The sequence below is a fragment of the Drosophila novamexicana genome, unplaced genomic scaffold (genome assembly GCF_003285875.2).
Source record: "Drosophila novamexicana strain 15010-1031.04,08,12 unplaced genomic scaffold, DnovRS2.1 tig00000564-arrow-pilon, whole genome shotgun sequence".
NCBI lineage: Eukaryota > Metazoa > Arthropoda > Insecta > Diptera > Drosophilidae > Drosophila > Drosophila novamexicana.
In genome coordinates, this window is record NW_020824810.1 from 631,344 (window position 1) to 703,432 (window position 72,089).

The following is a 72,089-nucleotide window of genomic DNA, read 5'->3' on the forward strand; positions in this document are numbered from 1 at the left end:
CACCGAAATTGATCAAAGGAATGCGTGTGGCATGCGGCACGGCTGCCTCCCGTCTTGCTACTTGCTGCTGCAGCAGCTATGTGGCATACTCTCAGCTATACTGTGGCTATGCGCTGTGGCCGCCTGCGTATTAGACGGAAATAAAGCTTAAAGCTGACTTTAAAACTCCACAGCCGCAGCCACACACGTGCCACCTGTCCCAGGGCAGGTTCGATAAATGTACATATGTATTATATATATATATATATATATATATATATATATATATATATATATATGGGTATATATGTATAGGTAGCAAAGCCTTGGGCTCTGGCACTCGCATAATCAATGCCACACAAATAATTTCCCAGCCAGTTCAGCAAAATTTTCAAATCAAAACAAACACGTAGCGCAAACTCAAAGAAAATGCTCGCTTCATGCGAAACCGCAAAGAGTTTTTAATACCCTACGGCTGTTAGATCAAAAGGGTATAATGCTTATGCGGAAATGCATGTAACAGGCAAAAGAAACCATCTGCGATCCCATAAAGTATATATATATATATATATTCTTGATCCGGGCGTCGAGACTTTTATACTTATTCTCGTATACCTTAAGCAGAACGTGTAGATCATATTTTTCGATTACTCCTCCATTTTCATAACAACGATAAATTTAGATTGTGAGACATGCTTTAAGCATTACTCACAATTTTAAAGAAAATTTACACACGTCTTTGTATCTAGATATTCCTGTTGGAGAATATTTCACATTTTAGAGACTCTTCGCATTTTCTCTTTGCTTTCCTCTCCAAATTCTGAAACATGCTGTGCTTAGCATAGAGCCCTGCGCTATAGTATATACACACATAAATATAATTAGTCAAGAGTGTTTTACATATATAGAGAGTGAAGCTAAGAGAGGAAGAAGCACATCTAATCTATGCATAAAAGAAAGCTGAAATGTTTACAAAACAGAGCTGTGCTTAGGGTATCTCCTAGTCTGGCAACGCCCATCTAAAGCACTCTTGCGTGTTTCTTCTTCTGCTTTATGTGCGCCTGCGGCTATTTTTTATTTTATTGAAAAATTTTTAGACTATATAAAGAAGAAGCAGAACAAAGCAGCTGCTGCTGCTGCCGCCTGGAATTCAATTTAAGCTGAAAATATTTTGCGAAATTTTTGGGACGCTCGCCTTGGCACATTTTCAATATTTTAGCTGTCAAAGTCAAGCAAGCAAATAAGCAAATAGGTGCTAGAGAGCAGCATTAGGCATGAGGAAAATTAAATACGTGTGTAAAAGTAATTGAGAAGCTACTGTGTGGCTTTCACACTGAGCCGAACATAACCTACATCTGATTGAACTAAATCAGAAAATTAATGGAAGATAAACATTAACTTTTCTACGGTAACCTTAGGGCAAAACGATGTTGACGTAATTAACTATAAATTTAAGCAATCTTCAAATGAAAATTTATTGTTAGAGTACGTTATAAAAATATTTTTGCCATAATTTTGTAAACATCTGAAACTAGCTTGACTAAGAGGCTAACCAACAAAGAAATGTCTCGGACTGACCAAGAGCAAGCTTTTATTCCAAGCAATGCACATTTCGTAATAAAAGTTAAGAATATTTCCTTGCCAAAGGACATTCAAAGGTAACAGCTCGCAGCCTGGACGAGCTGTCCCATTTAAGTGTGTGTGTTTGTATGTGTGCGCTTGCATTAAGAATTAAAATCTGATTCAATATAATGGACGCACTCAAATGTAGAACAATTGCCATTAAATCAAAGGACATTATCACATTTAATGCGCACAGAGCATAAAATCTCGTTGCGGAATATCAATAAATGACACTTGATGTGCGGCTGGTCGGACTTCTTCTTTTATTTCTGCAATGACAGCAACCTGTAACAACATAAAAAAAAAATAAATACGACGCAGCCAAATAATAATATAAAAACCACGGCACAGCGGAAATTGCTTAATAAGCAACGCAGCTGTCAAAAAAAAAGAAGAAAATGTGAGCGACAAGCAAAATGGCCACCAAAATCGCGGCCATCAAAAGTAATGGTCCGACTCTCATGGAGCGCTATCAATTTCTAGTTGAGTGATCTAAGCAGCCGAAGTGCTCAACGAAAATGCCAAATGCCATCAACAATGAGAATGTACCAAATATAAATATATATATTTTCATACATAAAAATAAAGCGCAGCTGTGTGGCCAGCGGCAAACAGACGCGACACTACTTAAAATGACCAAAAATCAAGGTGAAACGAATTTATTTCTGCTGCAGGCAGGCAGCAAATTAATTTTTCGGTTGCTCCGTCTCCGGCTCCGGCGTCGGCTCCGGCTCCGACTCTAGCCAACGCTCCCAAGATCTTGATGGGCCGCCAGGACTTTTGTATTAACGCCAACGCAATTTGCGCCTCATGGAAATTGAATGGCAGCAGCTACGCAACGCACGACTTGCCTCCACCACCCGAGCAGCCTCCCACATCAACCACTCCCCACTCCTGTTTCTGCTCCTTTATGTGTCCGCAAATTGCAGCTGCTGCCTCGGGTTTTGACAATAATCAAAATACAAACGGCAAGCAACAACAAACTTTGACAGCCAAGTGTGTAGGGGGTGTACGGGGTGTAGGGGATGTAGGGAGGGGGTTTCAAGGGGCTGGTCTAGCGTGGCAAAGTGAAAACTGTTGCCTGGAACTGGAAGCCCTGTCAGCTTGTTCTCGCCCACATAGAACGGCGTCTCATACTAATTGCTTTCAATTTAATGCAAATTTTAATAGAAAAGCGCTTTAGTTGCCAAAAATTGTCGACCTAGATGGTTGTTGTTGCTGTTGTTGAACGCTCGTGTTGCCGCTTGCCGCTTGGAATTGCACGCCTGCCCCAGCTGCCGCGCCTGCCAGGCTCGAGTACTAAGCTGTTGTCGTCGCCGTGGCGTGCATTAAATATATAAAAGATGCCAGCACTCACACATAGAAACCTAGTGTGTGCGAGAGAACGAGGAAGTGGGAAAGAGCAAGAGGAAGCGAGCGTAATAGAGAGCTGAACGAATATCAACAACAATTGCGCCAAAACAATTTGCACTTAATATTGTGCATGAAATTTATTTGGCACACACAAACATAGACACATTAAAATACACACACGCCGAAAAACTTGATAATCAAAAAGTTTACATTTTGTGGCATGTGCAACTGCATTTCATTTAAGTTTCGTATTTGCATTTTGTGTGCAAAGTTTTTGGGCTCTGCCAAAATGCCTTAAAGCAGACAAAGGACGAACAACTGAGCAAAGGACTCCGGCTGCGGTGCTTACTTATGTCGCTCGATTGTCACCGAACACACACACACACATTCAGACACACACACGAGCGCGCAACCTGCCCGCAGTTGCTGCGCTTTAGCGAGCTGGAAAAGCGTTTGCGAAAATGCTTTCGAATTGAATCAATCTATGCAGGCCTTGCCAGCTGAAATGTCAGCTTGAAAAGCGAAAAGTTTGTCCAGCTGCCAGAGAGTACGTGCTGTTCTTACGCTGCAATTGGGCGGAGAAGGACTGCTCCGAAATTGTGCAAGCGAATGTAACAGGTAAAAGGAAACGGAAATGATCGAAAAGTAAGCACAAAAGTTATTCAAGAAACAAACTTTTGCACAGCGCACCAAAGGTAAATATTGTAGACATCTGGCATGTTACATCTGCCTACAGGGCATCTCCCAGTCGACAACACGCCTTTAATGAATCGCTTCCTATTTAAATATCAAATTGCATTTCATTCTCATGTCAATAATATAACGCTGACTACAAATGCAAAACAACTCACTTTAAAAAAAAAAACATTTGAAAAATTGCTATTCTCAAAAATATGGCATGCTCTTGCGTTGCACATATTAATATCAATTCATTTTACTGCTTCCAGATTTTCAAAGAACAACAACTGCATCGATAAAGCATAATGGCACAGATAGGACACTTATCTGCGTCCTTTCTTGCCCATCCCGTGACTAATTACGGCAAATCTACAAGCTACGAGGGGAAACGATGAAACAGCCTTACGTCGTTCTACACAACTATTTAAGGGCACCAGTGTTCTGCACTTAAATAATTAAAATGTACCAGTAAATTAGACCAAGAGTCAAATGGTGGCAAACATTTAGATAAACTTAATGTATTATAATGAAATTAGGCTTAAAGTGTATCTGTAGATTTGTAAGAATCTCTTAAGTGAATAAAACAACTTGTTATATATATACAGATTTTAATAAATAAATTAACATTTTATTTAATCATCAAAGTTTTTGAAAAAAAATCGTGTGGTTGTGGACATAGAAGTAAAAGAAAGCAGTGCATACTTTCGAGCTGTCCACTTAAAACGGTTGAGCCTATTCGTGTAGCAATTCTATTGCATACTTTCGGGCCGCCCATAATAATAACCATTCACAATAAACACATCACAGGAACATTGATTAAATATTCAAATATCTCGGCTAAATTCAGTCCGATTTCGGAATGATATACCTCTTTCTACTCGTACGGATGCCGACCATCGATTGCCATCCAAAAATCCGCATTCCAAGAGATGACCCAAAATGACCAAAAATACAGTTTTTTTTGCATATATGAAGTTCCTAGTTTAAACTGGCCTTGATCACGAGTCGAACGTGACCAATCTTTTCAAGATCGGACTTTATTTAGCCAAGATACGGCCATTTAAAAAAAGCGAAAATATGCCGTTATAATTTTGAAGATTTTTCGTTTTTTTGCGATAATTCGGCTAATAATGGTCCGATTTTGGAAAGTTAGGCCTTTTTAAACTCGTACTGGTCTCTGCTATCGACTGGCATATCACGTTTTTTTCGAAAAATGACATTTTTCCGAATTCGAAAAACGTTGATAGCATTCGATTCTATGGACCTACGCGAGTAGCCCCTCCCTTTTTGGCCGCAGTCGGGCTTTATTTGGCCGAGATATGACCATTTAAAGTTTTCGAAAAAATATCTTCGCACGTCCGCTTGGAGATATGACGTTTCAAAACGACATAATTTCGCCATTTCAACCATCACGTTTTTTTCGAAAAATGACATTTTTCCGAATTCGAAAACCGTGATAGCATTCGATTCTATGGACCTACGCGAGTAGCCCCTCCCTTTTTGGCCGCAGTCGGGCTTTATTTGGCCGAGATATGACCATTTAAAGTTTTCGAAAAAATATCTTCACACGTCCGCTTGGAGATATGACGTTTCAAAACGACATAATTTCGCCATTTCAACCATCACGTTTTTTTCGAAAAATTACATTTTTCCGAATTCGAAAAACGTTGATAGCATTCGATTCTATGGACCTACGCGAGTAGCCCCTCCCTTTTTGGCCGCAGTCGGGCTTTATTTGGCCGAGATATGACCATTTAAAGTTTTTGAAAAAATATCTTCACACGTCCGCTTGGAGATATGACGTTTCAAAACGACATAATTTCGCCATTTCAACCATCACGTTTTTTCGAAAAATGACTTTTTTCTGAGATCGAAAAACGTTGATAGCATTCGATTCTATAGAGCTCCGCGAGTAACCCCTACCAATCTGCCCACTATCGGGCTTTATTTGGCCGAGATATGGCCATTTAAAGTTTTCGAAAAAATATCTTCACACGTCCGCTTGGAGATATGACGCTTCAAAACGACATAATTTCGCCATTTCAACCATCACGTTTTTTTCGAAAAATTACATTTTTCCGAATTCGAAAAACGTTGATAGCATTCGATTCTATGGACCTACGCGAGTAGCCCCTCCCTTTTTGGCCGCAGTCGGGCTTTATTTGGCCGAGATATGACCATTTAAAGTTTTCGAAAAAATATCTTCACACGTCCGCTTGGAGATATGACGTTTCAAAACGACATAATTTCGCCATTTCAACCATCACGTTTTTTTCGAAAAATTACATTTTTCCGAATTCGAAAAACGTTGATAGCATTCGATTCTATGGACCTACGCGAGTAGCCCCTCCCTTTTTGGCCGCAGTCGGGCTTTATTTGGCCGAGATATGACCATTTAAAGTTTTCGAAAAAATATCTTCACACGTCCGCTTGGAGATATGACGTTTCAAAACGACATAATTTCGCCATTTCAACCATCACGTTTTTTTCGAAAAATTACATTTTTCCGAATTCGAAAAACGTTGATAGCATTCGATTCTATGGACCTACGCGAGTAGCCCCTCCCTTTTTGGCCGCAGTCGGGCTTTATTTGGCCGAGATATGACCATTTAAAGTTTTTGAAAAAATATCTTCACACGTCCGCTTGGAGATATGACGTTTCAAAACGACATAATTTCGCCATTTCAACCATCACGTTTTTTTCGAAAAATGACTTTTTTCTGAGATCGAAAAACGTTGATGGCATTCGATTCTATGGACCTCCGCGAGTAACCCCTCCCAATCTGCCCACTATCGGGCTTTATTTGGTCAAGATATAGCCATTTAAAGTTTTTGAAAAAAGTTCGTGTGGCTGTGGACATATTAGTAAAATAAAATATTGCATACTTTCGAGCTGTCCATTTAAAACGGTTGAACCTATTAATGTAGCAGTTCTACTGCATACTTTTGGGCCGTCGTTTTTAGAGCGGCGGAGTTATGTCGTTTTCAAACGTCATATCTTCGCGCGGAGATATAGCCATTTAAAGTTTTTCAAAAAAGTTCGTGTGGTTGTGGACATAGAAGTAAAAGAAAGCATTGCATACTTTCGAGCTGTCCACTTAAAACGCTGCTGCAGTTAAATAGCTGCTGTAGGTCATTAAAGGTCAGGCTGAAAGAAAAAGCATACATGTTTCTGGACCATTTCTTCCTGAACTTTAGGTTCACCAGGACTATATCCATGGTATGGTTAAGCCAGGAATATATGGGTCAACAAGGAACCATTAGGAGAGAAGGGGCTGCAAAACGAAGCATACATATTTCTGGAAGACTGCTTTCTGAACTTTAGGTTCACCAGGACTATATTCATGATATGGTAAAACCCAAGAATATATAAGTCAACTAGGAACCATAAAGGAGTGTGTGATATCTTTCTGCATTTTGCAGGGATTCGTTTTTTGCTTCTGCTCTTCTTTTCAATGTCGAACAAATTGAATGTTATTCCATTTATTAAATGAAATTTAAAAGTTATTTCAACGGCTCTGCACTTCGTATTTCACGGGATCTCTTGGTAGTGCTCTGGTATCCTTTATGACTCGTAACTGTTTGATCTGGCGCATTTCTGGAGCAGCTGCTGACTTTATCAATTTGAGATTGCCACAGGAAAGGATACTGATGACTTTGCTGGTATACTGCCAGGCTAACTAAATAAAAAATACATTAAATAAAAATAAAATATTGAAATAACATAAAAGCGTTGGAATTTAAATCTAAAAAAGCAATAAGCAACATATTTAATTTATATTTAAGCTTGGTCTGCTACTAATTTATTTTTAAAACCCTCCAGATATTGCCTGCCAGGTGTGGCTAGAGCTCTTCAAAATGGTCAACAAATGGCCAAAAATCTCACTGCCCAATCTGCTAATGAAGACAAAGCAACAACAACAACAACAAGAACAACAACAACAATCGGGCACTGATACAACATTGTGATTTGTTATTGCATCGCGGCCATATAATTTATGATGGGACTGGGGGCTAGGCCAAATTGTCAACCATAATTCCTGGCCATGGCTCATTCGCGCTTCGATGAGGCCAATAAACAATGACGAATCACTTATAAATTGTTGCCATATTTCTGGTATGGCGCGAAATATTTACTATGCGCCTCCTCCCGCTACCCTGCCCACGGCGCCTGTCCACGGCGTGGCAAGTGTGAAAATTGAAATTGATGTTGCTGCCGTTCTTGTTGCTACTTGTGTTGCTTGTGACTTGTCGCTAAATGGGCGATGCCTCTATAACGGCCACGCCCACATTGGCACTGTGCCTTATTGTGTTTGTTTATTTACGAACATTAACAAAATAAATGGCATGCAAATAACAAAGAATGATAAACAAGAAATCAAAAATAAATGTGAAAGCCATAGCAAAGCCAAAGACACTCAAAAAAGCCAATGAAGGATGAGCTCGTTTTGACTAGCCGCAGCATAGATACCCTTTAAAATAGCTGACATAATAATTTGTTAAATATAGTTAATATGTTATAAGGATACCCAACAATATGAATTTATTTTCAAAAGAAGGAAAAAGAACAAAGAACATTTCTCAAAGAACATCTCAAAAGGCACAAGAAAATTAAAATGCCACAAAATGAAGTGTATATGAAAAAGAGAGTAAGTAAGAATAGACAAATTTGCTGCGCTGGCAGCCAGGAAGAATGCTTAGCGACCTGCCGGAGGAAGGCAACTGGAAATGGTTGGGGGTAAATTACTAATGGTATTGGCAACGCTTGGCGGCGGTCGGGTAGGGAGGGGAGGGGGGGGGGGGGGGGGTTGGTTCTGGACAAATGCTAAACGCAATTCATTCTCAAGAATAGCAAGCAGAAAAATAAGAAGAAGCTGGAGAAATTGGCTGTCGAGATATTTTTTAATTTTGCAGCCAAATGAGTCGCGATTCTTGTTTAATTTTGTGTTGATTGGTTTTTCCACTTTTCGCTTTGGCTCAGTCCGTCCGTCCGTCAGTCGGTCGGTCAACGAATTTGCTTCATTTCTTATTGACTTGGCCAAATATTGATGTTGGTCACGTAATTAAGAACAAGTTTATTAATCACCGCGACTGTCGACCTGGCTAATTAAGTTCAAATTGGCCGCACAATTCGAATTGTGTTTAAATGGGATTTTTCATCTTCTATTTTATTTTCTTTTTCCCAAGCAGCTTTCAATTACCAGCAATGACGTCACAAAAGCACGTGCAAATTAGGCAACTGCCAAAAATGAAAGAACCCTTGCCACAGCCTCAACACGCAAAGTGAGAATGCGGCAAGTGTTTGAGTGCGGGTGGCATGTTGTGCTGTGTAGCTGCCTCGGCCTGGGCCTGGGCCTGGGCTTGGGGCACGCTTGCCGCTCAATGTTGCCGTTTGGCATTTGGCTTTGTGGTAAACGTGTTGAAGGCCTCAGTCGCTGCTGTTGACAGCAGCGTTTTGGCCGGGTGCGGCAGGCGGAGCGTCTGCGGGCAAAACATTTTCAAAATTTCATAATAATTATAATTTTGTGTATATATTTGCATGTTTTGCCACGCCGAGACGCTTGACTGTCGCAGCGAAACGAAAGGGTTTTCGGGCTAGATGTTGTGCCTAAAGGGGCGGGCAGCTGTGACTGTGGTAGCTGTGCGTCGAGCGGGGCACAAAAAAAGTTACGTTTGGGTAAAAAGTTGAGCGCATTTCATGAAATATTTGTGGCAGCATGCGTGGCAAGTGGCACCGCCCACATGCCCCGCACATAACCGAATTTAAGTCTAAGGCCAGATCATTTTCGCTTTGCTGCCGGCTGCTTTTCTGCAGCCTAAACATCATTAAGCTGCATGTACAACAATTTTAATAAAAATTAAAACAATTTAAGCCCGTGCGGTGCGCATTTTCTGCTCGACAAGCTCAATAATTGTATAAAACACACACGCACGCACACACACACACACACACCCACACACATATTGCATTACTTATGTTCAGATTTTTGGCATAATTAAAATTACAACAAAGCAGTTAAGCGCACAAACACAGTCTTAACTATGATATCCAGTTGCTCAAGGATATAAATTTCATATTCATGCGCGCTTAAGCAGCAAAAGCATCTGCTCAATTTAATTAGAGTCTTGCACAGCTCATGAATGTGTGTGTAGATATATACTTTATATATGCAAATTTAAATTTAAATTTAAGTAAGTGTGCGTTTGACCCACAGCAGGCAGCAAGGCATAAGCTGCAATTTATGCCAGCTGCTTTGCAAACAAAACAACCAACTGGACACAAGCTTTGACTGCCTGAATTATGTTTGAATAACAACAAAATGCGTTAAAGTTACAAAAAACAAAAACAATATCCAGCATCACTCTGGGTTTAAGATAACATTTAATCGGACTGTCGTGCGGGCTGCTTAAATATGCAACACTCTAAAGCTCTTAAAGGATATGCCAAGGACAGCTGCAAGCTCGTAAGTGTGAGTCAATGTGCCTGCATTACGAGTGCCTGCATTATTGTGCCTGCATTATTGAGATAATTTTTAAACGAAACTTGAGTCTATTATTTACAGCATAGGATATATTATAACCTATAGCTAGACATGCTTGCTTAAGATACCAGCAGAGAGTAAAATTGAACCGATTTTATAGCTGAAAATTAAGATATCTGAGTTGGTTTCATGCTTCTTATGCTTGAGCTCCAATTACTTTTTTTACTGTCTCTGTCTAACTAATCCATTAAATATTTTGGCCGCCATTCGAGGCACATGCACTTTACTTGAGCGCACATTTCCGATGCATCTGCCCCCCTCCAACGACAACAACAATCGGCAATAGCATATCCAATTGTTTTCCTTGTTTACTGATTGCTGAACATTCTGGCATTATCAAACACTGGCTCAGCTGGCAGTTACGCGGCCCCGCCCACGCGAATGCTTTAAAGTTCGATCTGGTAAATCGCTTTTCTCTCAGGACTCTTATGTATTTGACAGTGAGTGTGTGAGCGTGTGTGTGTGTGTTGCAAGTGTAGCTTTTGATACTTTGCAACACTGCAATTGACATTTTGTCAAAGGGCAATACAATGGGTTATTGCCGTCCGGCAATGCCGGTGCACATGTAAGTATGGAACTACCATTGTATCGCTCGCATCTCTATCCCTCTGCTGCGAGCAGTCATTTCTGCTACTTTTTTTTTCTGCTCCCTGGTTTTTTTTTAATGCTGCACAATAAATTGAAAAGAAAGCAAGCGTAAAACACAAAATACAACAATAACAACAGAGGCAACATTGTAGGCAATGCCAAGGCGACTATCAGTTGCAGACAGTCGTAAAAGGGGAGAGCATACAATGCCTTTCGCTGTAAAACAATAATACCATGCTAACACACACACACACACACACACACACACACATATATATATGCAGCCATAGAAAATCCTCGAGTCGCACATTTGGCATTGCTTTATGTGGGCAGCTGCGATTGAAAAATTTCGCTCGCTTTGTTTCGTTTAGCGCACAGCTCATTTTTATACCCTATGCCCAATACAAATGTGTTGAGCGGGCATGCTAGCTACGGCCACGCAAGCAGCAGTAATTTGCCTCATACACTGTCTGTAACCCCTTATACCCTGGCATCAAATACTGAAGAGTATGCTTCTTATGGAACATTATGCACTTCGATTTTCTACTTTAACTTAAGAAAAAAGCCATTCTTAGCTCTTTTTAATGCTCTCAATATTCCCACACGCATTTCTTTTAAATAAGAGGGCATCTGCCAGTCGTTCATTCCGTACGTTTGGTTACTTTTGTGTGTGCGGCCCCGAACACTGTCAATACTGGTATTCGCAGTACTTTTCATTCAATTTTCAAACATCTTTACGATTTGTTAGTTGCCAGTCAACCCAGTCCCAAGCCACGCCCTTTATTACCCGCACACACACAAACACACACACACACACACACATGCTGGCCGTGTTTAATGTCACGTATTTGATCAGAAAATTAAGGATCAAAAAGGCATTTGTGTAAGCATCTGAAAATGTTGTGATTTATTGCGCCAAAGCGTTTTGCAAGTAAGTTCTCTGGTCGCCGAATATCCGACAGGACATGCACCAATAGACGCTTACGTGTGTATGAGTGTGAGTGTGTCTGTGTGTGTGTGTGTGTGTGTATGTCAGCATGCCTGTCCTTATGATGTACGACTCTAAGCAGCTGCCGTCTTGAGCTCTTCGCTTGCCGCCTGTTTAGTTTAAAAACTGGGACGTGTACAATTTAATTTAATCTTTGGATTTTCTTTTGTGCATGCCACCACTTGCTCAACTCCTCTCTCTCCCCTCTCTTACCCTTACCCAGCCTGTCGCTATTTCTCTTTCAATTTTGGGCAGCACACACATTTTTCACATGACTTGGACACAACAAAACGGAGTCCACACAAACTAAGCACAGCACTAAAAATATATTTAATCTTAACAAATCTTTTGATACCTTTTTATTGCTCTCATTTGATACTCAATAAAAAGATACACGCTATGAATTCAAGAAGAGTTATAAGTATATGAAATTTTTATATTATTTTTTTTCAAACTTTTAGCTCGTGTGTTTGAATATGTTTTATAGTATAACATAACTTTCTGAACTCGTACGAATCAGAATAGGCGCATAGAAATATCATTCCAAGCTCAGAGATATAATCAGATCATCTTTTAATAATATATATTGAAATTGGAATATCTCTGGTTAGTACGTGCAATTATAGAATTTTATACGTTCTTGGACAAATTAAGTATATTTGTCAAAAACTTGGTAGGGGCTTACATAAAGATTAATTCGATTTTGATATCTAAAATATTGGCTACCATTCTATTGAGACATTCACGAATCCAAGAGAATATATCTTCAAAAATGAAAATTCGTTTAGCTGATTTCAAGTAAAATTCTTTAAATGATTTACTCATCTTTGCCGTAGAAAATTCAAACTTGAACTCCCATTTCTCAAAATAATTACTTACTCTTGCTCGAATACATACATAGATAAAGCCAGCTTTGGTTAACAATGTCAACTTACCTGTAAATATAAAATTAGCTTTACAGATCGTGCACTAATGTAAAAGTCATTATAGTTAGCGCTTGTCAAAATAACAATTAGAAAATAAATTTGACAAAAAAAGGGCAAAGGCTGGCAACAACGATGAAAACTCAATTTAATTTGCTGAAAGCTATTGCTTGCCGGGCACGTGCAATAAATTTGAAATGAGACACGTTGATACAGTAAACAACAGCAGCAACAATGGCAGCTGCTGATGGCTAAATTTAATAAATACAACACGTATTCGATATGAGCCTGCATATGTATATATAATACATATATATGCTATATATATGGAGCACAGATATAGTTTATAGCTGAGCTTATTAAAAGCGTCTGTCATCGCGCATACGCCACGTGCGCCTGTCAGCACTCACGGCTACTGTCCGTTATATTACAGATATATGTATTATATTACATAAAGCTTATATAGTTATCGGAACTGTTGATGTATTTTGTGAAATGTAATTGCAACAGCCGCGCTATAATTGCTGTTCATGCTAATTGAAAATCAATATGAAAATTATTTGTTTTCCCCCCAATTTTAATTCACCCTTTCCTTTTTTTTTTTTGGTTTCATTTCATTTTCTGGCATGTTAATTGCTTGTTGCTGCGTTCCATCGATAAAACTTTTAATTGCTACTAACCTTTTGCGGTTGGCAGCGATTTAGGATCACCTGCTGACAGCCAAAAAAAAAAAAAAAAAAATAACTAGTTGAAATAGTTTAATTGTCTGTTATGCAACTGGCGTTAATTAGGCTTAAACTAGCAGTCAAATTTAATTAAATCTATAGTTATTTACCTCACAAATTAATTGCAGATTTATTCGCTTGGTTTTGAAATAGTTCAGCTGTCAATTATGTTACGGCAACTGCAGTCGTTGGCATGGTTTAGGGTATAGAATCAATTTGAGGAAGTTAAAGTTTAGTCGACTCAGTTTAATGATAATAAAGCTATACAGACAGATTAAAAGGTGGTGCTGCATTTGAACCAGCGACTTTCCGTTTGTTGGTGCGATTCTCAGACACTTAAGCCATGTTAAAAGCGACACAATTTATATGGCTTCGTTGTTACTTAGGTTTTTATATCAAGTTCGACCAGCATATTTCCCTAATCGCGCCTCATCTCTCAAATTCGAATAAACGGAAACTTTCAGTAAATATTTCACCTTCGCAGCAGAAACTCCTTTATATATAAAGAATAAATATACATTATGCCAGGGCAACGTTTAGAGAACTAGTCACATTACAAAATTCAAATTAGTTTCGCTTTGCATTTGGTTCATGTTCTCAATTTCTCGGATTTAGCTAACAATGTGCTACACATAATCGAGTTACGCACCAAAATGATGTTGTATTTTGTAATAATTTCAGCTTTGATTGCATATTATGCACATTATGATTTCTCTGACCACATTTTGTTGGGGGCGCACGAGCTGAATCGCGTTGACGCCATAATATCTATATACATAACACACAGATACGGGGCGTATACTTAATCTGCGCAACGGCCGCCCAAAGCTGGGCAGCCGCCACAAAAGCGCCAGCGGTTATTTTTGCTCTTTATGTCAAATGAAGCGTGCAAATGCGGCAAACGCCCCGTCCCCGCCCCTCTTCATCCATTTGATCCCGCCCAACGCGACCGAGACAGGCAAAACAGGACGCACAATAAATGCGCAGCCGAAAAACATGCGCTGCAGGCACTTGCCAAGCACTAGGACAGAAAAAGGACTGGGGCCAGGACAGCACCAGGATATTCATGCATTGTGGAATATGCTTGTGTGTGTGTGTGTGTGTGTGTGTGTGTGTGTGTGTGTGCGTAACAAGTGACTAGGCGGCAAAGCGCACAAGCGCCTCCGCTGTTAAAGTCATCAGGGGGCAGCGGGGCAAATCGATAAACGAAATAAAAGCGCCAAATAATATATATATATATGTATATCATAGCGCTTCGTAAATACGTCTAGATACAGATACATATATACATGTGCATAAAATGTAAACTGAATTCAGTTCGGGGCGGGGCGCCAGCTTTTGTGCTGCCGATTTCCGACTCATTTGACAGCATCTAAATGTAAAATTAATTTACGTCCGCTTCGAGCAGCTGCCCACCCCCCCCCCCCCCACACTACCCCGCGCCGTGTGGTTAATTAATTAGACGTGACGTCATTTGAAAGCGATGTTGTGCTTCTCAATTTGGTATTTGATTTGCAATTGTCTGTTGTTTTTTTTTTTGGTAGGCTAAAATTTGATGGTCCGCAAAAATATAATAAGATCATAAATCACAATTTTGCAGCGCAGTGTTTAATAAGCAAATAATGCGGCTGAACTAGCTCGTGTTTGTGTGTGTGTGTGTGTGTTCTATATTTTTATTTATGCAACATGAATTGCGCATAATAAATGCACAAGCATTGACAGGACACGTGTCCTGCTGTGTGCTCTGCTGCTGCTGGTGGTGTTTATGCGCTTGTTTAGCATGCACTGCGGGCGTTCGGTCAGGGCGCTGTCAGCTCATAATCGAATTAGTTGCAATAAGGCACAAAATTAATTTCCGCACACTGAGCGCTGAAAAGCATGCAATACACTCGAGTGCCGTAAATGCGGCATGATTTATGTGGAATGCAAAATGTCGCTTCCAACACACACACAACCGAACTGACCGTTGAATATTTAACTGAGCTGTTCGTTTTTTTTTTCCAGTACATAAAACCAGGCCTAGCCGCCCACACATTGGGTCCACTTTAATGGCAATCAGTTGGGCTTGAATGCGAAAGAGATAATAAAATGATGGCATAAAGAATGCAGCATAAAGGGATAACAGCATAAGCACATGATATACGTTTTTATCTTGAATGAAGTAATGCCCAGCAAATATGACTACAAGGAAGACCAGCACAATGTAGGCAGCTGCCCAGGCAGACAGTCAGACTGAGAGAAAGAGAGACAGAATGCCAGGCAAACAAACGGCTGCCAGATAAAACCGATTGCCAGGCGATACGAGCTGCAAATAAATACACACCCAAACACAAAGATGTTGTCGTCTTGCGGTCTGCGCTAGACCAAAACAATGTTGGCCTGTACTGGGGCCGGCTTGTGGCATAGGAAATAGCTGCAGCAGCAGAAGCAGCTACACATACGTTTACAGTTGGCGCAGGCGAAGACGAACGCAACGAAAATTCAATTTTCTTGCCCCAGCACTGCAGCACGCCGAAGCTCTTGTCTAAGTGGACGTGCCTGTGTGTGGGTGTGTGTGTGTGTGTGTGTTTTAGCCAGACTCGCTCACTGTGCATTATGTGGCAAAGCGTATTTATGCCAAAAAGCTTTGGCATGCCTCGCATCTACGCTCAGCAACTCAGCAACTTAATGCCAAAGCCAACGGCTTGCCGGGCATATTTCCATAGGATACTTTCAGGCAGCAGTTGGCAACTGGGATATGGCAAATCCCCGGCAACAGGCAACAACAGCTCGATTTTTTTACTTCTTTGCTGGCAAGCTATACGAAATTGCTTGAAATATGCCTTCAACTACAGTTCAATTCACAGCATAACGAACTGCAGCTGAATTTTGTTGATGTTTTTATAAGGCACACACACGCACACACACACAAATACAACTAGTGCTGAGCCTTGTAGCCCTATCGGTAGCAGACACTCAAATGTATTGCCAACAGTAGCCATAATGTTTTCTATTGCCTCAGCTTAATAGCCAAAGCCCAGCGGGCATATTTTTTAAGCCTTTTGTGTATGCATGTGTGTGCGTGTGTATCTATCAGCATGCCTCATCAGATACTAAGATACCCAAACACTTAGACAGTTAGTCATTCACTGCAGAGATAGAGTTGTAGCTTGAGAGAGAGGGTTAGAGGGAGAGCCGCCGCTGGCACTAACACACTTTAAAATCCACCAGGCGGCAGTTAAAAACTTTTTGGCCAAAGGGCTCGCCTTTTGAGAGCCAGCCATACAAATCCCACCAGCCCCAAAGTGCTATTACTGAAATTGAAGACATCTATAAGTTCTGCAACCAGCTTTCATTTCGCTTTTCTTTACTTTACCGCCTGCGTTTCGCCCATTTCTCGGGCGGTGCTCATATGTGCGCACTGTTTGTCAGACGCTGTCAGTTGCCGCCACTTGCTCTCAGCGACGCTTTTATGGTAATGAGCTCACATTACAAGCGACAGCAGCAGAAATGGCGAAAAAGCAAAGAAACATTCTGACATGACGCCCTTTTGATAGACGCAAAAAGTGTCAAAGCGGGCTGTTTGACATGTTCACAGATAACTCGAGTTACTCCAAACTGAGCTAAGCTTTAAGCACCTAGCCTGGACACCCGCGCGAGAGGCCCTTTACCTCGTTTTTTCAATTTCCATATGCTTTCAAAGTTTCTTCACTTGGCGCTCGCTTTAATACATGCGCTGTTAGCACCAGGTAAAGCTACTTTACTTTAACACACTCTCCCATCTGACTTTTAAACTGAATATCCTAAAAATAAACTAGCTTAATTTGAATATTTTCTGAACATGCTAAAAACATTCGGAAATGGAATATCACCAAAATAACTCGCTTGTATTATTTTTACCTTATTGAATATTTCACGGAATGTTCGCAAAAAGGTTGCGGAAATGTATCCGAAAACATATGCAAAACACATTTAGTCGACCTTTTTGGCCGAAATGTCTTGCAGCATTTAATTTAAGTGCCCTTCACATATTCAAGGCAATTAATAATTTATTGAATACACCTCGCATACGCAGGCATTTTCCGAAAAGTTTCTCATGCTTTCAGCTTTCAACTTTCTTGCTTTTTTTTCTCTTCACTTTTCCAGCCTTATCGCATAACAGAAAATGAAACGCAGCATCCGGCGCATAAGGAGTCATCCGCTTTAAGGCGCTGCAGCGTGCAAAATGTTTATTTCCGTAATTTAAGTTGAGCATCTTTTATTTTTCGTTACGCGTTGTTAAATTCCTGAATTGGGTGGGATGTCAGTGTGTGTGTGAGTGAGAGTATGTGTGCAGATGTCGTGGCATGCACTTTCTTTTGATATAACACAGCTGAGCGAGTCTCTCCCTCTCTCTCACTGTGTGTGTGTGCACCCTGAGTCTGTGTTGTCCTCGACTGGCTCGTTTAAAGGCCAGCCTGACACGCCCACACACAGCCGCCCACGTGTACCTGGGCTAATTGTCAAGTGGCTGCTTTCTAGTTGCGTTCCTCAACATTTCATTGCGTCCCCTACACAAACATTTCTCGCAATGTGTGTGGGTGTGTCTTTTGTGGTGACGCGTCGCGTCGCGACGCGCCTCGTTGCATGCCACCGCCCTCTCCATCACCTCCTGCTCATCCTTTGTTATAAATGTAAAATCTTGATGTTGTGCTCATTTTGCCTGGGCATTGTTTTTATTATTGTTAGCACTTACACGTTTTATTTGTGCGCCTCGCAACAACTTGATCCTTGCGGCAAAGGACCTTGAACCCCGAGCCAGCAGCCCGCTAACGAGTTACAGCTAGGCCCATAAAAATGTGGGTGTGCCTGTGTGTGTGTTTGTGCGAGTGTGCAAATATTTCATATATATTTTACGTACTTTTTGCGAGTGCTCATAAAACTCGCGCAATGCAAATGTGTGTGTGCGTTTGTGGGTGCGCGCGAGTGTGTGCCTTAAATTACGCATGATTTACTTTGTAAGTTTTAATTGAATTTGGCCAAAAAAGAATTGAATAAAAACTTTAAATGCATTTGGTGCTTTGAAAAATGGCAGCCATTCAATAATTCAATTAAATGCGCGCGATAATTGTTGTCGAGTGTCACTTGGACGGGTGCTCTAGCGTAAATATCAATGGAACATTCAAATTTAAATGCGTAAAATTCGCATTTGCTTTTCGTTGTTGTTGTCGTTGTATTTTATGCAAAGCAGTATAGAAAAAGAGAAAAACTAGCACACAAAACGCAAATACGCACGAGTAAGCAGCAAGGGCTATAAGCTATACTATAATGATCAGCTATATGTGTGTGTGTGTGCGAGAGAGAGAGAGAGAGAGAGAGAGAGAGAGAGAGAGAGAGAGAGAGAGAGAGAAGAGAGCGCTTTATGTGTGTGCGCATTGGCATAACAATATTACAAAAATGCCAAAACAAAATCAGTGTCAATCAGAGCGCACATGGCATAGACTTATATACATATACATATCTATTATATATATATGTAAGATATATATACCATATTTATAGACAGCTTTATAAGCACATGCTTCAGTGAACTGGATGCTGCAAACAAAAATTTAGCGGCGCATTTGTATGTAAAGCAATGTTAGACAACAATAGGAAATACAATGTTGACCAAACAAAAAAAGAAAAGCAACGAAAAATAGATGGAAAAGCCAGCTAAGAGCAGCGAAAGGAGACAATTTGAGTTGTGTCTCTCGTTTGTTCTGCTTTGGCAAAAATGGTTTCAATAAAAATACAAAGTAAACCAAATGCAGAGGCAAGGAGCACAAAAATAAAAGAAACAACAAAAAGAGGAAGCAGCAGTGTGTGTGTGTGTGTGTGTGTGTGTGTGTGTGTGTGTGTGTATACATGGAGTAATTCTTAGTTAACGAGCAAGCAAAAACGTATTCACGCTTTGCTTAATCCCCAGGGAACCCATGCGGCCCGCACAATATGTGTGTAGTGTGTGTGTGTGTGCGTGCGTGTGTGTGCCTAGAGCAATGCAGTGCCGCTCTAAGACCATACAATTTAAGCCCTAATTGTGGGCAATTACTTTTTGCTCGGCTAATAAAAACGTTAGAGATATTTGCGTATTTTAACTAATGATTTTCTGCTTAAGCGCAAAGCTCGACACCAGCCGCAGGCCACGTAAATGCCGCCTAAATAAACAAAGCCTAAGGTTTTACTGTGCCTCTCTGTGTGTTGGCATGTGCGTGAGTGTGTGTGTGTGTGTGTGACTTGTGTCTGTGTGTTAAAGGTAAGCACCAAAGTTGCCCTGTTGTTTCTATTTTCATGTCTGTCACAGCTTTTAATGACTTTGCTCACACACATACACGCACATATATTATGTATATTGCGTATACGCCCCCCTTAACGGTTAAGTCCCTTGGCACACACGCACACCTTGTTAGTCGGACAGCATTGACACACTTATTAATAATTCATTTTGTGCTAATAGAATGTTCGGATTTCAAGGTATAACAGACACAAACACATGTACAGACTGTGCCTGCACCCTCCCCGACACCCACCCACCTCCCAAACACCCCTTGCTACTTGTTATAAGCCAAATAAATCAGTAGCCCTAGACAGGATACTCTCAGCTTTTGGTGCTCGTCGCTCAGCATTTGGCGCTTGGCTCTTAACATAATTAGTTGATATTCAATAATTTAGCACGATTCGAAAACAAAATACGTTTGTCAAACTGGATTACATAACATTAAATGGATTACAATAACAGGAGCCGCAACCCCTGGCGACCTTTGCGATCTGTGCCTCACCTGAGCTTCATTGATTACCTGCTGCACATGAGCCGGACTGGGCGCGGGGTGGGTCGATTTTATAATAATGTTAGCCAGTTAACAAGGTGAAACCCACGTTGATTATATGTCAGCTGCTATCCATATCTACAAAACCTTAATGCTAGCTCTGGATGCATATGTATCTACAACTAAAATAGTATCTATATGAAGCTATTGAGTTTTCACTCTTTTTGAGAGTCTAAGGTAGGTCTAGGAAGGTCTATAAATATATGTATCTGTATCTGTATCTACAAGATAGTGCGTAAGTGTATATAAATCTCTACCTGTATCTGGTTCTGTATACGTATCTATAACTGCACCTTCATCTGTGTCTGTATGTGTACCTCCATCTGCAGCTGCATCTACATCTGTATCTGCATTTGTATCTTTCACAGAATCTGTATCTGCATCTGTATCTTCACCTGCAGCTGCATCTGCATCTGTATCTGCATTTGTATCTTTATCTGCAGCTACATTTTTATCTGTATACAGCCCTGGGTCTGTTCTCTTTATCTGCTGAATATTTATTTCTAAATTAATCTACATCCATAAAATTAACTCATTCCTTATTTGCAGCTACAACTGTAGCTCTTTATGTGCCCTAACCCAGTTGAACCTTGGAGAAAAATGTATTTGTATCTCCCTTTGATATCTGTGTATCTAGGCTTACGCTCATAAGTATCTGGCTTTTTGTGTGTGAGTATCGCGTCTTAGTCTTTGATTATGCAAAGTCGTCATTAGACGCTTAATTTGTTAAGCGCACTCAAAACGCGTTGTAAATTTAATTAGCTCATTATTCTATAAATGTTTATGGCCCATAGTTGAAATTCATTTCGTTTCAGGCCAAAATACGGCACAGTCATTAAAATTACTACAAGCTCTTTCTCGTTCCCTCGCTTCCATTTGCAGACTGTGTAAATTTGCTTAACATTTTCTTACGCTGCTCGGCTAAATGGCAAGTGCGTTGCGCATTAAGTATACGCCCCTTATTACCAGCGGGCAGCTACATTTATGCCCGGCATATAAAATCAAATGATTTACGCTGGGCAAACTTCACTTCAATATTAAATGCTAACTTTCAAATTTTACGCTCGATAGCATTCGGAATAAGAAGAGCAACTGCGCCGAATAGCTTATACCTTAACATATGCTAGATGTTAGCTATGAAATCTAATCAGTTCAGATAAGTATGTAAATATTTTTATATATTTCCTATTTCCTATTATATAATAATTTTAAGACTCTCCAAGCTTTGTTTCCAAAGCTAAAGTTTCAATTGATTTTTGATGTAGAAAATTTAAGGGCATGAAGTAATGAATCGCACAGCAGCCAATCGAATGGAAAAGCATTCAAGAGGCAGCGATAAATATCTAACCTAAGAGCCTGCACAATGCGGCCAGCAGCCCGAAGGCAGGACGGGCCAGACCAAAGCCAGGCTGCAGGCAATGCAGACAATGCAACAATAGCTGTGCCACTGTGGGGGCAAGTGCAGGGGTTCATTGCATTGCAGTGCAGAAGATAAGCCCGGGGCAACAGCTGGGCCGAAAGCCGGCCAAAATAAATGGAAATTAAAAGTTGGCAATCACAACAAAAGGCGACAACAGACGCCAAAAGCTATGCATATGAACTAGAAATGGGGGCCAGGCGCAGGGGCAGAGCAGCTGATGAAACAAAAAACGATATGGAGAAAATTTCCATGTCTGTGCAGACAGATCTCAGAGTCCGCACACATATGCTTAGCATAATAACTGGTTGTACGTGCAAACAGTGTATCGGCCCGAGACAAGTTGAGACGCGTTTGTTAACATGACATCATCGTGCAATAAGCGGGACACAGTCTAATGAATAAAAATGAATTTAAAGAAAAGGAAAACAAAAGCTGAGCGAGCGGAGAGAGAGAGAGACAATAAAATATGCGGCGACATAGGCAGACGGAACGCAGCAGGCTGCCAGCCAGTCTACGCAGCAGCTATGATATAGCTATATCCCAGAGTCCTGTCAGGCAGTCAGCCAAGTACGCGCGCACACACACACACACTGACAGAGTCAAGTTTTCCTTTTTCATGTATTTCTTGTGCTTGCTGGTGCAGGCCAACTTGGCTGTCCTGTCTTCATAATCCTTTATTTAAATATTGTTTGCTTTTTATTTGCCATTGTTATTATGCTTGTAGATATTTTGCATAAATAACTAGACAGGACCAACACACATACACACGCACACCCAATCAAATCAAGAAAACAATCTCAATCTGAGGCTGTGGCAAAAAGTGCTGCTGTTTGCTTTTTACAGTACGCCCGTCTTTTAAAATAATATTTGCGCAGCAGATGTTAAGCCAGCCAGCCAGCCCAGCCAGTTGACATTTTGACTATATGCGCAACGTGGCGTATGCGTAATATATGTATAACGCATATTGCGCATACGCCCCATCGGGCGCCTTCACTCATTAGCAATTACATGTGTGCCCTGTGGAACACAGCGCTCGCTGCCAACTGAAATTTGTGTCAACGTCCAGACAGCAACAACAACAAGCAGCAAACCGAAAACAACAACAACAACAGCGACAACAACAACTGACAACTTGGCCCAAAGGCGTCGCCATATTTAGCATGTTAGCATATATCCTCCAGGTAGCTGAGTTGTCATTGACGGCGACGTCGTGCGTTTTCAATGAAAGGTTGCTGTTAAAATGGGCTCGCTAAATGCCAGCCGTTGACATAGCCAGGCATCTTGTCAAGTCAGCCGAGCCACGCCCTGTTTTGTGTGTGCCCCTCGCTATGTTGTGCGTGTGCGTGCGCGCTTTTAAATATCAAATTCACATTAATTTTGACATCGAAGCGGAAATATATTTAATTGCTTTCAGCCGCAGCGCCACCTTGTCATATTCAACTCTCAGGACACACATGCACACATATACGTGCACGCCCACATTCTCACATACACACACACACACGCACACACACACACACATAGACAGCCGGCGACCGCTGATGTCTCACGTATTCTGCAGCGACATTCACCATTAGCGTCGTATCTCCAAAGGCCCAGCGCAAATATTTGGCTTTTCCTAGCAATTTTCCCGTGTTTTCATTTTGTCATTTCATTAAGAAGCCGCCGCCGTAGATATTTCTGGCATGCCAGCACACACACAGACACACACTCGCCCCCTCGCTGCCCCTGCCACGCCCCTAAATAGCGCTTAGTCGTGCGACTGTTTTTGCGTTAAGTTGCCAATAATCGGCATGGCCTTGTTTATGGCACGTTCCACACAAAATAATCAGACGGCAAAGCAAATGTTGCCGATTTTGATTAACTTAAGGGAAACTTACTTCATTTTCAGAATTTTAAGCACCGGAAATTCGTTCAAACGAACCAATTTGTTGGGTACATCTATGAGCTCAAATCGTGCATAAATTATATTATTAAACGTATTTAGCCGTTTAAGCCCATCAAAATTAATGAGACACATTTTGTCAGCTAAGTTGCAATTAAATTGGCTTACGACATATACCAAATCATATATTTGAATGGGCTGGTAACCCAGACGACGTATGATAAAAAATCTTAGGGCTGAAACAAGTAGACAGGCCCTTCAATTCGGTAGTCAGGACATTCAGGACTCATCCACACGAATTGTGCCATAATTTGTAAATTGTTTTCACTTTCTGTTAGCTCTTGACTGCCTGCTGTATTTAGGCACAAGAACTGAGCCTTAATTGTTATTAATAATTTTAAATGAATTCTCGATGAAATTGACATTAAATTGAGTCAAAAAGATGCCCATTAAATTCTTTCTCGCTATCTTTCAGCTCTTGACTGCCTGCTGTATTTAGACACAAGAACTAAGCCTTAATTGTTTTTGCAATAAATATTTGAATTTGGCTTCAAATTAAGGGGCAGAGGGGCTAAGGGAGTTGACTTTATTGACTCTGCTATTGCCGCTGGCTGGGAACATAAACTATAAAGAATTTCCGTTCGATTTTTTTAGTGTATGAGTCAAACGAAAGGTAACTGATACAAATCCAGTTTAAAAATGTTTGGTTATGCTATTAAATTTGTTCGCAAACACAAGAAAAATAGGAAAATGTAACAATTTAAAACCGAATTTAAACCAATTTAAAGCCGTTGGCAAGTGATTACTTTCCGGGCTACTTCTTCTGGTAATATACATATACGTTTATAGCTTAAATCTGACAATTATTTTGTCTTTAGGTAAGTTCTTTAGTAAGTTGTAAAATATTTAAATTCTAATTCAAGACTTATACAACCTTAAGAACCTCTAAAGAGGAAACAATAAATTAAACACAACAATAAATAAAGTTACATTGCGACAAATAAAGACAATTAATTTGAAGAAAAGCTAGTTTTTAAACGATTTTACCCAAAGGGATATTCGCGATGCAGATATATACAAGATATCAAATGAGGTGGAATAACTGTGTAGTGAGAATAGAACTCTGCACAACAACTTAGATGATGAAGCTTGATCTAGACACAAATACGAATTAATTCTCTATAGAAGAGACAACATTTCTTGTGCGATATACTCAGCTTCAGATGTGGCGCATATAATTTTCATCTGGCCATCAAAATAAATGATAATAAACGATATGCTAAGCTTGCCGCCAGCGCGTATTCTGTCATATATAAACTCAAGTATTTATGCGGCCGTAAATGTACAAATGCCGTAAAATGTGAAAACGCCAAATGGGGAATATGGCACGATATGGAGATTCGGGATGGGGGAAAATATGTATGTATGTTTGCAGCAGTGAAAGGCCGCATAACACTGCGTTTGCCGCTGGCCATAAACTAACTAAATGTCAAACTTTCAAATCCGTGGATGAGCAGCTGAGCAAGTCGAACCAAGGGGATGGGGCGCAAAGAAGAGCAGTGAAAGCTAAGGTAAAAGTAAAAGTCATACATTTTACAGGTGTCAAAAACTCACATGTGAGAAGCCGTTGCTAACTGACTGCCAACTGCTGACTGCTGACTCCTGCGGCTGAAAATGTGGCAGCTGCTGCGGCAGTTGAAATGCACTCAAGCCTCCAGAACTTTGGGGACACACAGATGGAGACACACACACACACGCGACAGTTTTTGTGTTTATCTGCTTAGCATCCTTTTGACTTTTATGCTTGTGACACGTTTGTGCTGGGACTTCTTTTATTTTTCTGCTCTTGTTTTTTTTTTTGTATGTTCGCCTGCTTAGCGCGACTTTTATCTGCTGTTCACGCGGCAACTTTGTCACACGGCATTGACACCTGCGCTTATCGGTCATGCAAGTGCATGTTAAATAACACGCACTCACACTTACGCACACACACACACTCGCGATTTGGGTCAAAGTGCTAACAGAAAGCAACAATGCAGCTGCAGCACATGGCAGTTACCGCTTCTGGTTCGTTCGTTTCTCCGGCTGCTGATGCTGCTGCTGCTTCCGTTTCCGGTGCCTGGCACTTTCACTTTTTTTGTATACTATTCTGCTTTCTTTTTTCTGTTGTTATATTCTGTTGCCGCCGCCAACTTTTAAGTTGCGTTCACAGTTGCGCTGACAATTTGCTGTGCAACATTTTAAGCTGCTGCGTGTGACACACAGGGAGACGCACACACACACACACACAGACAGACAGGCGTATTTAACGCCTTGTTGCTGCCTTTCACTTGCACAGTAATTTTTCACGTTTTCAAGGATAAACAAGGATATGCGTCACACGCACACACAAACACGCGCGCCGCGTTTTGTTACTTTTATTTTTGTTGTTTTGAACTTTTGGCGGCTCTTTTCAAATTTTGCTGCGCCTGCCAAATATAAAATCTCATACGAATATTAGCCGCCGGCAAAGGCAAGGACTCGCTTTTATATATGCTCTTGCCGTTTGTTGCTGCAATTGTTGTTGTTGCTGCTGCTGTTGCTTGATATTTGATTGCTGTGCGTTTCCTTAGGCTTTTGAGGCTGCGTGCGTGGCTGCCGTAACGTGTACAGCTAACGACGAGTATGCGAAGTGAACTGAAAAGGACACTCTGGCCACGGCTAACGAGGCAGGACAACGACAACGACAAAGGACGACGGTGCACGCCCGTGTTATTTGTGGCACAAGCCAAGCGGCAGCGGCGGCGTCTAGTCTTCGTGTCTGTCTGACAGCTGGAAAGTCGCTGAGCAGCCGGGCATGCGCATTGAGATAGCGAGAGACAACGAGAGAGAACGAGAGATTCTCTCTGGCTTTCCAGGACTTGCAGGTCAGTTATGCGTTTACGTTTTCATTTTCATTTGACAGCTGACAGCGTGCCACACACAGAGACGCACACACACACACACAACTTCCAGTGCGCAGCACAAGAGCACGACAGATTTAAGAGAAAGCGAATGCTCTTAGGGCGCTCTTAAGCTGGCCAAATACTTGGTTAAGTGTGTCAGAATTTTAAAATGCGTTTACTTAGCTAATGTCACGTGCTTATTGCATTACCAATTTAATTAAGCCAAGCAGCTAGACAGCCTGACTGCATCTGCAGCAGCGGCAGCAACAAGGAGCTGCAAGAACCTACGCACAATTAAAGAAGGACATTAATGACAGCATTCGTAGCAGCCAAACCGCAGCGGTTGTTGGCTTGGCAACCCCTGGCCTGGACCCTGGACAGACCCCTTGACGGCAAATCAGTGCTCAAAAGAAATTGATCCTGTAATGCGGCTATGGCAGGCAGGCTGGCTGGCTGGCAGCGGCACGCACCGGGGCGGGCACAGAGCCGCAACTAGCTGCTAAACTTTTGCGGTGACCGGGCCCAAACGTGAAGTTAACTTGCAACGCAGCAGAGCAACCCCCTCCTCAACCCCGTCCCACCCCCCCTCAGCAAACGCCCACCGCAACCCACAGAGCTGACAACGACAACGACAACTATCGCTCGGGCAACATCCGGCTAAGTGCGTGGCACGACGCCGGGTCAAAGGGGCTACGCAAAACTAAGGAGATTGCAACCGCAGAGAAAGTGTAGAGCCGTGGCTGGGGTAGGGGGGAGGGGGCTGCAAAACGTTTGCCCACATGCCGCTTGTCGTTTTCCATTAGTGTGGCGACCAACCTCAATGATTTCTTACTTACAGCGCGCAATTTGTAAGTTTGAGTGTGCGCGCACATCACACACACACACATATACACACACACACAGAGACAGACACACAGAGCCGCATAATCGTAGTCGTATTGGTTTTCGAATACCGTCGAGTGTCGTGCAGGCAGCGTGCCACACAAGTTGGCCAATGCGTTTGCGACTGAGGTCGCGCGTGTGTGTGTGTACGTGTGCGTGTGTGTGTGTGTGTGTGCGTGTAGTTGGGCAAAAACTTCAGGAAATTGCTTTTGCATGAGCGCTTTGGCGGCTGGCAACCGCAGCGAAGTAGTCAGTAAAAAGGAAGCTGCGGCGATTGCAAAAGACGCACAAAAATGTATTAAAAAAAAAAAATGAGGAGGAAACTTGCAACACAAGCGGACATCATTAGGTGCATGGCGGTGGGTGCGGGGACGGGGGCGGGGCTGCTGATAATGTGCCTGCCAATTTGCCAGTCACTCAAAATGCATTTACATTTTACGGAATTTTTTTGAAATTTAATCAGCGACGGGTGCTCAATAAATAATGCAAACAGCCAATCAAACACAAACAAATGCACAGATACAAATCACACACACACACACACAGAGTGAGAGAGAGATGGGGAGGGAGAGGGACACACAGATGCAGCTACAGATACTGAGCTGGCACAGCTTTTGGTTTTTTCTACAGGTTTTTTGTTTTCTTTTCTTTTATTTTTTTTTTGTTACTGTGCGATTGTTGGCTCGCATGTTTGCCAGCCATTCAGTCAACGGTCAATATGCTCGAATCGCATTCATACACTTTGACCTCGTTTAACTTTTGTCGTCAGCCACGTTCGAAATGATTTCGTGTCTGCCTGTAGAAGCAGCCCTCAGTCCCCCAGTCACCCAGCAATGCCCACGCCGACGCTCACGCTGTAGACCCCATTCGACACTATCGGAGTGTAATGTTTTGTTGTAGCTGAAATGTAGTTTTTCTTTTCAATTGAAATATGTTGCCTACTTTTTTACAGCCAAGCAACAGCAGCAAAAAACTGCTGAAAGCAATTGTGTACAAACGTGTTAGTGGACAGGAAACAAACTGTCAGCCCTTAGGCGCGCGCCTGGCTCAACCCAGCCTGGCCATACTTTTATATATTCACCTTTTTTGGGATTGTTTTCATTACATTTCATGGAAACAACTTGTGCATTAATTGAAATAAATTTATGGCAATGCGGGCAGCAGATCTAAGATTAGCTCAAGTTTAGAAATTTCAAAAAGACATTTACAATTCTTATTTCGATTTATATGTGAAATGGGAAAATTTGTGTACAACAATTTATATATAATATTTACTTGTAAATAAGTCTGGAAAAGAGACCAATCAGCTTTAAAGTCGGAAAAGACCTCACAAACTTATATCAAGGGAAATTTCGAACATATATTTGCGTACAAATTATACATGATATTTAACAAAACAAAAAAGCTGACTTTAAAATTTAAGTGCAGAATTAAGCAAGAGTTTGAAACACAAATAAAAAGCCAAGCCGCTTTTAGCAAAGGTATTGTCACCTTATATCATAATTTGACCTATGACCCATGGAAATATAAGGAATTGGTACGTATCTGGCTACAATTATCAACTGCATATGGAGAAAAACAAATAATACGCCTAACGCAGAACAAAAACATAAGCGAAAAGCTAAGTCGCATAGAAATAGTTTAACTTTTGAGAAAGTTACGACAGAGACAAATTTTGACATTTGGCACAATATGAATGTTTGTATATAATATGCACAGAAAACTCAGTTTCGAAACTTAAATGCAGCATTAATAAAGACGACAAACCGAACTCAAAAAGCCATCCCACACTCTGACTCAAAACCAAGAGGGATTCTCTTTAAAACTTAAAGCCAATATTTATGCTAGCAATTCGCCGACATGGGGCTTGGAATGGGCTTAGCTGGAAGACAAACTACAGCTGACTAGAAAACAAAATGTCTGAAATATCTAAAAAATTAACAGAAAAAGTTTTCAAATTAAAGCATATTGTTTTAATCTTGCAGCACGCACATATTTATGCCTGATATATATTTATTTCGTCAATTTAATGACATTTGTCTAATTAGAGAACATGTATTCGAAGAAACAAACTTGTATTTGTACTTCTATGGCTGCTTTTGTAAACATAATCATTCCCCATGTTTTGATGAACCGCACAAAATAAACCACACGTTCAGGTTACATAGTTGGCATCGTATTTCGAATCAAAGACGTTCAAATGAAAACATTGTCAACTGTTTTGAGGCAAAGACGAGTGCATAATAATAGATCAGTTATAATATTAGCAGACATGTGTTTTGTTTGGTGTACAAAACAGTCAATTAATACGATTAAACAATTATTTATGGCCATAGAGTTGGCAGTTTACCATGTGAACTTATGCAAGCTGAAATCTATTGACAGCTTGAAACAATGCATTTGAAATGAATTTCATGTAGATATCACATGCTCGCATTTACAGGGCATATGCGACAGACAGAACTATAAACATGGACTTGGTTGTGTGTTGTTCGTTGCGCTCATAATGTGGGCCTATTAAATCAATTTTGGTTGTTGCTCTTTTGTGCCACTCCACTGACTGACTGGCTGACTGGCTGACTGACTGCTCGATTGATTGAGTGAATGATTGACTGACAAACTGATTGACAGACTGACTGGCTTGGCAAAATTTATGAGTAGCATCGGCGTCTCATACGGCCTAAGCATGCAATATTTGCGCAGCGCCCAGGGGCCAAATCTGTGCCAGGCTGAGGTGTGCATACACATACATACACATTACAAACACACACAAACATGTACAGGTGTGTGTGTGAGTGTTTGTGTGCGCCTTTAATAACTTACAAAATTGTTATGAACTTCAAATAAGCGCAGCGGTTGTGCAAATATTGACACTGCACAACAAATTATCTGATTACATTTGGGTCAAGTCAATTTTTTGTTACACTAAATATGTATGTGTGTAACAAACACACACAGACACACACACACACACACACACACACGGGAAAGACAAATACACGCATACGTGCACTTGTGGCGCACAGAGACAAAAATTAATTAAAACTTTGTGTGTTGTCTAGCATAATGTTGTGCGAGTCTGTGTCTTGTTTTGTTTTATATTTTGATGCTTTTGTTTTTATACATATGTTTATGAGCGCGACCTTGTAGCCAAGTTAACAATTTGGGCCACTCGCTGTCGCAATGTTTACAAATGATAATGGCATTTATGACCCTGCGCTACACTCTCACTCACAGCTCTAGCTACATGTGTGTGTGTGTGTGTGCGTCTGCGTGCTTGTGTGTACTTCAGGGTTGCCAGCTGCTTTTGGGAATTTTGTTCATCACCATTTTATTTGCGGCACTCACACGCACACACACACACACACACATACAGCGCAGGGCAGCAGCTAACCAAAGTGCATTTTGTATGATTTTTTTCCATTTTTATTTTATTTCTTTTCCGTTTAGCAGAAAAAATACAAAAATTAATTTAATGGTTGGCTGCGAAATTATTCTAAGCATTTTATGCTACACACATACATACATAAATTTAGTATTATGTAACGTTTTATTTCAACATTATGCTTCCTTTTTTTCATTTTTGCACGCTCATGATTTTGAATAATTCGCTGCAGCAGCAACTGGGCCCTGGCTGGCACTTCGAGCATGCCTTAAAAATAAAACAAAAGTGTGCTTTCATTGCGAGGGAATGAGCAGCACCTAGGACAGACATATTGCTTACAGCATTATTTAAGCTGATGAAAATCGCATAGAAAGGTGGTTCAGATACGAGAGAAAGTGAGAAAGAGACTGAGCGAGACAGTGAAAGGTAATGTAAAGTGAAAGTTATTATTAAAAAACAAAGTTAAATTTACTGTGAATATTCTAGACTTAGAAACATGAAAACCGCATAGAAAGGCGGTTCATGAATATCGCATAGAAAGTCAGTTTTGATGAGAGTGAGAGAGAAAGTAAATGAATAATCATTAAGAAATATGTTAAGCGGAACTCCCCATACTATAGACCTACGTAGAGCCACCATGAAAATCGCATGGAAGGGCGAGTTGAATTTCTTCTACTGCCAATAACAAATATTTGCACATATACCCAATTGTATTCAATGCAGGATATAAATATAAAAATATGTGCATCAGCTATTCGCGCGCTTCTATGGTAAACACGATTTATGAAAGTGCAGCCAACTATTTACATGTTCGCAAACAGTTGATAGTTGTACTTCAAATTTGGAGTTTTTTATAAAAATATGGCATTTTCATTTTGATAATTAAAAATAAATGCAACTTTTGGGTTGCTTACAAGCTCATGTTAGTTTTATTAATTAAAAATTAATGTAGCAACGGCTGCAGAAAAGTTTTGCTCGAACGAAATTACATATTTAAATATAAATAGATATACTTGACAAAAGTAAGCGATTTGCTAACGATAAACAAAATGTGCAGTCAAATGAATTAAACAAATATATAATCAAGTTGTATGTATTATATACAGACATGTATGCATGTGGCTTATAGCGCAGTCGAAGGCTGGCAGACCACGTTGTTAACTCCATTAATTTGCAGCATATCAAAAACAGATTGACACTACCTTCTGAGTGTGTGCCTGCGAGTGTGTGTGTGTGTGTGCGGCTGGGATCTCAACAAGATACATTGAACGACATATGCTCTGTGTGTGGCAGCCTTTTAGGAGCCAGTGTTCGTGTGTGCGCCTGTCGTCAGGTGTTTCCAGGAGCAGCAGCCATCTGAGAGTGGGGGAAGGGGGGAAGTGTGCGTGTGTGTGTGTGTGTGTGTAGCAACTGCAAACATGTTCGCACAGCTGCGCACTGTGGCATTAATTTCCGTTAATTAAAATAAATACGTCAAGCGATAATAAATGACTCGCTGATGTTATTAAATGCACATACCCGAGTCCTGGCAGCCAGTATAAAAGGCACAACTGACACGCGCCGACTGCAATTAGTTGAGCGAACCAGCGACATCTTTAAAGTGGTTCGAGCAAAGCTTGAGGGTCGCTTTTCCCCGTAAGCTATGGCCCCCAAACGCGCCGTGGCGTGTGCGCTACATTAAATGGCTTGATTGATACGATGCTGAATGGAATTTCTAGTCGGCCACATTGGCTGACCAACAGGCTTGATTATGCTGCATAAATTCTGGAAGATGTCGGCACGTAAGCCATGCTGTCAGCCAACATATGAGTGCGTAGCACACCTCTGGCCGGGGGGTAGGGCAAATAAACAAATATGTTGTGGCCCAAAACAGGTGCCAGCTGCTGCTTACCTGCAGCTGAAAGTATCCAAGTGTGAGCTGTACAATGGCAAACAAAAGATTATCCTTGCCCTTACTTCACGCGCTGCCTTTGGACACAACACACTTGCTTTTGTACACAACACAGCACACAGCACACACACAGAGCACACATGCGTTTATTTGTAGCCAGGCAGCTGGCTGCTGTTGCTTCTATTGAAACGTTGAAGTAATGAAAAAAAATGTCAACTTGTGCAGAGCACAGACACAGCAGCAGCAGCAGCAGAAAAAGGAGCAGTAGCAGTAGCAGTAGCAGTTGCTGTAGCCGACAGTAGGAGACGCACAACAAAAGCGACAGCGACACCGACAACAAAACATGTGTCAAACGCCAGACATTCTGAGGAATATTAATAACACTCAGCGAACATATTTTTCATTAAAGCTCCACTGTAATGTCAAGCAGCAGATATACAAAGATGCACACACACACACACGCGCGCGCACAACAAATGCCACTGGGAGTAGCTTTAAAGCTGATTATGCAAAATATCTTGTCTTATTTGGCTGCAAATTTAATAATTGCAATTGAACTTGAAGGCCGACCCCTGCGCCTTGAACTTGGCTGCGATTAGCCGACATTTAAGAACAAAAAAACATTCTTATTTTTGTTGTTGTTGTCGACAAGCAATTCCCCCCCGCACAAGCCAAGTTGTGCATATTAGATCGACTGCTAACGCTAACAAAGAGGGCGTTGAGAAAAAACACATATCAAGAACGTCACGACTTTCACATACACTGTGCCCAGTGTGGGCAGCGCTCGTTTAAACTAAAAGTCAACAACAAGCGCTTACAGTGATCACTCGAGCCAAAGAACTGCCAGCAAGAATTGCCAAAATTGCTCAGAAAATAAACTCGACAATTTTAAATAACTAATTCTAAAGCTATTTTTTTTTAGAATTTTTTAAATTTTCCCTGAACTTAGCTCGGAGATTTTCTTAAAAAATAAAGCAAATATTCCCAGATATACAATAAGTGGGCGTGGCTAAAATAGCTTATTACTTGAGCTCATAATCATCCAAATACAGGTTTAGTTAGTCTTAGCTCAGCTCTTGCATGCAGACAGCCCGATCGAACAATCATAGCACCCGCAACCCATATTCCCTACTGCCCTTTCCCAAATAGAGTATACAAAAGAACACAGGTTTATGGGCCGCGCATGCAAATGACTTAAGGTGCGCGGCGCGCCTGTCAAGCGACAGCTTAAATTGAAAACTTATTAGCCGCAATTAAGATGCATATCCAAAAAGCAAAAAAAAAAACAAACAAAACGACGGCACACGCTGCGTATGTGCAATTTCCTTGGTTGACTTTGTGTGCGGGGGGCCGCATCATTAATGCAGGCCGGAAAGTCAACATGTGGAAATATGCGCAAATTGCGAGGCGCTGCACTCAACGCTCGCTCTGTTAATTAAACATAACGGAGCAGAGCGATAAATTCGCAAGTGAATAATTAAAAACAAAAGCGCGGAGCTGCTTGAAAACTTGTTGACAAACTTTGCCACTGAATTGAAAACTTGCCCAAAATGGCGACAGCCCATCGGCCCAACGGCCCATCGGCTGCTATATAAACCGCCGGCCCCGGCTGCCCAGCACATTCGCCAGAAACACAATATTGCCGTCAACACAGGATGCTCTTCAAGCTGACCAAACCGGCACCGCTTACGGAGCAGGTGCGCTCACGGGATGGCTGCATCTACTTGTATCGCGCGATGAAGTTCATTGGCTGGCGACCGCCCAAGGCGGGGCCGCAGCGCTATTTATATCTCTTCTGGACGCTGAATACATTCCTATGGTCGACCTTCTATTTGCCGCTGGGCTTTCTGGGCAGCTATATGACAATGATCAAGCTGTTCACGCCGGGCCAGTTTCTCACCTCGCTGCAAGTGTGCATCAATGCGTATGGCTCCTCGGTGAAGGTGGCCGTCACCTACACAAAGCTGTCGCGTCTGAGCAAGGCCAAGGATTTGCTGGACAAGCTGGATTTGCGCTGCACCAAACTGGATGAGCGTGAGAAAATCCATTTGGTTGTGTCGCGCAGCAATCTAGTATTTGTGATCTACACATTTGTCTACTGTGTCTATGCAGGCTCCACGTATCTGACCGCTGTGCTGAGCGGTCGTCCGCCCTGGCAGATATACAATCCCCTCATAGACTGGCACAAGAATACGCTCAATCTGTGGATTGTCTCGACGCTCGAGTATGTTATCATGTCGGGCGCCGTGCTGCAGGATCAGCTGTCAGATATCTATCCGATCATATATGCGCTCCTCCTGCGCACTCACCTGGACATACTCAGGGAGCGCATACGCAAGCTGCGCACCGACGACACCATGACCGAGAACGAGCACTACGAGGCTCTGGTCAAGTGCGTCATAGATCACAAGATGATACTCGAGTAAGAAGCTGAGCTAGCAAATCTCTCTTTATAATATTCACCCTTCCACGCTTCGGCAGTTACTGCGCCCTCATACGTCCTGTCATCTCGGGCACGATTTTCACCCAGTTCCTGCTGATTGGCCTCGTTCTTGGGCTCACCCTGATTAATGTGTTCTTCTTCTCGGACTCTCTACCAGTGGCCATTGCCTCGTTCGTTTTTGTCATCACCACGTTGCTGCAGACGTTCCCCTTCTGCTACCTCTGCAATCTGATTATTGACGACTGCGAAGCCCTGGCGCACGCCTTATTTCAGAGTAATTGGATAGATTCCGGCTCCCGATACCAGTCGACCCTATTGTATTTTCTACACAATGTACAGCAGCCCATCGTTTTCATAGCCGGCGGCATCTTGCCGATATCAATGAGCAGCAACATCAGCGTAAGTGATGCCAATGACAATGGCATCGCCATCGACATTTATTCATATTTTCATTTATTTGTATAATTTGTTGTTTCTTCCATTTATTCCTCTTTAATAGGTTGCTAAATTTGCCTTTTCGGTCATAACCATCACGAAGCAAATGAATATTGCGGATAAATTTAAAAGTGAATAAGTTTTCGTCTGCAGGCAGGTGAAATATTCATTTATATAACTGTTATACGCAGCCCTAACATATGTAATAAGAACAATTTACTCTAGTGTTAGTTATTTTGTATGCACTTAGTAGTGTTGATTAACACAAGTGTGTTAAATCAATTGAAAGTAACTCTATGCTGTAATTGCTTAGTAGCAGTGTTGGTAAATACATTATTTAAAATCACAAAAATGTCAGAGTATTTAATAGTAGACAAACACAAATACATAGCTCAAAGCAGCTTTGATTTTGTGAAGTGTGTAGAAGTGTTGGTTAACGCATTTCTTCAAAACTCTGTGTTGTTACATTTATGAATATTGCTATGTTTGCAAGCTATTATTACAAAGAAGTATTGATTAAGTGGTATAATTTCTTGGTAGTGTTGATAAACGTCCACTTTTAACTATTATTACTTAGTAGTGTTGGTTAACGCCAACGTTTTTAGGGAAAAGCTGTTAACATTCAAAGCAATCTGTCAAGAATCTGATCTTAATGGATCAGTAAAGATTCAATAAGCAATAATTTTTATATTGGCTCTGCTTCATGTTCAAATTTCGTGGATTTTGACAGCTTCTCAGCTATATTCATTTGTTTGACCAGCGTAAAAACAGAGAAGGAGAATTTCATGGCCTATAAAGAAGTTAACAGGTAAAACATTCGAATCAGCCTACTTTTTTGTAAACTTAACTTACGGTCAGATTTGTGGCCACAGAAATGCTGAATATGTTGCCAGCCATGAAAACAATGGGCTTCTGTAGAGTCTGCAAAAACTGCAGAACTATTTTCTTATAAAACCTATCCTGTTCGATCCAGTTGGATTCGAATAGAGCATCCGCCAGCTGGTAGCAGTCATCCGTTAGATAGTTACAGAGTATGCAGAAAGGCGTTGTCTCCAGCATAATGCAGCACATAAAGGAAAAAGCCGCGATGCGTGAGCCGAAATTGGCAAACATCACAATATTAATAATCGTAAAGCCCAGTACCATGCCCACAACTAAAAACTGGACAAAAATGGTGCCGCCAACCAGGGGACGTAACACATCACAATAGCTGCAAAGTGTGCAAAGCACATAAGTGACAAAATGTCCCAAAAGAAAATTAAAGGACTTGGGCCGACCTCAGGATCACCTGGTGATGCTTAATGCAATCGATGAGTTTTTTGTAGCGCTCCTCTGGCTTCTCCTCTGGGTCGTTGCCCAGCCGACGCAGACGTTCCCTGAAGATGGCCATGTGAGCGCGCAGTGGCAGCATATAATTGACGGGATAACAATCCACACAGACATCCTGAAAGCAGGCGCCCAACATGGCAAAGTATTCCAGACCGGACTGCAGCCAGAACTGCCAACGGCTGGCGCGCCAATCCAGCCAAGGATAATAGTTCTGAAAGGAGGGCACACCCATGAAGGCAGCGACGATAGCTGTGCTCGTCGCATATACCACATACACGGTCATGTACATGAAGAAGATGCGATTGCTGCGGGCGGCAGCATAATGTGATCGGGCACGTTCGCTGGACACCAGCAAACGTTTGTCCAGCTCATCGAGTATGGCGTTGGCCTGATCGAAACGCTTGACCAGCGACCACACAATAAGCACCTTGGCCGAGCAGGACCAGGCATTGAACGCCACCTGCAACGAGGTGAGAAACTCACCCGGCGAGAACTCAGACAGATGACTGATGTAGCCGGTCAGAAAGCCAATGGGCTGGTAAAATGTGGAGCTTAGATTTAGCGCAAACGACCACAGGCAATAGATGGCAAAGAATCTTTGAGGCGGTGTCCGTATGCCCATTAGAAAAATGCAGCGCAGCAAATAGAGCGTTGCCTTGCGCGATTCAGCTGGCGCAGAGTCCGGCGCCGTGTACATGCTGGGAAAGATGCGTTGCAGCCGCATGTTGCAGCAACTGTAGCTAACTGTCGTCTGCCTGGCAGCTCCAGTCTGGCTATTTATATGGCATTCGCTAGCCGTGCGAATCCTATGATTATAAACTCATCAATGGCCGGGCCGTGCAAAATTCATGGCCAACACTTTTAAATCAATTAGCGCATATCTTGGCATCAGCTGCAGGGAACTGTCGCTGCGCTGCCCAACTTTGGCAGCTGGACTGCGTAGCGTATTGTCCGCAGTCTTTGTGGCTGGCAGCTTTGGCTATGCCCAAACTGCTGCTCGTCACGTAACTCTTGGCAAAGTGTTAAAGCTCACAATATCCTATAAATAATTGATGAGTGCCGGGCCGCTGGGCCTTGGCCAAGCTGACTGCGGCCCACAAAATGCAATTTTCCTTTGCATTATTGCAATTAAATAACAGTTAAATACAACAGCAAGTAGAAACAACAACAACAACAAAAACAAATAAAAGAAGCGTTAAAACATGTTTTAAGCAACGTCAAACGCGGCAAAGTTGAAATTTAAACAATGACACATCCATTTAATTGCATAAAAAGCAATACACATTGAAATGAAACCAAAACATTCAAAATTAAAAATATAATTATGCTTAATTGTCAACTCAATTCGCATGCCCTCACCCAGCGCCATAAAATATTGCATAATATGCTTGCATAATTATGACAAAAAAAAAATTAAATAAAAACAAACTTAAATGCAGATCATGACACTCAGGGCTGGTATAAATATTAAATAGTAAAAGAACTATTGAAAAATTGTTCATTATATTAAAAAGAAATAATTCAATTTCGATCAAATTCGATGAAATGATAAACGTTATAAACCATGACACAGCCAGCTTAAAATTTAAATAATTTAATTGCCTTAATTACTAATGAAAAAATAAAACTAAAGTTTTTAGTTTATTTTCTTAGACTTAATAAACGCTTAACTGAAGCGGACCTTTTATTCACTTTTATTAAATTTCACTCAATAAAGCACAGCTGCAACCCGAACCACAAAATGGCAAATTACTTGGATTTAAGGTTTGAACCAGCTACCTGCATTTGAGCTCCTGCGTACAGCCCTGCTTTTAACACTCAAGAAAGTGGTACTTTAATAATAATTCCCAATTTGACAAGCTTTTTATAGCAAACGTATACTCTTTATGGAAAGAGTACGAATACAAAAAAGTTTTGGTTAACATGCCAATGGCAATACATGCACGTAATAAAAGTATGCTTTTATTTGTTGTAAATATTTTAACAACGCATCTTTAGATTAATTAACGCATTGCTGCGGGCACACATTTCAGATTAATTACATTTAAATTCAATTAATTAAAGCTGATACAGTTATGTGCAGTATTTTTAATTAATTGCTATAGAGCATATATATAGATAAAGATATCAGTATTAATTACAGTATTTAAATACATAATACGTAATGATCAAGAAAGAGGGCTCTAGTAAGGATGCACGACTCGGGGATACCCTGAACCGTCTTCTACTAAAGATACTTGATCAATATATAACCTTCTAGAAGCAACATGTCAAATTTGGTGAGTCTAGCCCTTAATACCTAAGAGACTTGCTCAAAAAACACTATTTCCATATCGATTTTTACCGATTGCTTGGAAGCGAGACAAGTTATCGATTATTTGAAACTCGTACTGCGCGGGCACTAGGAGGAAATACATTCTCTAGCTTCTTTAGATGGACGGACGGGTGGACGATAATACAGACGAACATAGCTAGATCGACTCGGCTATTGATGCCGATCAGGAATATATATACCTTATTTGCACAAATACATTAAACCCCTTTTCAATGAGTTCAGGATACAAAAACATTACACCCCTTTTTAGTCAGCTCTGAGCCCTAGCTCTTTAAAACGAGATTAGAAGCAAATCAAAATCATCGCTCCAAGGCCCATAAGGGCGCATTTTTTATGCCCTCAAATGCTTTGAATGCAGCAATTCCCTAAGTGCAATGGTTCCCGCTATAAGGTTGATATCCGAATGGCATAATTTTCTTTTCTCGGTGACTTTTCGCTCCTTCCGCTGTTTCCGCACCTTCCGCAGCGACGTTCATTGTTTTCTCTGCTGACATTTTGGCAAGCGGAAGTGTTGGTGCGCCCATTTTGTTGTTGCTTTCAGTTTGAAATGTTTTAAATTAGCCAACGACTGGCAGGCGACTGACTAGTCGGAACCAGATAGTGAAGCGTATGCGTGAATGGCCAATTTAACGTATTATACTAACATCTTGTTGGTCTCGAATTTAAAGTGCTTAATTAAAAAGTTTGCCGTTCAGGTCTAACACCTTTTCGGTGCTTGGCCAGAATATGCCACAGTTTCTTAATTAAATGTACAAAATGCAGCTGTGGCCCAAAGACAATACGTGTTTGGGCTTCATTTGCCATCGACGACCTGAAGACCCAATCGAGGACTACACCTGTCACTGGCATGAATTGCGATTTATTTATGCTGCCCCACTTAAAGAGTCTAGCAAATGATTTTAAGGTGAAGTTGCAGGGGTGAAGAGTTGAAAAATCTTTTAAAAAAATTTAATACAATTTAGTGGATAATTAAATGCACAAAAATCATAATTTAAGAAAATATGTCTATGTATATATATCAAAAGAATATAAATAATAAAAAGGTAGTAGAACACAATAATAATAATTAAAAAATATTAATAGTAAAAAAATAAAAATAAAAAATAAGAATATTAATAATAATAATAAGAACAATACCATTTATATTAATAATAATTATAATCACAACAGAAATATGATGATATTGAAGATATAATGAAAATAATAATAATAATTAAAAAACAATAATAATAATATAAGTGAAAAACTGTAATAACAAAAATAATAATAAGCATCTGTTGACAATTTTGCTAGAGCATATATAAAGAGATGCCCTTTAGTGGATTTTGACAATCGACAATTGAGCGACAGCAATAAAATTAACAAATATTTGCTGACAGCTTAAGCTGCGGCTTTAATTGAATTATTTACAGAACAGGAGCTTGAATTTGAGTGCAGAAAACCATAAAATAATTGTGTAAAATGTGCGTGTTAAGTATGTCAACAAGGCACGCCTCTTGCAAACGAATACAGGGTATCATGCTGGCAAATGTGGCAAGGGGGCGGCGTGTACAGCTCGGAATGGTGAGGGTTGCGGGTGCGGTTCATGAGCAATCAACATCAAGTTGGCTGATGCGCAAATATTTAATTTCAGTTGGCTGTTATTCTAGCTGTGGCTGCTTCTGGTTTCTCTTTTTATTTCTGCCTTGACAGTGCAGACAGGCGGACAGGCGGACAGGACGGAACGGGGCGGGACGCAACAGGTGGCGCATTTTATTGCCCCAAAAAACAAACTCATTTGCACTTGAAACCTCAGCAACAAGTCTGAAGCGAGGGCCAAAGGAGAGACAGACACAGCGAAATGTTGATATTTGCCAGCCGAGCTGGGGGGGGCTCAAATCAACAGTTGGCTTTGGGGTCAACTTCTCAAAAAGCAACTCGTTTTCGACATCAAAGTAAATAAACATTGCATCACATTTCAGTCAGCCAGAGCCCAGCCACATAATACAATATAATAGCGAATGGCATGGCAAATCTGCTGGGCTGGGGCTGCTCCGTATCGCCGGGCCTTGTCATTGAGATCAACATTTTATTGCTGGCGGTGGGCGGCATCTTTCTGATCGATCTGTACAATCATGTACTGTGGCGCCAGCTGAAGTACGTGAATATGTCCATATGCCTGATGGGTCTGTCACAGCGCCTCTCCCTGATACGCGGTGTCTCTCTGGCTGTCTATCTGCTGACCGCCATCCTGGGCATACGCATGTCCAAGCACCCGACAGTCTTTAAGTTTGCCGGCTACATGATCATGAGCTTTCTGAATCTGCTCTTTATGCTCACTATTGCGATCTCGCGTTATCGGTATGGAAGAGATTTTCAATATTTTACGAATATGATGCTGTTCGATCTGTGGCATAGGGATCTGATTGAGCCAATGGAGGCGAAATTCGATTGTTGTGGAATGCATGGCCAGATCGATTATATTATCGAGAATCGGACCTGGTCGAAGGCCGCCTGCTGTGAGCTGCCCTACTGCACGGGCTGTCAGAAAATGTTCCACGATTATTTACAAAATATTGAAATGGAAATCGCACGCGATAATATTGCCCTATTCACATTTCAGATAATTGGCATGTTATTCGTAATTATACATTATACGAGCGGAGTACTTGTCGACGATCCGTATGAGTCGGAGTCTTCCGAATACGATGACGAAGAAGAGATGCCCAATCGAATAAGCGTGGAGCTAAAAAAATTGAAGCCCGGATATGTATAATAAACTTCGGCATTTGCAATATGAAATTCAGCTGTTGAGTTCTAAGCCTAGCTATTAGTTGCTTTATTAACGACCCTTGACCCTGCTTTGGCCAATTGAACTTTAATTCAATGTTCTTGCCACGACCTGGCTGCCACGCCCTCCGTCTCTCTCTCTCTCACTCTACTCTGCTTGTTGCGCCTCATTAATCGTACCATGGACACCGCCAACCGCTTCTACGCTCGTCGCGTCTAATGGACGCACTTAATTAGCTTTCAAAATAAAATGCGCCCTTCGATATATACATATACATTTTAATGGCTTCGATTTAAGCTGCGTTTATTGACTGCGAGCCGAGTTGAACAAACGATTATGGTTACGTTTAGGGATTTAGTTAAGATTCATTTATTTTGAAGATCTTACGAATTGCGCGGCAAATATGTTGCACCACGGTGCGTATGATTAATGCCAGGCGCGGTAAACGCTTCATTTGACACGCCCATTAGGAACTTTAATAGACTTGTTATGGCATAAAGACTCGAAACTTTTAAATGCCATCAGAACTGAGTGCACTGTCTACTGCTGCTGCTGCTGCTGTAGCTGCTGCAGCTGACTCATCTACTGCTGGCAGTAAGTGCTATAAAAATACAAGTACGAGTATTTTCATAAAATGAAATTTTCATGAACTGCAGCTCGGCTCTGCCAGTCTATCTCTCTCTCTCTCTCTCTCGCTTTCTCTCTCTCTATCTTTAAGGGAAATAGTTTCTGCAACTTGCTTTGTCATTTTACAGCAAGTGCGGCCTCAGATTCAGGCAGCCACCCGCCTGTTTGGGCTGCGTTCGGTAGTTCAGTTTTTCGTTCCGCTGCATCCGCAGCGGTTTGTCTAAAGGAAGCGCCGCCAAAAAATAAACAGCCAAAAAGGATGCGAAATGTAACGGAAGTGCGCGAAATTTTTGCACATTTTTGAGAAGCGTCTCCATCTACTTACTGCCGCAGCAACAGAAACAGCAGCAGCAGCAGCAGCAGTTGTTGTTGCTGATGTTGTGGGCAAGTCTGTGCGGGTGGCTTAGCGGGGCCCGCCTGGCGCAACTTTATGACATTTTAATGATGTCGACATTTATGACAGTTGGCTTGAAGATTTCGCAATGCTTTGACAGTTGGCCTTTTGGTAACGGATCGCAGCAACAAAATGCGCTCGTTAAACGCCGTTTGGCAGCAGCCCACCCAGGCCGCAAATTGAAAGCCAAGTATAAATCGAATTTCACATTTTGTGTCTGACAAGTGCAGCAGTTAAAAGTTGAATAACTAATTCCGATGAATGCGCCTTACTTACTTTACTTTTTCCTATTTCTATTACATCAAAAATATTTTGGTAAATGTGAACAGGCAGCTAAAAGTTATCAAAGCTATATAGGAAGGCTTTATAGTCACAGGAACTTCAACCAAGTCTTTTCCATTAAAGAAGCATGTTTTAAAGCGCGTCAAGAACTAATTTTCGTTTATATTATATATTCTTTATGGATTTCAATTTCATTCATTAAATTTAATAATAAATTCCTATGTTAAATCTCAACTCTCAGCCGATTAAACCTATGTGAGCTGCCTGATATAGAAACACAAAGCTTTGTCCCTCATATTTGGATGCAATTGAGCTTTAACTTGTTCTAAATATTAGGGAAAAGGCTTCTCAGCATCGGGTTGCCTTATCATATAGTTCACATAGGTTGTAAGTTTCAGCAAAACAAATTTGTATCCATACAAAAACTCAATTTCCATTGATTATTCCTATATTCATCTTCATGATATAGGTGTACAATGCTTATAATATTTTGTCTTTATGTATGGAGCTTAGACTAACTAATCAATGCCAAAACAAAAAACATACTGTTTCGATCCAATCGACTTTAGTATTATAGAATCTATGAAGGAGCTTAGGACTTGAGTATAACGTTCTGTTGGCCATACTGTCCATCTGATCCTGTTAAAGAGTACTTGTTGGCTTTGAAAAATAAAAAAGAAAACACTATCAGTACGCAGCATATTTCATGTGCATATATTAATACCCTTTGCTGGGATATACAAATAGGTTTAATATAACCACAGTCTGATGTGTGGCTCTGGCGAGCTGTTGAAATTAATTTTGCACAGTTTGTAAATCACACAAGCCCCCACACAGCAGACTCGCCCGCACACACACACACACACACCTGCACACACACAGAGAAACGGCAAGGTTGATTTGTAGCCCGTCGTTGTGGTTGCTTACCTGTTTGTTTACCTGGCAAAAGGGTCAGACATTCTGTGCCCAGCGCTCAGATTGCGAATGGATTCGCCAGGCAAATATTGTGACATAAATCAATCAGCCAGCCAGGCAAACAGCATGCAAAACATGACATTTATTAAAATTCGTATAAATTCAGTACACGAAAAATGTTATGAATCGCTTGAGCGAACGGGCAATACCGATTCTATGAATTCCACAACAAATAGCCAAAGTTAATGCGAAAAAACTGGGTTTTTAATTAAATACAGCCACTGACAGCTGTGAATGAGAAAAATATGCTTGTGCAGCGTAATATATGTTTATGTGTATTTAATAAAATATATAACTCTTTGAAGTGCACCAAAACTTTAAGTTTCTGCATGGGCCACAAACAACTTTCAAGGTCAGCCAAAGGGTGTGAGTCGGGGGGGTATAATCAGCTATATATGTACTCTATAAATGCGCCAAATGACAAATGCTGTTTTGGTCCTGCGCTGTGCGCTGTGCCTTTAATTAAGTTTTGTCACGCAAAATTGACACACCAGACGACAAAGTTTTCCTGACTTTGTGCATTTGCATACATTTTTTTCTCTTTCTATTATATTTTTGACTGCGTTGAATTGTATATATACAAGGAGGGCAATAATTATTGCAGTGCAGCTACAGCAACAACAAGTTGAAATAAATATTTTTATTTTGCAGTAAAATACAACTTAATTGTGCAACTTTTCACATAAATAAAACAGCTAACAATGTGGTGTGATAAAGGTAAACAACCAAAACAACAACTGGCAAAAAAAGGTCATCAAAAGCCAACGTTTTACTCTTGGCTGACAACAAATAAAAAAACATAAAGTTATCGCATCTTCAGTTGAGAGGCTTTTACCTCGAAGGCTGCAACAACGCATTCACGAGCTCATTTATTATGATTTTGAATGCTCTGCGAGCAATAACAAATTTTCTAGAAAGCAAAGAATAAGATGTATATATGTTTATTTTTAAAATGATTTACATGGTCCAATAAAAGAAAGCAAAGACAGCAAAGTAACATATATTAAAGAAAGTGATGCTCAGTAAAAGAACTGAAGCTCAAACACTCTACAAAAAATTCGAGAAATAAACACGATGTGTTTTCAGCACGAATTAAAATTCCCTTTTCGCCAATATCTGCTACTAATTACTATAAATATAATATATTTATATGTTTGATATGTCTTTTTAAATTCTTTAAATAATAACTGAAAGCTAGGTTAGGGCATCTAAGTGAGTCCTCACATAATATCAAGCACTTTGTCAGCTTTTTGTTGAGCGTAAAAGCAAAGTTCGGCATCGGAGCGAGGGCAAAAGTCGATTAGATGTTAAGATATGCATGTGCGTTTTGTCAAATGTATTATCAGCACACACACACACACACACACTCACACATACACACACACACGCACATAGCATGCACAACAAATTATACAGTTGACTGGGCGTGGCAGGCAGCGAGCTACTAATACATCGCGACAGCAGCAGACGGGGATCTAGAGAAAATTCAATTAGGCAGATGTTAAATTGAAATGTGTAAGCAATTTTCGATTGCTTAGCTTCCTATTGATTATAAATATAATAATCGCTAGTATATAAATATATAATACTGGCGGGTATTGCCCGGCCTTGCCCGTGGCACGTATAAAATAAATGTTCTCAAAAAGCTTTGAAACTTATTTTGAAACTGATCGGACGGTAAGCAAACAACTTTCATACAAACGTTTTCCGCCAATTTACCACTGTTGCGGGTGGAATTTCCCCAATCGCTATTCTTAAAGATTTTATGTAGAGCTCTGAAAATCAGTTTGAAGCAAATCGAACACCACTTAAAGCTGCGCCCGAAAACTCTTTGAATCGCATTTCGACCGAAGAAGTTTGGTTTCTGCGAAAAGTGTGAAACGCGTCTCAAATGATTTTTCATATAGATCCTTGAAAATGAATTTAAGCGCGAAACGTCAGCCACCAAATCTTTGACACCCATTTCCACCAAGGAGGAATACATTTTCGGAAATGTTTGAAACACCCCTCAAATAAATTTGAACAAAGATTTTTGAAATTGAGCTTAAGGCCGATCGGATGGTAAACAAAAAAGTTTCACACAAACGTGTTTCTCGATTTTTCCATACTTGCGGGTGGAATTTGCCAAAACCCCGTCTTAACGTGCACCTTCATTACATAAGGTAACTACAGTGAAAATTTCAGCTTCCTAAGTCTTCCCAGTTTGGGCTGTGGGTTGATACCCAATCAGTCAGTCAGTCAGTCAATCAGGACAAACAGTTTTATATATAGAGATAAAAATGTTAACTAAGTAAATTGGAATTGAACAAACTTTAAATCGATAAATTAACTTTAGCCTATTATTGTTGCCCCACTCTGCAGCTCAACGGCCTGTTTTTACAACTTGCTAATTCCATTTCGAGTTAAACAGTAAATATATAAAATGCAAACGCTAAAAACTTGTACATGTCGCAAACGTCAAATGGTTGCCCTGCCTGCCTGTCACCTGGGGCGTCAAACGTGGCGTATGCGCAACATTTGCATAAACAAACATTTAAGCGTTTGCGATGCTCTTTTGCAACGGACGTGGCTTATGGCAACTTTTATGTGTGCATGTGTATGTGTGTATCTGTATTTGGCCGGGAATTTGCCAAGTTTAACTTGAGGTTTATTCGAACCGAGACCACATAAAGTTAAATTAAGTAGAGGGAGGCATTTTCTCGGCTCAGTTTTCTTTCGTTTTTTTTTTTTTTGTATGTCGTTTTCAATTACACTTAAGCTTCAAGTGCTTGAAATTTGTTGTTGTAGCTGCAGCTCTTCATAATTTTATAAGGCAGCATTTTTAGCCGCCGCTGGGATACTTGCCACATGCTGCAAATATTTTGTCATGTGCGACTCTCCACAGAGTTTCTGTTTTTGGGCACCCTGCGGAGCGTATTCAAAGTATATAGACCCACTTTCACATCGTTCAAAACGTGGCTGGCATTTAAATGGCATTTAACACTCCAGCCCCTTTGCTGTCTTGTTGCAAAGTTCTGCATTTGTTGTGCCACTTATTTTTTTGGGTGGGGTTGCGCCTTCAGTTCATCTAGTGCTTAATTTAGTTTCGAGTTCTTGTTGCCGACTGTCTGGCCGAGCAATTTATCAGCAGACGTGCTAGTTTAGCTTTTCCTTTCATTCATTTTTGTTATTATTTTTTGCTTGGGCTAACTACATTTTAAGCTGCACAGCATTTGGCCAAGCTCTAAGCCACTTAACTTGTCTGCCGTGCCGCAGCCATAAGCCATTAGGTGCAAATCAATTTCGACTTGCACACAAACAAACACACGCAACGCTTGCGGATTTTGCGTTAATTTATGCCCCGCACTGGCCTTTAGCACGCCGTCCGTTGACCGTTTGTCAGCTGCGGCTTTGAACACAAATCTCGCACACAAATCACAATTTGGGCACTTGATTAAACGTTAAGCATTGGACTTAAATGGCCTCAGCTTTCTATATAAACGAGTGCGGTTGGCATTAATTATCCACACGCCACTTTGCATTGGCTGATTGATTGACTGATTGCTTGATTGATGGATTGGCGGCTAGCGCACACATTCCAGCAGGCATTCTTGTAAGCCAACAAAATCAAAAGAAAATGTTTTCAATTCCAAATTGTCTACTGCCAACAAAATGTGGGCAAAAAAAAACGGAAAACTGCAAAAATGCGCTTATTTATAATGCAGTGCATATATTATAGTTCTGCACCGCCTAACCAAATATTTACATTGTCAGGCTGCTGGTGCGGATACGGACTAGGAACCAGACCCGGACCCGAACCCGGACCCGGACTCGGCCCATTCTCCACCCGCCCGCTGGTTGTGTTGACAACGCTGCCAAAAACGAGCGCAACGAGCGTAATAATAAAACAAAATACATATCTGCTGCACCGTGAAATGCAATAAACGAGCAATTCACAATACAATCACATACACACACCTGCACACATTCCTGCATAACAACCTGCAGCAGCATGTCTTCCACAACTGTCCAAAATATGAATGTCAACTGTCAGCAGCAAAAAAAGAAGAGTAACAAAAAAAGCGAAACAAATGAATAGAAAAATATTATTTCGTCGCCTGGGGCCAACTATGCCACAATTTAGAACAGGTATTTGGTATACCAAAGGCATTCAATATGCAATGGGCTAATTAAAACTATTTGCTTTTTACACAGCTCGAACAAGTTGAGTGGGAGCCAAATGAATCTACATTTATTTTGAAATAGTTCAGTACTTTGACAACGTTTGCTCTGCGGCGCTTATGGGAAATCAAGAAGTTCATCGAAACCCCTTTATCAAAATTGTGATAATCAATTTAAGCTTTGGCGATACAAAATAGATCTTGGCGCAGTAGCTGAGTCCGTTGGGTAGCTTAGTAAGCAGGTTGTCGGCAAGAAGTTCAGCGATTGAGCAACCGGCTAAAAGAACTTATTTCATATATATATTTGTTTTCTCATTGGATCGGAGCACTAGACCTAACCCGGCATTTATTAGTCGAGATATGCGCTTATATATGAACCAACTCCTTTCTATATCGTACTTATATAGTGCATACCGCTATAGGAAGAATCGGTCGAAAAGTTGTTTCTTGTAGGTCAAAATAATCTGTTTTCTAAGGTATGTTCATCAAGCTTCACAATTCTCACATATCTGCGAATCCGTAAAGCAAGTGTATTTTACCTTCGGCGTGCTGAAGATATTCGTACTTTCTCGCATTTTTTTTTAGTAAATTAATAAGAGCAGCAGAAGCAGTAACACTTTCATCAACAACTTGATTTATCATCATTCATCATGTTTTAATTTCATAATAATAGCTTATAATGAGTTGCCCCAAATAGTTTTGTTTATGTTGAGAACAAAAGAATAATATTTAAATAGTTCAACCGACAATTTAATTCTGGCAATTTCACAGCAGTTAAGGCATATGTTATAGCCATAACAATTAACTACAACTACACTTTCGTTAGAAAAAAAAGAAACACATATATAGCTGGGGTCTTAAACCTGTTGTCCTGTTGACAGGCAATTTGGCTGTGAACAAACAGCAAACAAATCGACAAACAATTTCAAGTGTTCAAATGCTAAACACAAAATGCTTAACTTGACCAATAAAAAGTAAATGGCGAACACGCACACACAAGGACGACACACATACAAATACACAACACCACAAGCTGGCCGCAAGTTAAACACAAACACACACACACACACACAAGCACATACACATAGTCTGAATGAATGGCAATGGCTTTTGCTGAAAGCGGGTCGACAAAAGAATAAAAGGACGAAATCAGTCGGAAGCCAGCAGCAGCAGCAGCAGCAGCGGTCCAGCCAAGCTATTTGCATAGCACTTAAAATAGAAAGTAACACTGCAAAAAAAAAGTAAAAAGAAGAGAAAATAGAAACGAAAGGAAAGGAAAAAATCGGTAAAGGTAAAAACGATGTGCAAATCTGCTGCAGTGGCAGATGCTGAGTGATAATTCGACATGAGGCTCGTGTGTACGGGCGCTGGTAATTGTCATTGTTGGGCGACAGGAGGTAGGCACAGAATGAGCCCAAATGGGCCTGCTTTATCGGGCAGCGTCAACGGCAATGCAGCAGCCGAGTCTCTGTCACAGGATGTGCCCTAATATACACACACACACACACACACACACACACATAAAACAGTTCAAGATGTGACAATGACATTTGCAGCCAAAAGTGTTTGTCAATGGGAATGCAGCTAACACAGCCCAGCGCCCTGCCATGTCCCTTTCCCTTGCTCTCTCCGACCCTCTTAAAGCAAACATCTCTCAATCGAGAACGAGCCGAGCTCACAAATGGACTGCCGGCCAGAGACACGGCTGACCTAATTGCCTGAAGGGCCATCACTGCAACACCTGGCGTATGCGTAATTTGTCAGCTACGCATTGCCTGCGGCCCGCACTCAGCCCCCGGCGCATTTAAGTGTAATTTAACAGCTGCAGCAGCAACAGCAACAACAACTAATTAACTTTAACAACAGCCAACTAAAAGCGACGACAACGTAAATCAGGCAAAAAGTTTTACAACCTGTTTTCAGTGTCAGCTTTGAAATGCATTTCACATTACAAATTTATCGCTAGCGCTGTCGGCACGAAAGTGCTTTGAAATTGTACGCCCAGCTCGGGCATAGCTCAGAAACAGGCTCAGCAGCTGTCAGTCCAGAGTTGCCACAGCCGCTTAATTGGGCATTTGTATTATGCACTCACAATGGCAAATGCTGCCGAGGAGTGTTGCCAGCTGCTGTCACCTTGAGGCGCACCTCAGTAATTAGCGGTTTGATTTTGGCCAACAGCGACAAAAGCCCATTCACAAATTCAATCACAATCCATATGTCATTGGCCATGCATAGAGGCAATTACACACACACACACACAAGCGCATACAAACCCACACCCAAGCACTTCTAACTGAACGCTCACAAACAATCACTTGCATTTTTAAGTGGCAGTTAAAATTCAACTGTCAAAGTCAAAGAACTTTGTTGTGCCAGCAGACGACAATCATTACCCCTGACAATGCACTTGGGCTTGCTGGACTCGTAGATACCCTGTACATACAGCTAAAGTACCTTGGCACACATTGAAACATATTTACACACTAGCAGATACCCACTTATGATAACCCACATACAATACGCTATTCATTCACTTATTCATGTGTGGTCTGATCAACTGTTAGATACCCTGTAAGTGCGACTTAAGTGCCTTAGCACACGTTCACACTTATTAGTACACATGGTAGGCACACACACAGCCAGCAAAAAGGGTCCAGATGAGATTGACGAACTAGTAGATACCCTATAGGCTGCTCTGTACATCAAATGCATTATTTATCAAGTTAAAGTCGCGTTTACCCAACTGTTAGGTACACCGTACATACAGTTGAAGTGCCTTATTTATGCTCCCGCACACACAAATCAAATAAAAAAGATCTAGTAGAGATTGATGGAGTAGAAGATGCCCTGTAGCCAGCTCTGAATTGCCCGTAAATACATACGCTTTTGACAACGCACGTAAAATGCAATTGAATTTGATATATAATTTGGGGTTGTTTTAATTTGGCGATAGTTGCAGGAATTCGTTCTATAAATCTGCGAAACATGCGTGTATTTGTGCCAGAGGCTTGTGGCCTCTGAGATCATATAGACAGATGACTAGGCATACCTGGCCAGTCTTTATACTTTACAAGGTATACACAAAGGAGAATTTTTCTGACAGTTCAAGACATCTTTTGTATGTTTTATATAATTGATATAATTTCACATATTTTAAACATTTTCAAGTGTTAGAGGGTATAATTAGAAATATTTTGTGAAATTGTGAAAACTAGAATTGTAAATGTCCGACAGTTTTGTTAACAGATTCCCATATCCCTTTGTATGTGTGTGTGTGTGTGTATGTGCGTGAATATTTGTAAAATATTTCAGTTGCTTTTGCAGCCGTTGCGTTTGTGCTCGCTTTCTGTTGCATACTTTCGAGCGCACTTATTTATTTTCACGTAACGCATACGCCGCGTACGCCAGCTACTGTGTGAGTGTGAGTTAGAGCTGATGATTCTCGTTTTTGAAAAGAACGCGTGCTGTGTCCGAGCTGTATATTATTCCGTCTGGCACACACACACACAATTGTTGCGGTTTTTTTTTTTTGTTATTTTGTTGTTTTTTTTTTTTTTTCATTTTGCGTAAAATACGCGCCACGCCTTGATGTACGAGTATCGCTAGCTGGAGTTTTGGGTTTGCTGTTGCAGTTGGAATTGGAGTTGTTGCTGGGCAATATCTGCATTTTATACACGCTGTAGCTGCTGCTGCTTCTTCTTTTTGCTCTTTCGTCAGCTTCCGCTCGTCGGCGGCGGCATCCGCCATCATCATTGCTGCCATTTTGTGCGCACTGACCCGCTTTTTGCGCTTTTCCCATTACGTTTTGGTTTTGCTATTTCGCCTCTTTATACACTGTTTAACAACGCGTAGCTGAGTATATGGCTGTACGAAAGATTTGTCTGTTTTATGGTCGCAATTTCTATATACTCTGTATATATTGTATCTGCATCAGACAAACCCTAAGTTAAGGCTAATTATTAGTTTTAATTAAAATGTATTGCCACTCCCACTTATCTTCTATCTTAAAGCTTATGATCAAGCAAAGACATTGCTTTTCATTTTGTTTAGCTTCATAGTCCGCTGTGTACAGAGTATTGCACAGTCGTTTATAGCCAGCTGCCACGTTTCCAACTTGTTTATTTTGTTTGTCTTCGTATTTGGTTTTATTTTTCGCCCTCTTGCTTACTTATTTATAGTATAACTGTTTCATTGTTGGCTCCCGGGCATGAACTATCTGTGTTTATATGTGTGTGTGTTGTGTCAGTGTGTATGTGTGTGTGTGTGTGTGTGTATGTTGTGTCAGTGTGTGGCCAGTGTTTGCACAGGGTGCACGAAATCAGTTGTGCCATGTAGTTTTCATGTTAAACGCGCTCAAAATTAATGGTCACACATAGACAGACACACACAGACATCACACACACCACACACATTGCACACACACACACACGCGTTTAGAAATAGAAACGAACGTTATCGTTACAAATGTGCTTTCCGCTGCCTGTCAGCGTGGCTACAATTCGCGGCCGCGTCCTGACTGCCGAGAGTCGCCCGTCGCTTCTTCTTCGCCTTGCTGCTCGTTGATTTTGATGTTGTCCTGCTGCACGCGGCGTGGACCATGCCTCAGCTGTCCCAGCCCCGCTTCCACTCTGCCCTTGCCCGTATCTCTGCCTGTTCACATGCATTTAATATTTGCCTGCAGCTAAATCAAATTGTTTTTCTGCTTCATTTTTTCTTCTTGCCGCTGCGCACAGTTTATTCGCGTTTTTATTTTTTTGTTGTTTTCTTTTTTTTATAGTTTTTTTGGGTTCTGCTTTGCCCACAGTTGGTCGCATAAAAAATTGAAGATAAATGTCGGTAAATGTAATTTTTAAAAGCTCTAATATCCTGCGTCCATTTACGCTGCGCTCGCTATTTGTTCTGTCCGTGGACAGAATTAGAATTTTGATTGCATGCGGCAACAATTTGTGGCTCAAATTATCTACTTTTTAGCCATCAAGCCATTAAAAACCCTAAATTTGTCAACCTGTTAATAACGGGGGAGAGAAACAAAATAGTAGAGCCAATATTTGAGAAGAGCTTTTCAATTATTTTGAATATTGTATTTAACATTTAACATTATTTATTTATATTTTTATGGGAAACTATATATTTTTATATATTTTTGCAGCTGCCATTAAAATATTCCCAGATATATATCTTTATACTATGCAACCATAAAGTTGAACTATTTGTTGTATATTTTGGAATTGCATTCAGTTCGTTTTATCAATGTGCAAGGCTAATAACTTTCATGTATGATTCAATTTTGCGAAAAGTTGGCCCCCCACCCTTCTCGACCCTTTCACTCTTTTAATAAGAAATATACGAGTTTTGCCAGTGGCAGCGACCGCATTAGCAACGTCCAACGGGGCATTAATATTTAAAAGTCAGCTTTGAAACTTGTTTGACAGGCTGTCAGGACATGTTTACCAGTAAAGGGTAGCAATGTTATCCAACTGACGTCAAATTGAAAGCATGTGCGGAGCGAGCGCATATGTGCACACACACACACACACAAGCCCACACACAAGCCCACATGACAGACAGTTCTTGAGAATTTAGATTTAACAAAAAAAAAAAGGAAGACAGAAATGGAAAACATAAAAATAAATAAACGTAGGGTGCTTGCAGATAGAAGCAGCCGACTGCGCAGATACTGTAGTTGCCTGATTAGCAGGGCGTTCAGTGGGCGTGGCATATCTATTTTTGCTCTGCTATTTTAAGGCAGACTGAGTATTATGATTGAAATTTACAAATTGTAGGTTGTCTTCACATATTGTTGATAAGCAGGGTTGGTTGTGGGCGTGGCAGGGGCATCTATGCATTAGCACTGATTTATATATATATAGAACATTTCGCGATACTTTGAATTCGACAGAGATGCGGACAGCACAAGTTGCATATACAACCTTTTGAGACGTATGCAAACAGAGTATCGAAAGTACTTGGAAATTGTGCGCTAAGTCGTTGGGAATACTGTAAAGCGCTTAAAAGTGAATAGTAAATATTCAATATATACACGTTTTGGCTATTTTCGAGCACTCAGCCAGCAGCCAGCCGCCAGCCAAACCAAATGAGGCGCGCATTTAAGGAAGGCGTAGCTAGGTTCGAACGCTGTCGTCCTTAAGGACCTTTTGCACGTGTGCGCCGCCATTTGCAATGCCTGACAATGGCCGCCAAGCACATCAGCAGCCAAAACAACAACAACAACAATAACAAGCACAACAACAACGAAGATAACGATGTGAACAACGACAACCGCAACAAACAAGCATCTCGCATCATATTTTGATATTTTGATATTTTGCATAAATACAACCCAGGCGCTCCTTGCGCTCGCCTTTGTCAGCAATTTTAAATTAATTTTATTTTTTTATATGCCTGACTGTACATATATATATGTACGTTTGAATATTTGTATAATATGCCGACAAGTTTGGCCCTGGCCCCGTCATCAAGTCGGGAACGTCCCCCATAAGAAAGGAACCGCAATCTAGACATGCTACGACTTTTTATACACAATGTTTGATGCGACTTGTGATTTTTCTGAATACCCTGACAGAGAGGAGTATTACAATTTTGTCATGAAATGTCTAGCAGATAAAGAGGATAGATATATTCCCGATAAGTATCATAAGCTGAGTCGATATAGCCGTGTCCGTCTGTCTTTATGGAATAAAACTTAGTAATAGCAGTAATTGTCTCGGAATAAGCCAGATCGGACCACAATAGGAAGGATATTTCGAGAAAACCTTTCCATTATTGAAAATATTTTGACCTAACTTGAGCCAAGATGAGCTTTACTAAACGTCTCGCATATCTCTTAAGACGTTTCCCATCTGCTTACACTATTTTATAGCTTCCATAGGAAAACTCGATTTAAAGAGAAGCTATTGATAAGCCATATGTTTATCAGGGTATTTAATCTTCGGCATGCCGCAGCTAGACGTTCTTTCTGCTTTATTTTCTTTTTTGTGCTGTCGCCCTATGCAGATGGATTTGCTTTGGCACACACATGAAACACACACTCACACACACACACACGTCAGACACACCCACTTGCTAAATCACAATCTTTGCCAGGCAGCATATGAAAATTGCGTCTTGTGTAATAAAAAGTCGAGTTTATCTGCGCTGCGTTCGCTCAGAAAAACTGATTTACTTTGCAATTTTATGACTTTATTAAGAATTATGCGCTGTTTTGTATATATATTTACAATACACAGAACACACACGCACAGGAAGTTAGAGCAGCAGCAGGAAACTCTCGCACACATACACAAAATGCAAGCCAAGTTGACTGTGTGCATACATTACCCAAAGTCCTGACTGGTGTCCTGGCTATATGCTGCTGCTGCTCCTGCTGCTGCGGCTACTGTTGCTTGACTCACTTGACCTCTAGCAAATGACATGAAAATCCTTTGATAGAGCGTTGCACACACATTCATTCATATCAAGCCAAGCCATGGACACAACTTATGAGTGCATATATATATATATATATACTCTGTTTTTTTTTAAGCAACAAAATTGCACAAGGACTCGCAGCACTCCTGTTGTATGCCAGCTGCTGCTACCATTTGGTCTATAGATTTAAATGCAAGCTATGTGGCATGCACTTGCCATAACCCAAGCACAAAATTTGCAACAAATAACCTGCGTCTGCTCATTGTGAATGTCTAGTCAGAGGGAGAGAGAGACTGAGCGAGAGAAGGGCAGAGTGTGGCAGAGCAAGCGTTTGGGTTGAGCTGACAAATGATAATGTTGTGCGATATGTTTGGCATGTAAGTTGCCGGATAATGGTACGTATTTATGTGCATGTTTTTATGGCCACTCATCGCGTAAATCAGCATTAGAAAACTGACGCTGAGTGCTGACGCTTCTGCTGCTTTTCTACTTTTTTATCCATGAATTGGCTTAATTCGTCGATTTTACACTTGGGAACAGCAATAGCAGCAGTTGTCGCCTTTGACCTTTCACTGACACCTGCGTTTGTCAGCTACCTAATAATATTTTATCAATGTTGCCCCATCTAGCACTGTGTATTGTGTCATTTAATTAGTTTTGTATTCCCCTTAAAAATGACATAAATAGGGTATGGGGCTGAGGGCTAAGCACTAAGCCGCATTTAACAAGTAAGAGGTTCTAGTCGGAAGCTCCCGACTAGGGAATACCCTGAACCCTCTTCTTCCAACATCAAATGCATATATATATTCTATACTAGAAGCTATATGTCAAGTTTGGTGACTCTAGCTCCTATTATTTACCAAAATTGCCCAAAAAACAGGATTTCGATATCGATTATCGGAAACCAACTCGATCTGCGCGGGAACTAGGAGCACCTACATCTAATTTCAAGTCTCTAGCTCTTATAGGTTCTGAGATCCTTGCGTTCATACATACGGACAGACGGACAGACCGACAGACGGACAGGGCTAGATAGACTCGGCTATTGATGCTGATCAAGAATATATGTACTTTATGGGATCGGAGATGCTTCCTTCTGCCTGTTACATACATTTGGATTTTGCACAAATACAATATACCCTTATACCCATTTTCAATGGGTTAAGGGTATAAATATATTAATTTGATATTGATACTGCGTGTACCAGTGTTTAAAAACGAAATGTGAAGGTAACACTCAGCTTCTAATCTCGATATATATACTAGTATGAGAAATTAGGGGCTTTAAGAAGAGTTTAATGGCATAATATTCAAAAATTCCAAGATAATATTATCTATAATTGTACGATATATAAGGGGCTTTGAGAAGACTTTTGTTATGTGTTACAGACTTGGACTTGTCTAAAAATAGTATATTAAACAATTCCAAAATCATATTTATAGTATAGTATGAAAATTTGAAGTCAACTTTGGTATCGACCAAAATTGAGCTAGGCATTTATCTATTGAGTTCAAAAACATTTTTACGACAATAAATAAAAAAGCAGTAGTTTTTATAAATTGTATTTGCAGGCCAAACTTACCGAGGCACAGGATATCTGTCAATCGAGACTTTGTTTAAGTGCACTTTTTTTTTTGTTTGTTTATTTAGAATCCACATTTGGGACACTTGTAGTCACATTGATGCGCTGCTTTATTGTGCTTTTGTGATAAGAAACTTTGGCGAGGACACTTGGCCAAGGGTTATCCACTCGATGAAAATTGAGAGACTTGTGAGCGGTTAAATTGAAAGTCGGTTGCTTTTATGTTCGCCGAAATAAAATATATGTATACGTATATAATCTCATTGTGTGGAAAAGTGGTAAAGGAGATATTGGCCTACAATTTGGCATTGACATGGATGGCAACGACGCCATCCTCCTCGGAGCTGCCAATATAAATATTGGCGCGTCCATCAGAGCCAACGGTGATGGTTTTGCCGGTGCAGCCGGAACCGCTCTTTGTGCCGGAAATGACATCGCAATAGGTGCCGGCGGACAGGCCAGTCTGCAGCGAGCTATTCAGATCATAGTTGTCATTATTGAAGGCAACAAAGCCCTGACTGCCGCGGCTGAACGAGATCTGATTGCTGCCATTATCCCACCAGTTCTGTAGCTGGGCATCGCCGACGGCATTCCTGAAGGCAACCATATTGTAGATCTGGCGCCAACGATGCTCGCACACCCAGCCGCCGCTGCAGGAGTTGTCGCTGTTGAATTGTGGCGAGGCAATGTTGTGGCCATCGGTGGTCGGTGGTCCCTGGTCGGTGTCATCGAAGGCAAAGGAGGACATGACGCGTGGCGTGCCAAAGGGATGGGCCAACATGAAGGCGGAGGCCATCTTGTACTGCTTGGGCACCTTGTAGGTGAGCACATCGGCACCGCCGGCACCATGACCGCGCTGGTTATCGTGATTATCTACAAAAACAAGGGAGCGATCGGAGGCGGCAAAGCCCCAGGAGGTGCCCCAGTTGGTCAGATAGCGCAGCTGATCCTTGCCGCGGAACACCTTGCCAATGGAATCGGAGTGACGGAATTCGGTGATGGCACCCAGGCCGGTGTACTCGGACTTGGAGATGGCCTCGCCGCCCAAATCGATGACCTCCTGGAAGATATACGGCTTGGCGCCCGAGCTGAAGCCATGATTAGTATTCAAATTGTTCAGACGTCCATAGATGGCCTCCAAATCGCCGGGCCACATATGCTTGGCGGCATCCACACGGAAACCGGCAACGCCCAGATCCGTCAAATGGTTCAAGAAGTCAACAATCTTGTCACGCACCCAGGAATTGCCCTGGTTGAGATCGCGCAGACCAACCAGCTCACAGTTACGTACATTGGTGGGATCCGCATAGTTGGTAATGGCGCAGGTGGGATTAAAGTCCAGCGAGGAGAAGGGCACGGCCGGGAAGCTCTTGGAGCTGGGATCGGCATTGCTGCCGCCAGTGCCAGAGGTGCCACCATCGGCAGCCATGTGATTGAACACCACATCCACATAGGTGCGTACGCCGACATTATTGCAACGCCTCACCATATTGGCGAACTGCTCCTCATTGCCGGAGCGAGTGTTCAGCTTGTAGGAGATGGGCTGATAACGCTCCCACCATGGCCGATTGCCAATCACAGCGTTCTCATTGACAGGCGATACCTGAGCGGGGGAGGGGGATTGGCATTGAAACTAATGTGCTGGCAATGGCTATCATTTGGCTCACCTGCAGACCGGCATAGCCGTAGGGGCCCAGGAAGTTCTCACACTCGGCCGCAATATCGTCCCATTTCCACTCGAACAGATGGACCATGCCGTTGCGTCCGCTCTGGTAGTTGGTGGCAAACTGGGCATGGGCCAGCGCCAGGAGGGCTAGACAAGCCAGGCCCTTGATCAGAAACATGCTGCTGCTGTTGCTTTGTACTCAAATGGAAACCCGTTCCACACTGAATCGAATGTAGACGCCGCAGGCCCTTTTATACGCAACACACCTGCAAGTGGGAGAAACACTCATCAGCAAAACTTGGTAGCTCGTAATTGGTCAATGGGTTTTGCGTGGAATTGTTAAATGATTTGTGATGCAAATTCTTCGCTTATCACAATGTCAACTTTTGTTTAAGGGGGAGCAGAGCAGCCGCACAGTGGGGTCTAGCGCGGCGTGCGGTGTGTTAGATTAGATATGCGACACGAGCGGGTTTGACAGTGTTGCCAGCTATCGCATAGCTCAAGCTAAATTTATGATACGAGCATTTTATTTAAACAAAAATTATTAGATAATTATAAATTAAATGCCTATAGGCAATTTTTTAAACAAAATGAATAAACAATATAGTATATCACTTATATCTTCCTGAACTTAAGTACCTAAGCCTCAAGCTTAACAATCAAGCATTGCCACTTCTTGGGAATGGTTCTCTACCTTGCCTCTTTGTGGTAAGAAATAAATCTTAATTTATTTTAAGTTTGTTGTTTTGAAATTTTAGTGGTCATTAAGATCTTTATTCTCTTACAGTGTTGTCACCTTTTTTGTATTCCAGTTTATTTTGTGAACTTGTAAATGCCGCAGACATAGATTTGTTTATCAACTTGTATAAAAAAACACATAAATACAGAACATTTATCGCCTTTTTTTATACAACACAAAAGGTGACAACTCTATATATAAGTTAATACCATAGTAAATGCATTTTTTCCGCTAAACTTGATTAGTCCGTTTCCGCTTGAATTTCGAAAGCCAATTCTATTTTAGTTGAAATACTTTAATTGGTTTCTAAGGTCATTTTCACGCTGTCTTACAATGGGCCAGTGTTGGTAAACAACACACGCGCATATCGATAGCCCAGAGATAGTCAAGCAAAAAAGCTGCAAAATACCTTAATTAGCCACATAGTTAGCCATTTTTATACATTTAAAACGAGCCCTCGTGCAGCGGCACCTTCAAATAGCTAATTTGGCAACACTGGTTGGCGTGTGCTTCACGTGAGCTTATCGGCTGCCGATTGGAATTGTCAGATTCGCATAACGCTTAGACACAAGATGGCCAATAAACTAATAGCTGACAAACAGCGGATAACACAGATTCAAGGTAATTCGTCATTGGGAGAACCCTAAATGGCAGACAGCATTTGCGTTGACAGGTTCTTAAGATAAAGATAGACAGCGAGCGCGAATGATTGAGGGGGGCCTCACAAATTATATAGCATACAAATCGGCTGATTTACAACCTGCGCTGGCACTGACTTGTGTTTATATATATTTAGACAGATATAAACACTAATGCATGACTATGATTTTCTACGGTTCATCATAAATTTGTAGCTCTACTTGGCAAACGGGTAGAAAACATTTGCAGCTTATCAGCGCGCACTTTGTACGTTAACTACGCCGGCTACAGTACTTGCCAAAAAAATGCGTATTTGTTATATTTTTAAATTGTTTTCCGATAATCTAAACAAATTATTTTTAGCGATGTGCATTTGCATTGCGGGGGGAGAATCGCATTCACGCTCTTCCGGCGTGTTATGCTTGATCATGAGATTAGAGTTTTGAGCTAGAAATCGTTGAAGATTAGAAGTGTGTTTTAAAGAGCACCATAAACTGCAATCAAAAAGCGCAATTAATTTGATTCTCAAGTGTTTCACAAATTGGCCACGTGCTACAAATGAATTTCATTATATATTGAGTCAACCTTTTGCAAGGTGCAAATAAGGCATGTAGAATGTGTTTGTGTTTTCGAAATATGATCGCACAGCTGTTACGCCTTAGATAATATAAAATATAATATCCAAGAACAAACAGATACCAAATTTTGTAGCTGTAAGCCCTACAGTCTCTGAGATCTCTGAGGTTTACTATATGGACAAGACTGTTGAGGAGGATTAAAATAATATATACTTATATCAAATATGATACGATATGTATAGGAATATAAGGACTTCAGCACAGCTACCAGGCTTAACTAAAAACTGTTCAGCTTCAGCTCCCAGCCTCTAATCATACCCCGTTAACCTTCAATTGCAGAGTATGCAAATTGCAACAATTGGATTGCCACTTGAGCTGCAATTTGTGCGATTGTCGAGAGCATATGCAAGCTGCACTGTCTAAATTGTAACAAATACTTGAATTAATTATAATTTTTATCTCGAAAACTCAAGCGAAATGCAATGTACGGCAATTGGAGTGGAAAATGTTTGATAAGTTTTCAATTAAATTAAAACAAAGCACTACAAATTTAATTGTTTTTATTTACAAAAGTGAAACAGTTTCGAGTGTCATGGGACAGATAAGAAATACATGTTATGTATGACATGATCTACGGCATATATGTATGGCATATGGTGTATGGTGTATGGATATTTGTGTGTATTCTATATGGTCGGCAGTTTCTTAGAACAATTTTTGCATTGTCAGTTGGCAAACAATGAAGTCAACTTGATGCATTTACGACTGAATAAATTTCTTGTTAGCCAATGTAAAAACCTAAAACAAGCTTTTTGCTAAGGCTATATCCGAGCATCAGCTGCATATGTGTGTGACTGTGTGTGCGTGTGTGTGTGTGTGTGTGAGAGAGAGAAAGAGAAAGACTTTGTGTGTGTGTGTGTGTGTGTGTGTACACAATCAAATTATATAAGCCAGTGCAGCAACGGTGCAAAAAATGACACTTGTACTGGGGCATATTGATTTGGCAGAGGCTAAGCAAATTTACATATGCATAACGGGCAAGGCGAGGGGCGGCAAGGGGACAGACAGGCTGTCTAAAAGTCAAGTAACTGTATAAATATTTACTTAAAAGTACGTATACGCAAAGGTGTACGTCGCCCCAGTACAGAATTGTGAGCATTTCCGCACATTACACCTGAAGTTGGTGAAACTTTGGAGCTGCCAAAAACTTAGCGGGCCATAGAAATATGCTATCTTACAGTCTGGCCCAGTGTGTCGGTTTGTCTGTCTATCTGTCTAACTCTGGCAAGCCAATTTGAATTGTAAGCAAATGCCGGATATGGCAAAGTTCTGCAAAACGGAAACGTTTGCTGCAATTTCAATGCCAAAATGCCAGCAACCAAAACTGAATTGAGCCCAAAAAGAAATACTATATAGAGGTGCGTTCCCCCGACAAACCCAACTGCAATCTATAAGTGCAACCACAAGCGGCAGACTTTTGAAATATAGTTTAGATAAGTAAGCTTAAAACTTTACAATGACAAGCCCAAACACCGCACACAGAGAGCGAGAGAGAGAGTGAGAGGCAGGGAGAGAGAGCAGCAGCAGCATGTACGAAAAATTAATTTACATTTAAATTAAAGTTATGAAATTGAACAAAAGTTGTTGATTTTTCACAGTAGCTGTGCGTGTGTGTCTGACAGTTGATGAAACAATTGCAAACTTACTTATTATTATTGCGATTATTGCAATGAAATTGAAACATGCTCTCGACTACAGCAATAATGCCCTGCAGTTGTATGGAAATTATGTGTATAAGCCGTGGCTGTATCAGAGAACTGAGACCCAGAGTGTGTTTGTGTGAAAGGGCACGAAAAGTGCCCATTCTCAGGAAGATGAGTTCAGCAAAAGGTTTTGGCGGAAAATCGAAAAAACTTCGAGAGTCGAACCAATGACTTCTCTTTTGGCTCCATTTTTACATCTATTAACCCAAGCAAGGAAATGGGCGTGGTTTTTCACTTATTTTTTTTCAATTTTATATATTAATAAAACCGAGGTGCAAGGTATTTTTGTAAGAGCGACGCAAATGCGACACACAAGAGTACGCATAGTACTCATCAACGACAATAAATACTCAAAAATAAAAGTACGCATTTCGAACGAATGATAAATGACTGATTCTGAATAATTTGATTGTGCAAGCGAAAGAGTTTATTGTCGAGCGCGTGGTCTGCATGTAAGACACAGAAAAGTTAATTCGCCCAATGCAGCAGTTGTTTTTTTTTTTCTTATTTTTCTCATTACTTGCAGGTGCCAAATGAATTACTGGCGAAGAAGAAGCTGCAGTGGCAGCGGCAACGGCAGCAGCGGGAGTAGATGATATGTGTGGCAGACAACACGAAGTGTGTGTCGTAAACCCGTTTACATGCAGCACTTAACTGCAAACCATCGACAGAGGGCAACATATGCTATGCGAGTGTATGTGTGTGTGTGTGTGTGTGTGTGCGTGTGTGCGCGTTTGTTGTCGCCTGTCAGCCACGTAATGCGTTTTACGTAACTATGTTACATTTTCCATTTTGATTGCAATATGCTAAGCATTCTGTAACAACACAACCACACCCTGGCACACACACACACACACACAATGCGTGCTGCGAAGTGTGTTTACCGTTTAACACGTTGCGCAATTTTATGGCATACTTTCAGGGCGGCGCTGCGCTCAGCTCAGTCTTAACTGAATTTGTCATGGCAAAGCCAACGGCTTAAAGTCCTTTAATAACATAAATTTGCCAGCACAGCTAATAAAATATAATACACTGCCAGCCACAGTCTGGCGTCCGAGGGACTACAACAAAGCAGCCGCTGCCGCAGCGAACGCTCTTCTTATACCCTGTAAACTATGAAAAGTGCAGTGGAGTGGATGCAACAAACAGTTTAGTGTGTATAGAGAGCATAAAGAGTAGGCATTCGCAGCTAAGTTCTTAATACTCCCTGTCTTATATTTTGCTGTCTGACCTCAGCGAACTCAGAGACTACAAAAGCTAGAGTCTACTTATTTGGTATGTGGGCTCTCTATGCCTTGCCCAATTACATTTTATGTCACTTGATAGACAACCACACCCAAATCTTTGTTAATCGACAAAAATAAAATAGCCTAGAAGCCAAAAACTTTCTAAATACGTTCGGCTTGAAGATATATTATATGTGACAATTACATTTTATGTCACATTATTGAAAACATTGTTCAATTCTTTGTAAATCTTAAAAGTGCTGTAAAGTAGAAGTCAGTCTTAGACTTTTCAATGCATTCTGCCGAGAGACATATAATATAACTCAAAATTAAGCCTATTTACAGGGTATATGGCAGACACATCTATTCGTTTTAACTGACAGCATTGTTAACACACAAAAAAAGTGACCAAATGAAATGCAAGCAGCGAGCTAATAAAAACCAACTTTGCCGCTGCAGCAACGACTTTGACTTTTCGCTTCCTTTTTAGTGTCACACGAAAATAAAACTGAGAATAACGAGCCAGTTGAAAGCGACTGGACAGAGTTGGAGGCCGTGTACGGGCCACGCCCCCGTCGCCAAACGTGGGCAAACGCCAACGCCCGCGCACAGTTGCACAATGAAATGTAGTTGAAAATTATGAAAATTATCTGCCATGCCATTTTTATGCCAGAAACTTTGCATCTAAATGTCCATAAAAGCGGAAGCGTCGCATCGCGTCGCGTCGCCAAATGGCAAAAGAAAGAGCGCAGTGAAATATAAAAAATAATATGGCAACGCCAACGCCATATACATATATACGTCTACGTGTGGGCATTTGGTGGGCGTGGCTGCTGGACTAAGGGACTGTCGGTTGCCTTGCAGACGGCATGTCATCATTATAATAGAAATTAAGTGCAGACCCAGTTCCATTCGCAGTTGCAGCAGCAACAGCAGCAGCAGCATCCACAAAGTACTTGAGAGTGCGCGGCTCCCATTGCAGCATTTGCTGCTCTTGTAATGGGTAATAGAATTAAAAATTACTTGGACGCATGCCACGGCGAAAGCCAAAGGCAACGACAACGATGACTGCGGCGAAAGCCAAACAATAGTCGGACGAGTCATTAAAAACAAAGAGCCAAAGCCAGCGCCAGTTTCTGGTCGGTGTGTCTGGTCTTTAAGCCGATTGCATTTTCCACTCCATTCGCATTCGCATTCGCATTCTTTAATTCAAGCCAACAAATTTACGAGCATAGCAGAAAGTACTCTATGACAAGAGAGCGGGGCGTGTGTGTGTATTATTTTTCATGCTTAAAAGCAGCAAAAAATTCAATTTTGTGCAAAAACTCGAACCAAAAACATTTTTATATGGTATATCGATAATGTCTATTACTTTTTTATGATTTTGCAGACTATTAAATTACGGAGGGTACTATAATATCGTCATCAAAGCAGACCCAGTTGATACCCTAAAAATATACCAAACACTCTATTAGTATTGAACTGCGAACCTCGCAGTTCTCTATCACATATTTGCAAAGCCACAGACCATAGGTAAGGGTATTTAAAGCTCGTTGAGCTTATTTAATGAACATTCGTTCACCCTACTCTGGATTAAATGCCCATAATCTTGCAGAAAGTAATAATATCATGTACAACAAAAAAACAGTATGTACGTACGTACAGTACGTAATATGAATAAAAAATTAATACACATCATAGACAAAAAACAACTGAAATTAAATTCGTGTGGGCAATCACGATTATTGCATTTATGTCCCATAACGTTTAACAATAACAATCCCTCACGCTCTTCTGCCTAATAAACGATTACAGCTGCGCCTAAAAGTATGCAACACATCATTTGAAAGGTTTTGCAGTGCTGCAATTTTTGTACACACACACACACACACACATACATACTCTCCCACTCACAGACACAAACGCATACAAATGCGATTCCATTTGACAGATGATTTTCCACATTTCACATTCAGCTGCATTTTACACTTCTTTATTTTATTTATATTTTCATTTAATTTTTTTTTATAATATTCTGTTCATCCATTTTGCACAAATTGTGTATGGAATTTATTCAAAATAAATTGTAAAAGGCATTTTGTTTATATGGCATTAAAACGTGAAAAGGACCGCAAAGCAAATGCAAAAGTTCGCATAAAAAATGTACAATTATATTGTGCACAATTCTATAGCTGACAACACAATACACTACAATGCTTTGAGTATAAAATGGGCAGAACAAAAAAGAAATTACCTCACTCATGGCAACTTATTGTGATATAGAATGCAGATTATACGACTAGAATATACCCTGTAGAGTCTCGGCAGTGTTTGTAGTTAATAGGATCTGAATTCGTAATTTGTTCTGTTATTTGCACATTTCACACTACTTTCAACGAATTTCCCCTAATTTCTTGTGAATTTCCCTCTTAAGGAAATAGTGTTAGTTAACATTAGCCACAAGACCAAAGATTTGGCCTACTTCAATCAACAGTGTTGTTAGTCGCCAAATAACAGTGTTAATTATGTATTCCGCCACAAGCTGGCTGCAATTTCGTTATACTCTTAGTATTGAAAGTGCATCTGAGGAATTCAGAGCGAATAAAGAGTTGTTCGACCCGTGTGACCGCAGCAATGAAAGGTGGTTAGCCACACACGCATACGAGTGCATATACAGGGGGAGTTAGTGAGAGAGAGAGAGAGAGAGAGAGAGAGAGAGAGAGAGAGAGAGAGAGTGGGTAGTTGAGTAGCAGAGCGAGAAGCACTCAGGCAGCGTCGTCATCATCAGCGTTGATGACCATAAAACCTGGGCGAAAAGCCCAAAATGTGGGAAATAACTGCCAAAAATTGTATTTACGCACAGAAAACAGCAAATTGAAATTTGAGGTGAGCCCCGTTTGCTTACTGCATTCGGCTCAGTGTTGGTAACCGGCCAAATGTACAGCTGGCCAGATTTTGGCATTTTTGAGTGAAGTGCGTGTAATTGAAAATATGGCTGTTGCACGTTGCTGAAAACATGACGCCACCATCCGAAAGGACAAAGTGCCAATTGCAGTGCTCCAGGGCCGCTGATTTGATAGTTGCTGCTCGGGGCATAAGCCTCAACTCTAGCTGAGCGCTGTTTTTATATAGCCCGCATTTATGGGCAATAGCTGTGCAGCCGTAAGCATTCAATTTGTCTTAATATCTGCGCAAATTGCATGTCATAAGTTCAATTGTGCTGCCCGAAAAAAAAAAGGAAACTGCAGCCGCTGGCTGACAAAGGCAATAAGCCAAAAGAAAAGCAGGACTGGTCAAAGCGTTTCACTCGGGTGCAACCGACTACATAATACTCCTTACTTATTAGGAAATCTATTTCGATTTTCACTGCTGACCTAAGTACATGAAATATTGTTTACTCTAGATCTCAAACAGTGGAAGATATAGAGTTTCATCAATATTCACACCTCCCGCGTATATGCCCCAAAAGTTCCTAGTCTTTAGCTTGCTTAGATGACAAGCCGAACCTTACATGAAACTAATATACCCTTTTTCAGTTTGTGAAGGAGTACACAAATGAAGAGGGGACAACAAAAAACAATAGCAGATCGGAAAATCGTGAAATTGAGCGTCTGACATTCCTCTTGCTCTCTCTCTCTCTCTTACTCTCCTTATCTTTCTCTCGCTCTCTGCCTCTGTCGCAGCAGGACAATCAATTTTATGGCAAAGCGAAAAACAAGGACAACAGCGCGTTATGAGCATCAAATAAACATAAAGCCACGCTCGTTGGCCGATTTAGGTTTATGGGTCACACAGTCACATCAGCTAGTTACGGGCTTTATCTATTGATAGACTCGTTGCGGGACACTCTTTTTACTTTCTTTCCCGGCTGCTCCCGCTGACACGTGGCCGCCAATTTCAATTTATGGCGCACTATTTCGGACACGGATTTACTTTAGGGTCCTGTCAGAGCGGCGACATGCATTACGATAAATAAATCAAATCAAATCAAATGAATTTTGATTTGTGTCCCTCTGTGTGTGTCGGTAAATTGTGACTAAAAATAAGAAACATAAATGTAATTTCCTGCAAGTGCTTTTAATGTAGGCCACAACAAAAAAGACTACGAGATTTATGTGGAGCAAGTTTTGTGGCTTGAATGAAATTACCTTGCATTTTATCTATTTTCGATTATGAACCATTTCCGGTTCTTGACCCGCTGTCAATTGGATTTGAATGAAGTTTGCATAAAACTAACTAATCTAGGAAATATTTGCGGCTCAACAGATAAGTGTGTAAGGCAAAAAAAAGGGTGAGATAAATGCAAAAGCATTGAACAGTACGAGGAAAATAATAATGAATACAAAGCTCAAGCAAAGTTCTGGACTGAAGCCAGAAGACTCAATATAATAATCTTTTTGTAGGCACCAGTTTTAGTTAGCTACAAGCTTTAAAGCTTTTGATAATTAATTATTTAAAAAGCTCAATTTGTCGTAAATCTAAAGAAGTTCACGAAAGCTCCTCAGAACTTTTAGATAGAAGACAACTCATGATTTATTGCAATTATTATCATAATCTTTTTGGTCAGAAAACTCAACTTGAATAAGCTTAACTCAATACCGTCCAAACAGAAAGTCATTTGTATATTTTTCTTGCACAATTCATTATTCAAGTGTAAACATTTAAAGCTCTGTCGATAATCATCGAAAAATCCAAATGATTTTCATGCAGTCAGACAAAATCACATTAAAACAAGTAAGAGGTTCTAGTCGGGAGCTCCTGACTAGGGGATACCCTGAACCCTCTTCTTCCAACATCAAATGCATATATATATTCTATTTTAGAAGCTATATGTCAAGTTTGGTGACTCTAGCTCTTATTATTTACCAAAATTGCCCGAAAAACAGGATATCGATATCGATTTTTATCGATTGCTTGGACACGGAGTAAGTTATCGATTATAGGAAACAAACTCGATCTGTGCACGCACCAGGAGCACCTACGTCTAAAATTTCTCCAGCTCTTATAGGCTATGAGATCCTTGCGTTCATACATACGGACAGACAGACAGACAGACGGACACAGCTAGATCGACTCGGCTATTGGTGCTGATCAAGAACATATATACTTTATGGGGTCGGAGATGCTTCCTTCTACCTGTTACATACATTTGGATTTTGCACAAATACAATATACCCTTATACCCATTTTCAATAGGTTCAGGGTATAAAAATGAAGAGCTTAAAAGAAAGAAAAGAATCTTTTTAGCTGCAGATTGGCAGTGAACCCCACAATGGAGCACAAGCACTGGGAAATGCACACCGAATGATAACTAAAAACTAAAAACAAGAAACTGAAGCCGACTTTGCAGACAGCTGATGAGCATTTATCAGCAATTTTTTCGTTACAGACTCGGCAAATGTTTGAGTCGAGGGGCAATTCGAATTAACACACACAGAGCTTTAGTGACTTTATGAATGGCTGGCGGGGTGAAGTGGAGGATGGATGATGGGGGAGGAATAGTGCTATCAATTTCTGTGTAAGGTAAAATTACTTGATTTTAATGAAATGCATTTTGCAATGGCCAGAAAAACTTAGTTGCAATAAACTCCGATTAAGGACTGTCTGTATGCAAATCACCAAAAATTCTCCAAGCTGTGCAAAACGAATTATCAAGAGGGCAGTGGGCGGGAGGAGTGTGCGTGTGTGTGTAGGGGGTGTTTACTGAGACCATGAATGGGCAAGTGTTATGCACACTCATATGCCAACTGGCAATCACTAACCGCCGACTCATTATACCCTGTAATCAGAAAGTGACTACTGAGGGTATTAAAAATAACCTGAATATGAATAAAAAGGGAATGAAAAAAACCCGGAATATGACCAAACAGGATAGGAAGGAAGCACTGAACCCATAATCTATATGCATAATATATATATTATTGATCAGACAGACAAGCTAAATCTGAGCTCTAGGCATATTCATCTGTTCGACTTTGTGAACTTGTGAAAATTTAAAATATATGCCCATCATTTCTTACCATATCTCCTCTCATTTCTGCAATATAGAGAAATTGCGATTTGGAAACATGGTATTCCGAACATAACTCAAAGTATAAAAGAATTACATTCTCCAAAATTAGATTGTAAGTTCCCGTAAATTAAATACACTTAACGAATATTTTGCTTTTCTTAAACCTCATCCAATTCTTGCCCACTTTTGATCGAACATACCCGCTTTTACTTTGTTTTTAAACGAATTGGTCAACACACACGCAGGAGGTGAGGCAGCCAGACAGTTGGGCAGCTGCAGAATGTGGCACAGGCAGCCGCCGGCCAACGCTTTATGAATAAACCATGAGCGTCAATGCCAGTTAGCAAAAACAACATCAGCAGCAGGCAGCGGTTGCAGGCAGCAAAAACTGAGGCAGCTGCAGATGCAGCTGCAACACATGGCCAGAGAGAGAGCCTACCATGTGTATCAGCAGGGGCGCATCGGGCGCAGGTGCTTAGCATACTTTGCACCGTTGGCAACTGTGGCACGTAATGGGCTGTCTCTCTGTGTGTGTGTGTGCGACTAAAAGTCTTAATTATTTCAAAAGGTAATGCGCATACGCCATGTGCAGCAGCACGGTCAGTGCGAGCCAATGCCGAGCTTTAACAGTTGCCCTAAAAATTTGAAGATGCATGTGGCAAGCGGAAAGCAATTGCACGCATGACTGCCACGCACAGCACTCAGATTATGTGCGTGTTACATAAAACTAATATAAAGCATATCGTCTAGGGGCGAGTGGCGAGTGGCGGGTGTTGCATGCATTTTAAGCAGCTGCACTTGCAACAGTTGCAGCTTATCAGCTTAGCAGCCACTGGCACAAAGTAAACAGAGTGCACAAAAATGAATTTCGGCTGCTGCTTATCCGCTTGCCACATGCCACATGCCACATGTGGCCGCATGAATAGCCTTCGACTTGAAAGCATTCTCTACGAAATTTGAACACAAATTAAAATTAAATGCACAATCGACAGCGGCAGCAGCAATAACTGGCGTTTTGTTGCTGCCTCAACTTTTGCCAAACAGTTTTGAGCGTAATGCCTGAACACTCATACGCCGTGTGGGCCGCACTTGTAACTGCCGCCAGCAAATACACAAATGCGGCCAATTTTCAAGTCTACGCGCCATTCCACTTGCCACGTGCTGCACAACAACAACAACAATAAGAACAGGAGAAGCAAAAAAAAAAAAAAAACTTGATCGTTAGCAGGAAATTTCTGCAAAAAACTTTGCTGCTGCCCGAACTTTGCGCAGTCTTTTTATGCGCTGTTATAGTTTATCGTTAAAAAGTTGAACCAGCGCTTCTCTAAAAACAAACCAGAACAAAAGAAGTATGTCAAATTTTGTGTACACGAATATCAAATGCTCTTGTTTCGTGTTAATTTGGATACTAATAATATAAAATATAATAATGTATGGCATAATAAAGCTTTTATAGAAGAATTTCTTTACTTTTAAGACATATTTTTTAGAATATCCCAATTTATTTGTATCGATTGTAATAAAATATCTTCTTATGAATTGATTTAACATTTATTTCCAATTTTTTAATAAAATAGATCGAATTGCCCATTTTATATGTCTCTTCTGACATTTTGTAGACTCCTTAGAAATATCAACAATTGTTTTTAAATTTTGTTCCCATTTTTTTTTCATTTTCAAAGGCATTACTCTGCCTCGAAGCGTGGCATTATTCGCCACAAAATTAAAATAGCCTCCCTTGTATAGGGCATAACCAGAAATATAAAAGTGGTATTGGGATTTTTGCAATAGCCGCTTGAAGTCTCGCCCAAGTCCCTCGCCACCGCAACTCCCTCGCCCATTCGACGTCGTCATGCTCCACTTTTTGTCTTGCTTGGAAGGTGAGTAGCCAATACTTGTACTTTTCAAAAGCTGTTGATGACGTGGTTGATCCACCCCCAAGCCCAACTTAGCCCAACTTATCCCCCAGCCCTAGCCAATCTCTTTAGCATATTTTGGTCTTGGTTTTGCCATTCAAAACTTGTATACAAAATTCTTCCAATGCGCCGTGCTGAAGTGTTAATAATGCACTTTTGCCAAGAGATGAAAGTTGTG

General features: G+C 40.9%; 4 protein-coding genes across 4 annotated transcripts; 2 read left to right on the forward strand and 2 right to left on the reverse strand.

Moving 5' to 3' along the window:
- The first annotated feature begins 34,265 nt into the window (after nt 1-34,265).
- LOC115762485 (odorant receptor 42b) lies at nt 34,266-35,786 on the forward strand. The gene is made up of 3 exons (XM_030704723.1): nt 34,266-35,032; nt 35,092-35,452; nt 35,553-35,786. Exons 1-3 carry the CDS (start codon nt 34,266-34,268, stop codon nt 35,625-35,627), a joined length of 1,203 nt encoding a protein of 400 aa, XP_030560583.1. The 3' UTR covers nt 35,628-35,786.
- A 387-nt stretch (nt 35,787-36,173) lies between these two features.
- Nucleotides 36,174-37,541, reverse strand: LOC115762311 (odorant receptor 42a). Its single transcript, XM_030704478.1, has 3 exons — nt 36,766-37,541; nt 36,341-36,698; nt 36,174-36,278 (listed from the first exon to the last, which is right to left on the reverse strand). The coding sequence occupies exons 1-3, from the start codon at nt 37,539-37,541 to the stop codon at nt 36,174-36,176; spliced, it is 1,239 nt and encodes a 412-aa protein (XP_030560338.1).
- A 3,516-nt stretch (nt 37,542-41,057) lies between these two features.
- LOC115762488 lies at nt 41,058-42,080 on the forward strand. The gene has a single exon (XM_030704725.1). The coding sequence runs from the start codon at nt 41,158-41,160 to the stop codon at nt 41,905-41,907; it is 750 nt and encodes a 249-aa protein (XP_030560585.1). The 5' UTR covers nt 41,058-41,157; the 3' UTR covers nt 41,908-42,080.
- A 15,488-nt stretch (nt 42,081-57,568) lies between these two features.
- Nucleotides 57,569-59,291, reverse strand: LOC115762483 (alpha-amylase B). The gene is made up of 2 exons (XM_030704721.1): nt 59,039-59,291; nt 57,569-58,974 (listed from the first exon to the last, which is right to left on the reverse strand). The coding sequence occupies exons 1-2, from the start codon at nt 59,213-59,215 to the stop codon at nt 57,667-57,669; spliced, it is 1,485 nt and encodes a 494-aa protein (XP_030560581.1). The 5' UTR covers nt 59,216-59,291; the 3' UTR covers nt 57,569-57,666.
- Between the last annotated feature and the right edge of the window lie 12,798 nt (nt 59,292-72,089).

Excerpts from the sequence above, each read along its gene's own strand:
- LOC115762485 (XM_030704723.1), top strand. The coding sequence starts at position 34,266 with ATGCTCTTCAAGCTGACCAAACCGGCACCGCTTACGGAGCAGGTGCGC. Across the intron at positions 35,033-35,091 it reads GATCACAAGATGATACTCGA|TTACTGCGCCCTCATACGTC; the intron begins GTAAGAAGCTGA and ends ACGCTTCGGCAG. Across the intron at positions 35,453-35,552 it reads CAATGAGCAGCAACATCAGC|GTTGCTAAATTTGCCTTTTC; the intron begins GTAAGTGATGCC and ends CCTCTTTAATAG.
- LOC115762311 (XM_030704478.1), bottom strand. The coding sequence starts at position 37,541 with ATGCGGCTGCAACGCATCTTTCCCAGCATGTACACGGCGCCGGACTCT. Across the intron at positions 36,699-36,765 it reads CATCACCAGGTGATCCTGAG|CTATTGTGATGTGTTACGTC; the intron begins GTCGGCCCAAGT and ends CACACTTTGCAG. Across the intron at positions 36,279-36,340 it reads CTGTGGCCACAAATCTGACC|GCCATGAAATTCTCCTTCTC; the intron begins GTAAGTTAAGTT and ends ACTTCTTTATAG.
- LOC115762488 (XM_030704725.1), top strand. The coding sequence starts at position 41,158 with ATGGCAAATCTGCTGGGCTGGGGCTGCTCCGTATCGCCGGGCCTTGTC.
- LOC115762483 (XM_030704721.1), bottom strand. The coding sequence starts at position 59,215 with ATGTTTCTGATCAAGGGCCTGGCTTGTCTAGCCCTCCTGGCGCTGGCC. Across the intron at positions 58,975-59,038 it reads ACGGCTATGCCGGTCTGCAG|GTATCGCCTGTCAATGAGAA; the intron begins GTGAGCCAAATG and ends TCCCCCGCTCAG.